Source organism: Salmo salar, unplaced genomic scaffold, assembly GCF_965601325.2.
Source record: "Salmo salar unplaced genomic scaffold, fSalSal1 ptg000619l, whole genome shotgun sequence".
In the NCBI taxonomy this organism is placed as follows: domain Eukaryota; kingdom Metazoa; phylum Chordata; class Actinopteri; order Salmoniformes; family Salmonidae; genus Salmo; species Salmo salar.
Window position 1 is genome coordinate 1 of NW_027675443.1, and position 72,089 is coordinate 72,089.

A 72,089-nucleotide genomic window follows, 5' to 3' on the forward strand; every position below is an offset into this window, starting at 1 on the left:
TTGTTGAATGATCATATGTTATACTGTATGGTAATATAAAACACACCTATTCACATGAATTACACACACACACACACACACACACACACACACACACACACACACATGCATCATGAACACAAACACATAATTCTAATGCAACACAAACACACACACACACTCACCTGTAACAATGCATGAACACACACACACATACAAACACACACACACACACACACACACACACACACACACAAACACATTTCTTATGTAACATGAACGCGACACACAGACAAAGACACACACAATGTCATATATATATAACTCTTTTTAAACGTTGGTGTCCCTGATTTCTGCTTTTGTAGAACTACAGCTGATATTTAATATGACCAAGTTAGTAATGATGGTGGTCTTTGACTTTGACTTAACTTGAATTAAGACTTATTCTTAGTCATATTCTTCACAGCAGTCAACACTCACATTTTCTAAGCCCAGGTTTCATTGTGTACTCTCCACCATGTTCCACACTGTAGTGATAAGCAGAAGAACCGACAGTCATTGAGTGATACACCTGAACTCTCACACACACACACACACACACACACACACACACACACACACACACACACACACACACACACACACACAGTCAGCATATAACTTTGTCCAATTGGTGGTAAATTAACTAGCCTGATAAAGTCAAGCATGTCTGATATGAACATTGACATAAACCCTCTACATACTTGAGTTTCTCCACTCTGCAGTGTGGATCCTCCAGTCCAGCAGAGAGCAGTCTGACTCCTGAGTCTCCTGGGTGATTGTAGCTCAAGTCCAGCTCTCTCAAGTGTGAGGGGTTTGACCTCAGAGCTGAGACCAGAGAAGCACAGCCTTCCTCTGTGACTAGACAGCCTGACAGCCTGACAAAGAGTAAAATCATATTAACACTGCTATCTTTGGTGTTGAAAATAGTGGCAGCATATTTTTTCAACACATTCAGATATATCAGTTTCCTGATACCTGCCATATCTATTCATAAATTAAGGTATCATTATTATATATTATCATAATATTACTTGTCGAGAGAAAAATGGACAGTAAGAATATTTGAGTAGACTGACCAGACCAGTTTAAAAAGCAGTATCAGTCAAAAGACAGACTGTCACGTCCTGACCATAGAAAGCTTTTATTTTCTATAGTAGAGTAGGTCAGGGTGTGACAGGGGGTTTTGTCTAGTATTTGTTTTCTATGTTGTGTGGTTGTAGTTTCTGTTTTTCTATGTTTTTTTGTGATGATCTCCAATTAGAGGCAGCTTGTCATTGTTGTCTCTAATTGGGGATCATATTTAAGTGTTGTTTTTCCCACCTGGGTTTGTGGGAGATTATTTTGAGTTAGTGTATGTTGCACCTCTTCGTCATGGTTTTTTTTTTTTTGTTTAGTTGTTTATTGTATGTTTTGCATAGTTTCACAGTTAAATAAAGATGTGGAACGAGACACACGCTGTGCTTTGGTCCGATTATTCTAACCAACGTGACAGAATCTCCCACCACCAAAGGACCAAGCAGCATGCCCAGGAGGAGCAGGGATCCTGGGCCCGGGAGAAAAGAGAGTGGAGGACATCCTGGACCTGGGAGGAGGTAATGGCAGGGGACAAGACCCTGCCATGGAAGCAGGCAGAGATAGCGAGAGAGGAACGTCAACGATACGAGGAACTAGCAGGGCAACAACGGAAGCCCGAGAGACAGCTCCCTCCCCAAAAAATGTGGGGGGGCACACGGCGAGATCGGCGCAGTCAAGTTGTAGACATGAGCCAACTCCCCGTGCTTACCGTGGGGAGTGTGTGACCAGGCAGGCACTGTGTTATGCGGTGATGCGCACCGTATCTCCAGTGCGCATTCACAGCCCGTGCGCTCGTTGCCGGCTCCTCGTATTTCCCGGGATAAAGTGAGCATTCAGCCAGGACGGGTTGTGCCAGCTCTACGCTCCAGAACTCCAGTGCGCCTCCACAGCCCAGTACGTCCTGTGCCTGCTCCCCGCACTCTCTCTGAAGTGCGTGTCCTCAGTCAGATACGTCCTGTGCCTCCTCCTCGCACTCTCCCTGAGGTGCGTGTCACTAGTCAGGTGCCACCTGTACCGGTCCCACGCATCAGGCCTCCAGGGCGCCTCCCCAGTCTAGTACGTCCTGTGCTTGCTCCTCGCACTTGCCCTGAAGTGCGTGTCTCCAGTCTGGTGCCACCTGTCCCGGCTCCACGCACTAGGCCTCCAGTATGCCTGCCTAGTCCGGCGACAGTCCCCAGTCCAGAGTTTCCGGCGACAGTTCCCAGTCCAGAGCTTCTGGCGACAGTTCCCAGTCCAGAGCTACCGGCGACAGATCCCAGTCCAGAGCTTCCGGCGACAGTTCCCAGTCCAGAGCTTCCGGCGACTTTTCACAGTCCGGAACCTCCAACGACGGTCCACAGTCCAGAACCTCCAACGACGGTCCACAGTCCAGAACCTCCAATGATGGTCAACAGCCCGGAATCTCCAATGACGGTCAACAGACCAGAGCCTCCAACGACGGTCAACAGCCCGGAGCCTCAAACGACGGTCAACAGCCCGGAACCTCCTGAGACGGCCCACAGTCCGGAACCTCCTGAGACGGCCCACAGTCCGGAACATCCTGAGAGGGCCCACAGTCCGGAACCTCCTGAAAGGGCCCACAGTCCGGAACCTCCTGAGAGGGCGCACAGTCCGGAGTCTCCAGCGACGGACTGCGGTCCGGAATCTCCAGCGACGGACTGCGGTCCGGAGTCTCCAGCGACGGACTGAGGTCCGGAGTCTCCAGCGATGGACTGCGATCCTAGGTCTCCAGCAGCAGTCTGCGGTCTGGGGTCTCCTGCGGCGGTCTGCGGTCCGGGGTCTCCAGCGGCGGTCTGCGGTCCGGGGTCTCCAGCAGCGGTCTGCGGTCCAGAGTCTCCAGCGGGGGTTCCCAGTTCAGATCCTTCAGCGACGATCCACTGTCCGGTGACACAAAAGCGGAGGGATCAGCGGGGGAGCGGGTGCTACGCCCCGAACCGGAGCCGCCTCCTATGCTGGCGGATAAGCAGGATGAGAGGGTTCTTCCTCCCGCACTAGAACCACCTCCGATGCAGGAGGATCAACGGGATGAGAAGGTTCTTCGTCCTGCACCAGAGCCGCCACCGACATCAGGCACCCACCCTAACCCTCCCTTTTTTTTGTTGTTACAGGTTTTGCGTTCAGTGTCCGCACGTTTGGGGGAGGGGGGGGGGGGGGGTACTGTCACGTCCTGACCAAAGAAAGCTTTTATTTTCTATGGTAGAGTACGTCAGGGTGTGACAGGGGGTTTTGTCTAGTATTTATTTTCTATGTTGTGTGTTTCTAGTTTCTGTTTTTCTACGTTTTTTTGGATGATCTCCAATTAGAGGCATCATATTTAAGTGTTGTTTTTCCCACCTGGGTTTGTGGGAGATTATTTTGAGTTAGTGTATGTTGCACCTCTTCGTCACGGTTTGTTGTTTTTGTTTATTAGTTTATTGTATGTCTTGCATAGTTTCACAGTTAAATAAAGATGTGGAACGAAACACACGCTGCACTTTGGTCCGATTATTCTAACCAACGTGACACAGACATTGAGGTATCAGATTTAAATTGTATTGAGAATACAGTCCAAACCATATATATTTTGACAGTGAAGCTAACATTTTTAATGTGGCTCTACACTCCAGCATTTTAGATTCAGATCAAATGTTTCAAATGAGGTGACAGTATATAAGGTCATCTTTTATTTGAGGGTATTTTCATACATATCTGTTTCACCATTTAGAAATGAAAACACTTTGTGTATCTAGTCCCCCTATTTGAAGAAGTCATAAGAATTCTGACGAATTTACTAAACTCAAAAGTTTAGTATTTGGTTCTAAACTCATTGGTTGCATTTGCAGTTTGTTGTGGTTGTGTTTTGAGTTATGTTTTGCCCAATATTAAAATGGTGGATGATGACTGAAGTAATTTTCTTTCTAAGTGAGTAGATAACATGTATCTAAACACTTCTAAATTAATCCTGATGATGCCATGATTAAGAAAAATCATGAAGAAATCATGAATAATAATGAGTGAGAAAGTTAGAGTCTACAACAAAACATGCTAACCTCTCACCATTAACAATAACAGAGGCTACAACAAAACATACTAACCTCTCACCATTACCAATAACAGAGGCTACAACAAAACATGCTAACCTCTCACCATTACCAATAACAAAGGCTACAACAAAACATGCTAACCTCTCACCATTACCAATAACAGAGGCTACAACAAAACATGCTAACGTCTCACCATTACCAATAACAGAGGCTACAACAAAACATGCTAACCTCTCACCATTACCAATAACAGAGGCTACAACAAAACATGCTAACCTCTCACCATTACCAATAACAGAGGCTACAACAAAACATGCTAACCTCTCACCATTACCAATAACAGAGGCTACAACAAAACATGCTAACCTCTCACCATTACCAATAACAGAGGATACAACAAAACATGCTAACCTCTCACCATTACCAACAACAGAGGATACAACAAAACATGCTAACCTCTCACCATTAACCTCAAATAAAAGATGACATTCTGTACTGTCACCTAATGTGAAACATTCTATCTCAAATCTAAAATGCTGGAGCATAGCACCACATTTAAAACTGTAAGCTTCACTGTCCAAACAGATATGGTGTGGACTATGTGTCTCTGGTAAACACATGTGGATCTGGTGAACAGTTATCAGTTGTTGACCAACTACAGGAATACTGACCTCAGAGTCTCCAGTTTACAGTGGGGATTCCCCAGTCCAGCAGAGAGCAGCTTCACTCCTGAATCCTTCAGGTCATTGTTACTCAGGTCCAGCTCTCTCAGGTGTGAGGGGTTTGACCTCAGAGCTGAGACCAGAGAATCACAGCCTTCCTCTGTGACTCCACAGCCTGACAGCCTGACAAAGAGATCATCATGACTTCACAAACACATTGTTAAATTAACACCGGTAGCGTAGAAGGACAAAGGAAAATGCATTTGGTTATTCTCTCAAACAACATATAGATTCATCTTCTGTCTCCTAGAATTGTGTGGTCATTCTGTTATACTAATGTGAAAATCAATGCATTTATTCAATATGTTTTTCAACATAATATTTTAACAACTATAATAAATATTTTTCTCTAAACTGAATATTTCGTCCTAAAGATAAGTTCTTAAACGTCATTTGATGTACTCACAGAGCAGCTCTGGAGGCTTTGACCACTGGCAGCAGCCTCAGAAGACCTTCATCTGATCTGGAGTATTTCTTCAGGTCAAACACATCCAGTTCCTTTTCTGAAGTCAGCAACACAAAGACCAGAGCTGACCACTGTGCAGGTGACAAGTTGTCTTCTGAAATACTTCCTGATCTCAGGTAGCTTTGGATCTCCTCCACTAGAGAATGGTCATTCAGTTCATTCAGACAGTGGAACAGATTGATGCACCTCTCTGGAGAGGGATTCTACCTGATCTTCTCCTTGATGTACTTGACTGTATCTTCATGGCTCTGTGAGCTGCTTCTTGTCTTTGTCAGTAGTCCTCGTAAGTGCTTCTGATTGGACTCCAGTGAGAGGCCCAGAAGGAAGCGGAGGAATAAGTCCAGGTTTCCTGTCTCACTTTGTAAGGCTTTATCCACAGCACTCTTGTAGAAAGTAACTTCAGTAACTTCAGGCTTGTCTCTGAACAGCGAGAAAATGTTCCTGGGCGTTGATTGAGGTTCGGCCATTAGATTCTCATTGTTGTTGATGAATGAGAGGAACACATATACAGCAGCCAGAAACTCCTGAATGCTCAGATGAACAAAGCAGTACACCTTGTCCTGGTACAGCCCACATTCCTCTTTAAAGAGCTGTGTGCACAATCCTGAGTACACTGAGGCTTCATTGACATCAGTGCCAGCCTCTTTCAGGTCTTCTTCATAGAATATCAGATTGCCCTTCAAAAGCTGTTGAAAAGCAAGTTTTCCCAGTGACAGAATGCTCTCTTTATTCCAGTGTGGACCTGTCTCTTCTTTCACAAGATACTTTTCATTCTTCTGTTTGGTATGAAACACCACAAGGTGTGTGTACATCTCAGTCAGAGTCTTGGGCATCTCTTCTCTCATATCTTTCAACATGTGTTCAAGGACTATTGCAGAAATCCAACAGAAGACAGGAATGTGGCACATGATGTGGAGGCTCCTTGATGTTTTTATGTGTGAGATGATTCTGCTGGCCAGGTCCTCATCACTAAATCTCTTCCTGAAGTACTCCTCCTTCTGTGGGTCATTGAACCCTCGTACCTCTGTCACCTGGTCAACACAAACTGAAGGGATCTTATTGGCTGCTGCAGGTCGGGTTGTTATCCAGAAGAGAGCAGAGGGAAGCAGATTTCCCTTGATGAGATTTGTCAGCAGAACATCCACTGAGGTTGACTCTGTGACGTCCCAACAGATCTTGTTCTTCTGGAAGTCTAGGGGCAGTCGGCACTCATCCAGACCATCAATGATGAACAGAACTTTGTATTTGTCATAGTTAGAGATTCTTGATTGTTTGGTTTCCATTGAGAAGTGATTAAGAAGTTCAATCAAAGTGAGATTTTCACCTTTCATCAAATTCAGCTCCCGGAAAGGGAATGAAAATACAAATTGGACATCCTGATTTGCTTTTCCTTCAGCCCAGTCCAGAGTGAACTTCTGCACAGAGACTGTTTTTCCAATGCCAGCGACTCCCTTTGTCAGAACAGTTCTGATACGGTTGTCTTGTCCTGTTAAGGGTTTGAAGACGTCGTTACATTTGATTGCAGTCTCTGGTCTTGCTTGTTTCCTGGTTGTTGTCTCAATCTGTCTCAGCTCATGTTCATTATTGACCTCTCCTGTTCCACCCTCTGTGATGTAGAGCTCTGTGTAGATCTTATTGAGAAGTGTTGGGTTTCCTTGTTTAGCGATCCCCTCAAATACACATTGAAACTTCTTCTTTAGATTAGATTTGAGTTCACGTTGGCAAATCACAGCAAGCTCATCTGAATCTAGAAATAACACAGAGGATATTAATATTACGTCTATTTTAATGCCTACAGTACTGAAGGAATGTTATAAAGTGTTAACCTGTTGGGTCTAGGGGGCAGCATTTGCACGTCTGGATAAATTTTTTTTACCCGATTTAATCTGGTTACTAATCCTACCCAGTAACTAGAATATGCATATACTTATTATATATGGATAGAAAACACTCTAAAGTTTCCAAAACTGTTTGAATGGTGTCTGTGAGTATAACAGAACTCATTTGGCAGGCAAAACCCTGAGACATTTTCTGACAGGAAGTGGATACCTGATGTGTTGTATTGACTTTAAACCTATCCCATTGAAAAACACAGGGGTTTAGGAATATTTTGGCACTTCCTATTGCTTCCACTAGATGTCACCAGCCTTTACAAAGTGTTTTGAGTCTTCTGGAGGGAGATCTGACCGAACAAGAGCCATGGAACGGTGATGTCCCATTAGACACCTGGCGCGCTAGTTCATGTTGGGTACCCTCGTTCCAATACGTTATAAAAGAGTATGCATTCGTCCACCTTGAATATTATTCATGTTCTGGTTAAAAAAGGCCCTAATGATTTATGCTATACAAAGTTTGACATGTTTGAACGAACGGAAATATATTTTTTCCCCTCGTTCATGACGAGAAGTCCGGCTGGCTTACATCATGTGCTAACGAGACGGAGATTTTTGGACATAAATGATGAGCTTTTTTGAACAAAACTACATTCGTTATGGACCTGTGATACCTGGAAGTGACATCTGATGAAGAGAATCAAAGGTAATGGATTATTTACATAGTATTTTCGATTTTAGATCTCCCCAACATGACGTCTAGTCTGTATCGCAACGCGTATTTTTCTGGGCGCAGTGCTCAGATTATTGCAAAGTGTGATTTCCCAGTAAGGTTATTTTTAAATCTGGCAAGTTGATTGCGTTCAAGAGATGTAAATCTATAATTCTTTAAATGACAATATAATATTTTACCAATGTTTTCTAATTTTAATTATTTAATTTCTGACGCTGACTTGACTGCCGGTTATTGGAGGGAAACGATTTCCTCAACATCAATGCCATAGTAAAACGCTGTTTTTGTATATAAATATGAACTTGATAGAACTAAAAATGCATGCATTGTCTAACATAATGTCCTAGGAGTGTCATCTGATGGAGATTGTAAAAGGTTAGTGCATCATTTTAGCTGGTTTTATGGTTTTGGTGACCCTGTCTTTGACTTGACAAAACATTACACACAACTCTTGTAAATGTACTGTCCTAACATACTCTAAATTTATGCTTTCGCCGTAAAACCTTTTTGAAATCGTAAAACGTGGTTAGATTAAGGAGATGTTTATCTTTCAAATGGTGTAACATAGTTGTATTTTTGAAAAATTTGAATTTTGACATTTATTTGGATTCAAATTTGCCGCTCTTGAAATGCACCTGCTGTTGATGGAGTGCACCACGGGTGGCACGCTAGCGTCCCACCTAGCCCCAAGAGGTTAAATTAAAATAATTCATTCTCTTAACTAACTGTATAAATGTGTAAATGTTTTCATAATGCATTACAGACTGGTGTGACTGATTATATTATTATTGGTATTATTGATGGTATTATTGATGTTGTCTCTCTCGCTCTCTATAAATCAGCACAACACATCCCTGCTGCTACATGATGAGGTCACTAGGTGTTGTGTTAAGGCTGCTACAATATCATTGAGTTACACAGCTACTTTAGCTGTACTTTAGCTACAGATTTTAAATGTTAAAAAACATCATTCAACATGAGTCAGACACGTCTTACATTTCTCCAGTGTGTCAGCAAGGTCCTTCTGGTTCATTTTCCTCAGGAGGTGCAGTGTGATCTTCAGAGCCCCCTCTCTGGCACTGCTCTCCTGCTTCTCATCTTCAGCATCCACCACTTCCTTATCCTGCTTCTGACTCTCAAAGCCTTCTGGGAGTTCTGGACTAAGAATCCTCTTGAACATCTTCAGCTCGTTCTTCACAAATGTCATAATATTCTCTTCAAGCATCTGAAATTAATCAAGTAAATAAGTTAAGCAAGAGATGAAATGCTTTCTCATTAACACATTAATGAATGATTGACAGGTCAACTTTACTTGAGGTAAACAAAAACAAATGTACATAACAGGACCACATACACTGAATATGGAGTCCAGGTCTGTTTGATGACTCTGGGAAGACTGACCACTGAGAATCTCTGACTCTGATCTCTCCTGTTGGTGTCTGTGGACAAAACATTTGATTACATGTCCTCATCCAGGGAGTACACACACACACACACACACACACACACACACACACACACACACACACACACACACACACACACACACACACACACACACACACACACACACACACACACACACACACACACACACACACACAGGGAGGGAATGTTGTGTTTGTTTAATATTGTTTTAGGACTATGAAAATGGACAGAAGGATTAGTCTATGGATTATGAAAACAACCAAAAGAAATTGGAAAATGGGAGAGGATAAATGACTAGAGACAGTGTTGTTTAACTCACTGACCATGACCCATGAGTTCTTCTTACCTTTGTTCAGTAGAAAAGTCTCCCTCTCTAAACACTATAGGAAGATTCATAGACTGGTCACTCTTCATGGACACACAGCTGGGTACAGGGGAGGCTGGTCTCTCCTGCTTGATTGGACTTCAACACAACAGAGAGAAACATTACATCTCATCTACTCTGAGCTCAGATGGGGAAACAAGAAGAGTTTCATTACAAAACGCCATACAGTATATCCATTTTCAGAAATGTTGGTAAATTAGCTTTTATTCTTTAAAGAAATTATGAAAGAGATATGTGTGTTTTTTCACTAGCTGATCATTGCATGTGATTGTTCAATGACAGACATGTATTTGTTTAAAATCTATCAGTTCATGTTTTCATTTCAGAGGGACAAATAGTATTTTTTTTGTTGCAAAATGCTATATTTCTGCCTCACTCTCAAATGTGACCAACCGGCTCGATTCGGTCTTATGTAGCAAAATTTGAAATTGTGTTTTTTACATTGGATAAAAGTACAGACTCAGGTCTAGAGAATGATATTTCATACACTACAGTTGAGGGACAATGGGAAAGTAACTCTGCTTTGAAAGATGATAAACTTGTAACCTCACTTTTGAGAAAATGTCCTTTGAATATTTTTTGGTACCTACTGGAGAGTTTCTTCTTTGTCTACAGGGGTGTTACTTTGGCAGATAATGTCACCCATCTAAATAAATATATATATATTTTTAAATAATTAACTAAATGCATGATGTTTTTGGTTAACCTGTTAGGGCTAGGGGGCAGTATTGACACTGCCGGATAAAAAACGTACCCGATTTAACCTGTTAGGGCTAGGGGGCAGTATTGACACGGCTGGATAAAAAACGTACCCGATTTAATCTGGTTACTACTCCTGCCCAGTAACTAGAATATGCATATAATTATTGGCTTTGGATAGAAAACACCCTAAAGTTTCTAAAACTGTTTGAATGGTGTCTGTGAGTATAACAGAACTCATATGGCAGGCCAAAACCTGAGAAGATTCCATGCAGGAAGTGGCCTGTCTGACAATTTCTTGCCCTTCTTGATTATCTCTATCCATTACAGAGGATCTCTGCTGTTACGTGACACTTCCTACGGCTCCCATGGGCTCTCAGAAGGCGGCAAAAAGCTGAATCGTGGCTTTGCAGGCTCTGGCTGAAAAAAAGTAGCGCGTTTGGGTAGTGGCTGGTTACAGTACTGTGAGACTCAGGCTCGTGCCCGCGTCGACCCCATGCCTTGTTTTCTTTCGTCTGTTTACCTAAACGCAGATTCCCGGTCGGAATATTATCGCTTTTTTTACGAGAAAAATGGCATAAAAATTGATTTTAAACAGCGGTTGACATGCTTCGAAGTACGGTAATGGAATATTTCGATTTTTTTTTGTCACGAATTGCGCCATGCTCGTGACCCTTATTTACACTTCGGATAGTGTCTTGAACGCACGAACAAAACGCCGCTATTTGGATATAACTATGGATTATTTTGGACCAAACCAACATTTGTTATTGAAGTAGCAGTCCTGGGAGTGCATTCTGACGAAGAACATCAAAGGTATTCAAACTTTTGTAATAGTAAATCGGAGTTTGGTCAGGGCTAAACTTGGTGGGTGCCTAAATAGCTAGCCGTGATGGCTGGGCTATGTACTCAGAATATTGCAAAATGTGCTTTCACCGAAAAGCTATTTTAAAATCGGACACCTCGATTGCACAAAGGAGTTCTGTATCTATAATTCTTAAAATAATTGTTATGTTTTTTGTGAACGTTTATCGTGAGTAATTTAGTAAATTCACCGGAGGTTTGCGGGGGGTATGCTAGTTCTGAACGTCACATGCTAATGTAAAAAGCTGGTTTTTGATATAAATATGAACTTGATTGAACAAAACATGCATGTATTGTATAACATAATGTCCTAGGTGTGTCATCTGATGAAGATCATCAAAGGTTAGTGCTGCATTTAGCTGTCTTCTGGGTTTTTGTGACATTATATGCTAGCTTGAAAAATGGGTGTCTGATTATTTCTGGCTGGGTACTCTGCTGACATAATCTAATGTTTTGCTTTCGTTGTAAAGCCTTTTTGAAATCGGACAGTGTGGTTAGATTAACGAGAGTCTTGTCTTTAAAATGCTGTAAAATAGTCATATGTTTGAGAAATTGAAGTAATAGCATTTCTAAGGTATTTGAAAATCGCGCCACGGGATTACACTGGCTGTTGAGTAGGTGGGACGATTTCGTCCCACCTAGCCCAGAGAGGTTAATCTGGTTACTACTCCTGCCCAGTAACTAGAATATGCATATAATTATTGGCTTTGGATAGAAAACACCCTAAAGTTTCTAAAACTGTTTGAATGATGTCTGTGAGTATAACAGAACTCATATGGCAGGCCAAAACCTGAGAAGATTCCATGCAGGAAGTGGCCTGTCTGACAAGTTGTTGTTCATCTTGGCTCTTTTTATTGAAGACTGAGGATCTTTGCTATAACGTGACACTTCCTACGGCTCCCATAGGCTCTCAGAGCCCGGGAAAAAGCGTAATGATATCGAGGCAGCCTCTGGCTGAAACACATTATCGCGTTTGGCAAGTGGCCGATCAGAGTACTATGGGCTTAGGCGCGTGCCCGAGTCGACCCCATGCTTTATTTTCTTTCGTCTGTTTACCTAAACGCAGATTCCCGGTCGGAATATTATCGCTTTTTTACGAGAAAAATGGCATAAAAATTTATTTTAAACAGCGGTTGACATGCTTCGAAGTACGGTAATGGAATATTTAGAATTTTTTTGTCACGAAATGCGCCATGCTCGTCACCCTTCTTTACCCTTTCGGATAGTGTCTTGAACGCACGAACAAAACGCCGCTATTTGGATATAATAATGGATTATTTGGGACCAAACCAACATTTGTTATTGAAGTAGAAGTCCTGGGAGTGCATTCTGACGAAGAACAGCAAAGGTAATAACATTTTTCTTATAGTAAATCTGACTTTGGTGAGTGCTAAACTTGCTTGGTGTCTAAATAGCTAGCCCTGTGATGCCGGGCTATCTACTGAGAATATTACAAAATGTGCTTTCACCGAAAAGCTATTTTAAAATCGGACATATCGAGTGCATAGAGGAGTTCTGTATCTATAATTCTTAAAATAATTGTTATGTTTTTTGTGAACGTTTATCGTGAGTAATTTAGTAAATTCACCGGCAGTGTTCGGTGGGAATGCTAGTCACATGCTAATGTAAAAAGCTGGTTTTTGATATAAATATGAACTCGATTGAACAAAACATGCATGTATTTTATAACATAATGTCCTAGGTGTGTCATCTGATGAAGATCATCAAAGGTTAGTGCTGCATTTAGCTGTCTTCTGGGTTTTTGTGACATTATATGCTAGCTTGAAAAATGGGTGTCTGATTATTTCTGGCTGGGTACTCTGCTGACATAATCTAATGTTTTGCTTTCGTTGTAAAGCCTTTTTGAAATCGGACAGTGTGGTTAGATTAACGAGAGTCTTGTCTTTAAAATGCTGTAAAATAGTCATATGTTTGAGAAATTGAAGTAATAGCATTTCTAAGGTATTTGAAAATCGCGCCACGGGATTACACTGGCTGTTGAGTAGGTGGGACGATTTCGTACCACCTAGACCAGAGAGGTTAATCTGGTTACTACTCCTGCCCAGTATCTAGAATATGCATATAATTATTGGCCGATTATTGGCCGAAAAATGGCATAAAAATTGATTTTAAACAGCTGTTGACATGCTTCGAAGTACGGTAATGGAATATTTAGAATTTTTTTGTCACGAAATGCGCCATGCTCGTCACCCTTCTTTACCCTTTCGGATAGTGTCTTGAACGCACGAACAAAACACCGCTATTTGGATATAACAATGGATTATTTGGGACCAAACCAACATTTGTTATTGAAGTAGAAGTCCTGGGAGTGCATTCTGACGAAGAACAGCAAAGGTAATAACATTTTTCTTATAGTAAATCTGACTTTGGTGAGTGCTAAACTTGCTTGGTGTCTAAATAGCTAGCCCTGTGATGCCGGGCTATCTACTGAGAATATTCCAAAATGTGCTTTCACCGAAAAGCTATTTTAAAATCGGACATATCGAGTGCATAGAGGAGTTCTGTATCTATAATTCTTAAAATAATTGTTATGTTTTTTGTGAACGTTTATCGTGAGTAATTTAGTAAATTCACCGGCAGTGTTCGGTGGGAATGCTAGTCACATGCTAATGTAAAAAGCTGGTTTTTGATATAAATATGAACTCGATTGAACAAAACATGCATGTATTGTATAACATAATGTCCTAGGTGTGTCATCTGATGAAGATCATCAAAGGTTAGTGCTGCATTTAGCTGTCTTCTGGGTTTTTGTGACATTATATGCTAGCTTGAAAAATGGGTGTCTGATTATTTCTGGCTTGGTACTCTGCTGACATAATCTAATGTTTTGCTTTCGCTGTAAAGCCTTTTTGAAATCGGACAGTGTGGTTAGATAAAGGAGAGTCTTGTCTTTAAAATGCTGTGAAATAGTCATATGTTTGAAAAATGGAAGTTTTTTGTATTTTTGAGGAGTTTGTATTTCGCGCCACGCCCATCATTGGATATTGGAGCAGGTGTTCCGCTAGCAGAACGTCTAGATGTAAGAGGTTAAAATGGTGTAAAATAGTCAAGTTTTTGCATTTTTGAGGTATTTGAATAACGCGCCACGGGATTACACTGGCTGTTGAGTAGGTGGGACGTCCCACCTAGCCCATAGAGGTTAATAAGTGAGGAATTACACATTATTCCGTACTACTTCAGTTGCTACATAATTCCAATAGATGGCAACATAAGCCCACAAATGACATTTCAGAAGATTAGTTTTCTCCCTGGATACACCACCACTTCCCCTCACAGGAAAACTCCTGTGTGAGCTTCTTTCTGTCCATTTCCACACTACTAACGCAAGAGGAAGGACTGAAAAAGCATTTAACAGATTACTGTATAGTAATATAATTATGATTCATTTTTATTATTACCTGTTTTGATACTCATGTATTGAAATTCTACATCATTACTATAACAATTATCAATAAGCCTGAACATTAATTCAGTCACCTCTGGTTGAAAAAAAACATATTTTCTAGTACATTCACTGTCAAATTCATCAACCAGCATCGACCCGCTCTGCCTTCTCGGGCAACTATTTCATGTCAATCATATTGCTGCTTGTAGCCTATAACTGATGCTTTGTGGTCTTATGCTGCCATCTATTGGAAATATTTAGCAATTAAAAGTAATTTATTCACTTACAGATATTGGTGAGGCAGCTGAGAATTGAAAAAAATGGAATGTGTCCAGCCCACTTGAGGAGCCCCGAAAATAATATTCAAAAGTTTGGTCCTTGGACACAGGGGTTAAACACTAAAGTTACCGGCCGCGGAGATTCCCCGAGGGCATAAGGCGAGGGTAATTGGAGGAGGGTGTGTCTTTTCTGTGTTTTAAACGCAGCCATGGTTAGAAACAGCATGAGATCAAACGAAGCTTCGGATGTCATTGATCATGTTGTAATGTTACTTCTAAACTATCCATGGCTGTGTTTCAAACACTTAAAGACACCCTCTCCCCTCAGCTCTCAAATTAAGTGGACACTTCTGATGGCGTCTCTAAATTCCATCGTTATCGGGGTAACCAGGCACCACAGTGACTTACAATACAGTTGGCGTATTGGAGTGTATTTTAGCTTGATTTTCCCTAACAATTTTATTTTAATGATTTTTATAATCCACATTTCCTGTTGCTGCAGGATTATTTTTCTGCTGTGAGAAACAGGGTCAAATTAAGATATGGCATCTGTAAGTGCATTTATCTTAAGATAGCTAAGTGAGACAACCACATATCACAGTCAAATATACACGATATGAACATCCCGTTCCAGCTAAACATTGGATATATAGTGTTGTGCAAAAAAACACAAATATATGTATTACAAATCTGAGATCAGTAATATTGGTTGTACCCATAAGAAATATTTTCTGAGTAAAAAACCAATGTGAAAAAATTGTGGATATAGAATTTTGGAAATAAACTTAATAATTCTTAAACAAAACTGTAATCTCACCTCTTAGCTTTGATGTCATGTTCCCCAAAGAGACTTGTTTTAGAGGCAGGGCCCCCCTCCTCTTTCTCCCCAGAGAGACTCATTTTAGAGCACTGACCCCTAAACATAGATCCAGCATGTTGGTTGTGGTTAACACAGTGACCCCTAAACAGAGATCCAACATGTTGGTTGTGGTTAACACAGTGACAACTAAACAGAGATCCAGCATGTTGGTTGTGGTCAACACAGTGACAACTAAACAGAGATCCAACATGTTGGTTGTGGTTAACACAGTGACAACTAAACAGAGATCCAGCATGTTGGTTGTGGTTAACACAGTGACAACTAAACAGAGATCCAGCATGTTGGTTGTGGTTAACACAGTGACAACTAAATAGAGATCCAACATGTTGGTTGTGGTTAACACAGTGACAACTAAACAGAGATCCAGCATGTTGGTTGTGGTTAACACAGTGACAACTAAACAGAGATCCAGCATGTTGGTTGTGGTCAACACAGTGACAACTAATTCATGATTGTCAATTGTTATCATTTAATCATTATCTCTTTGATAAATAAAACATTTACTAACAAACATATCTAAACAGTCAGGTGATTTAATGCATCACATGAACATGTAGCTGTGACATTTCATCTCCATGGTAACTGTCAATAATAATAATAAGTCACTGTTTGTTAAGGTAGTTATAGACAGTACAGCAACAATAACAATAATAATAATAATAATAATAATAATAACCACAATAATAATAATAATAATAAGTCACTGTTTGTTAAGGTAGTTATAGACAGTACAGCAATAATAATAATAATAATAATAAGTCACTGTTTGTTAAGGTAGTTATAGACAGTACAGCAATAATAACAACAATAATAATAATAATAATAATAATAATAAGTCACTGTTTGTTAAGGTAGTTATAGACAGTACAGCAATAATAATAATAATAATAATAATAATAATAATAATAATATTAATAATAATAATAATAATAAGTCACTGTTTGTTAAGGTAGTTATAGACAGTGCAGCAACAATAATAATAATAATAATAATAATAATAAAAACAATAATAATAATAATAAGTCACTGTTTGTTAAGGTAGTTATAGACAGTGCAGCAACAACAATAATAATAATAATAATAAGTCACTGTTTGTTAAGGTAGTTTTAGACAGTACAGCAACAACAATAATAATAATAATAATAATAATAATAAGTCACTGTTTGTTAAGGTAGTTATAGACAGTACAGCAACACAATGCCTTGACTCACACTTATTTGTATTAATCAAAAGTAGGCTATTTATTATCTTTCAATCTGTTCCTTTCTAAACATATCTGAGAATGTAGACAAAAGGGCTAAAATGGATATGATTGATCTGAGGGGGAAATTGATCTGATCCACAAGGTTTTGTAGAGGTTATATTATGCAAAGTAGGCTAGGTTATAATGTATAGTAGCGGTGTCATGATTGTCGTAGGATGAAGGAGCGGACCAAAGCGCAGCGTGTGTATCGTTCCACATTTCTTCTTTAATAAACAGTGAAACTATGCAATACATACAAACTAACTGAATGAACAAAAACAACAAACCGTGACGAAGCGTTACAACATACACTTATTCAAAATCAATCTCCCACAAACCCAGGTGGGAAAAACACCTACTTAAGTATGATCTCCAATTAGAGACAATGATGACCAGCTGCCTCTAATTGGAGATCATCCCAAACAAAGCCCAACATAGAAATACAAAACTAGAACATAACAACATAGAAAATCTAAACTAGAAAACCCGCCCCTGTCACGCCCTGACCTACTCTACCATAGAAAATAACAGCTTCCTATGGTCAGGACGTGACAAGCGGTTTGTTAGTGAAAAGTAGGCTAGGTTATAATGTATAATAACAGTTTGTTGGTGATATGTAGATGTTATACTATGTAAAGTAGGCTAGGTTATAATGTATAATCCTGTCTAAACCTGTTCAGATCAGTTCACATAATGTTACAGTCCTACCAGTAGCAGGACAGAGAATGTACTGTATATAGCCTACATATCATAGATGACCAGCCTAAACCTGTTCAGATCAATTCACATAACGTTATAGTCCTACCAGTAGCAGGACAGAAAATGTACTGTATATAACCTACATATCATAGATGACCAGCCTAAACCTGTTCTGGTCAGTTCACATAATGTTATAATCCTACCAGTAGCAGGACAGAGCATGTACACTATATATACAAAAGTATGTGGACACCCCTTCAAATTATTTGATTCGGCTTATTCAGCCACACCCCTGGCTGACAGGTGTATAAAATCGAGAAGACAGCCATGCAATCTCCATAGACAAACATTGGCAGTAGAATGACCCGTACTGAAGAGCTCAGTGACTTTCAATGTGGCACCATCATAGGATGTCACCTTTCCAACAAGTGAGTTTGTCAAATTCCTGCTGTAAGTGCTGTTATTGTGAAGTGGAAACATCTAGGAGCAACAACGGCTCAACCGTGAAGTGGTAGGCCACACAAGTTCACAGAATGGGCCCGCCGAGTGAGGAAGCGCTGTCCTCAGTTGCGAACTGCAACGTCAGCAAAATAACTGTTCGTCGGGAGCTTCATGAAATTAGTTTCCATGGCCGAGCAGCCACACATAAGATCACAGTGCGCAATGCCAAGCATTGGCTTGAGTGGTGTAAAGCTCGTCGCCATTGGACTCTGGAGCAGTGGAAACGTGTTCTTTGGAGTTATGAATCACGCTTTACCATCTGGCAGTCCGACGGACGAATCTGGGTTTGGTGGATGCCAGGAGAACACTACTAAAGTTTGGTGGAGGAGGAATAATGGTCTGGGCTGTTTTTCATGGTTCGGGCTAGGCCCGCTAGTTCATGTGAAGAGAAATCTTTTAACGCTACAACATATAAATTAAAGCTATGCATTCTGGACGATTCTGTGCTTCCGTCTTTGTGGCAACAGTTGTCCCCGTGCACAAAGCGAGGTCCATACAGAAATGGCTTGTCGAGATCGGTGTGGAAGAACTTGACTGGCCTGCACAGAGCCCTGACATCAACCCCATCGAACACATTTGGGATGAATTGGAACACCGACTGCGAGCCAGGCCTAATCACCCAACATCAGTGCCCGACCTCCCTAATGCTCTTGTGGCTGAATGGAAGAAAGTCCCTGCAGCAATGTTCCAACATCTAGTGGAAAGCCTTCCCAGAAGAGTGGAGGCTGTTATAGCAGCAAAGTGGGGACCAACTCCATATGAATGTCTATGATTTTGGAATGAGATGTTCGACTAGCAGGTGTCCACATACTTTTGGTTATGTAGTGTATATAGCCTAATCTAAATCAAATCAAATGTTATTGGTCACAATGTCTGAGCGGCACAGACTAAGATACAGTAGAATAGTATAGAATACAGTATATACATATGAGATGAGTAATACATAGACTAAGGTACAGTAGAATAGTATAGAATACAGTATATACATATGAGATGAGTAATACATAGACTAAGATACAGTAGAATACAGTATATTCATATGAGATATGAGTAATGCAATATATTTATAGCCTAGGCCAGATACTTTTCACAACATTTCCAACAGAGACCATCAGGTTGGTCGGCATGATCAGTGATCATACTGTAGCTCAAACCTACTGTGAATGTTGAATGTCTGACGACGACCTAACTTTATAATAGTTCGTAGCCAACCTACCAGAATCTGCCCGTCTTTCCTTCAAATCAACACATTTATCCATCTTCTAATGCAGTGGTGTAAAGTACTTCAGTAAAAATACTTTAAAGTACTACATAAGTCGTTTTTGGGTTATCTGTCCTTTACTTTACTATCTATATTTTTAACAACTTTTACTTTTAATTCACTACATTCAAAAAGAAAATTAAGTACTTTTTACTGCATACATTTTACCTGACACCCAAAAGTACTCGTTACATTTTGAATGCTTAGCAGGACAGAAAATGGTCCAATTCACAAACTTATCAAGAGAACATCACTGGTCATCTCAACTTCCTCTTATCTGGCGGACTCACTAAACACAAATGCTTTGTTTTTAAATGATGTCTGAGTGTTGGAGTGTGAACCTGGCTATCCGTAAATTAAAATAACAAGAAAATTGTGCCGTCTGGTTTGCTTAATAAAAGGAATTGAAATTATTACTACTTTACTTTTACTTTTGATGCTTAAGTATATTTTAGCAATTCAATTTACTTTTGATACTTATTTATATTTAAAACCAAATATTTTAGACTTTTACTGAAGTAGTATTTTACTGGGTGACTTTCACTTTTAATTGAGTCATTTTCTATTAAGGTATCTTTACTTTTATTCCAGTATGAGAATTGAGTACTTTTTTCACCACTGTTCTAATGTTCTAGAGACATATGAGCCACAGTTTCAACAGACATTTTGTAACTGCGTAGGCTACACAGTTACTTTCAATTTCATATCAGGAAATAAAGTCATGGTCACTGGGTGAATTCGTTTTGCATTGCCCGGCTCCCCGGGTGAGTAGAGTTTGCGCGTTTTAGACTATTCCATTGGTCCTTAAATAAATGTCCACTCACCTGTAGCACCGGGCCATGCAAAACGAACTTCCCACTGTCGCAGGGCACTGAGACACGGAGTTCTAAACCCAGACGCGTTTCTTCAAGACATCTCTCTTACATTATTTTAGATAAACATATAATTTACTCAAAACCAAGTTCAGCTGTGTTTTTTTCCTCCAAAATGTGAGTCACTGTAGGACTTTAATAATTGTAAACAGGCCTACAAACCCAAAAGGTTTTAATTTGAGAATATTCATTTATATGCCTCAAATATTAAACTGTCTTAACATATTTGATGATTAGTTGAATCAGGTGTGTAAGTGTTGGTAAGAACAAAAGCATGAGAAACCCTGAGATAAACATAAAACCATATAATGTAAAAGCTCCTCCACCATCTTTACCAGACGTTTTACTGATAACATGTAGACCTACTGATTAGTTTCCACTTTGAACACTTTATCTGTCAGCAACTCAGCTCAAGTAGCAGTTCTACTAACTAGTAATATCTCATTACAGATATTCATTATCTTACTCTGTCCTTTAGAATAAATTATTGTTCAGAAATACTTACTTTATTTTTTAGTTCTCTCCATATAGTGTTTTCTGCTCTGTCGTCTCAAAATGGATCCTGAACAAAAGAACAATTTTACTTTCTGTTTCAATCAGCCGTCTCCCCACCCTGATAATAAAGTGTTTTATTGGTATCTTCCACTAGATGGCAGTAAACACCTGCTGTAACTAGACTTTACAACTATGTGTTCGGTTTCATACAGGCAGTGTCCAAGAGGAAGAGTGCTGATCTAGGATCAGGTCCCCCCTCTCCATGTAATCTGATTCATTATGAACAAGGATCAGGTCCCCTCCTCTCCATGTAATCTGATTCATTATGATCTAGGATCAAGTCCCTCCTCTCCATGTAATCTGATTCATTATGAACTAGGATCAGGTCCCCCCTCTCCATGTAATCTGATTCATTATGATCTAGGATCAGGTCCCCCCTCTCCATGTAATCTGATTCATTATGAACTAGGATCAGGTCCCCCCTCTCCATGTAATCTGATTCATTATGAACTAGGATCAGGTCCCCCCTCTCCATGTAATCTGATTCATTATGATCTAGGATCAGGTCTACCTCTCCATGTAAACTGATTCATTATGATCTAGGATCAGGTCCCCCCTCTCCATGTAATATGATTCATTATGATCTAGGATCAGGTCCTCCTCTCCATGTAATCTGATTCATTGTGATCTAGGATCAGCTCCCCCTCTCCATGTAATCTGATTCATTATGATCTAGGATCAGGTCCCTCCTCTCCATGTAATCTGATTCATTATGATCTAGGATCAGTTCCCCCCTCTCCGTGTAATGTGATTCATTATGATCTAGGATCAGGTCCTCCTCTCCATGTAATCTGATTCATTATGATCTAGGATCAGGTCCCCCCTCTCTATGTAATCTGATTCATTATGATCTAGGATCAGGTCCCTCCTCTCCATGTAATCTGATTCATTTTGATCTAAAAGGCTAAACTGATCCTAGATCAGCTCTCCTACTCTTTATCAATACTGTCACAGGTGACACCTCAAGATGATTTAGAAGTTATAATCTATAAGAATCAACTAGTATCATTCATTGAACTGCTTTGCCATGAACAGATCTTTGAGGTCTTAACTTAAAGGTTCTATATTGACCTTATGGTCATTTTAATGGGGTTGAACATCGGTCCCATCAGATTGTGTAAAGGATTTTATGAGTTCAGAAAAATACTGACTTGGAAGCATCTCTCTGACCTCACCCTGCTGAAACACACTCAAGTAAAGACCACATTGCTACAGTTATATGCTTGTCTGTTTCTACCCACTTTTACAGCCAATGTATGGACGGGTATCCATAATCTGGGCTGATAGTCAGGAACACTTGGGTCCATCTGCATCTCAGTGCTTGAGGTGTCACTACAGACACCCTGGTTTGAATCCAGGCTGTATCACAACCGGCTGTGATTGGGAGTCCCATAGGTTCGTGCGCAATTGGCCCAGTGTTGTCCGGGTTTGGCCAGTGTAGGCCATCATTGTAAATAAGAATGTGTTCTTAACTGACTTGCCTAGTTAAATAAAGGTTCAATGTAAAAATAAAATATAAAGCCATTATCCTGATGACGCTTGTGGAAGGGTGGGTAGGCTCTGGACACGGAGCTAACTGGAGCTCTGGACACGGAGCTAACTGGAGCTCTGGACACGGAGCAAACTGGAGCTCTGGACACGGAGCTAATTGGAGCTCAGCAGCATCATCACTGTTGGACTTGTGGAAGGGTGGGTAGACTCTGGACACGGAGCTAACTGGAGCTCAGCAGCATCATCACTGTTGGTCTTGTGGAAGGGTGGGTAGACTCTGCACAGAGCTAACTGGAGCTCGGCAGCATCATCACTGTTGGGCTTGTGGAAGGGTGGGTAGACTCTGGACACGGAGCTAACTGGAGCTCGGCAGCATCATCACTGTTGGGCTTGTGGAAGGGTGGGTAGACTCTGGACACGGAGCTAACTGGAGCTCGGCAGCATCATCACTGTTGGTCTTGCTGGCAGCCTTGCTGGTTTGATGATGCTGCTCATCACTCTCCTTTGGCTTTGATTGGCTACTTTTTGACCATTGTCTGAAGAAGCCTATTGTGGTGAAATGTCATGAGCACATTTTTTAAATGTACTTTTAATCTTTTCAGAAACTTTGAAATGAACCACATGGATTCTAATTGTGGACTCAGCTAAAACTAGACAAATACACATTTTTGTTGTCTTTTTTGGGACCAACTAAATTGATACCAACAGCGGAGAATTCCCAGCAAGAGCATGGGGCTACAACTGTAAAGAGGAGAACAGGGGGAGTATTCCCCTTGGAGAACCCAGAGTGCAACACTGAAGAAACACATATTGGAGAATAACAACAATCTCAATCTGAAGCTCTAAAGAAAAAAGAGGAATAGTGTAAATCAGGACCATCATTCTTCCTCTGGCTGTATGAATCAGGAACACCATTCTTCTTCCTGTCTGTATGAATCAGGAACACCATTCTTCCTCCTGTCCACCTATTGTCCCTGTATGAATCAGGAACACCATTCTTCCTCCTACCCCACCTACTGTCCCTGTATGAATATTAGTTGGCATCTAATTGAAGAACAGACTGCTTTATAGATCCCAGCCTGAACAAACAATTGTTTGGGCCTTACTTTGAGCACTTGCACTGGGCCTCCATTGAGTCTCCATGTGTCAAGCAGTACAGAGAAACACCCACTAGATGACAGCAGAGGCCTGCTCTTGGATCTACCCTGTCTAACCACCAGTTTTGTGACCTTGTTCCATCAATATGTCCATACTACTTCACAACCCATTTCAGGTCTTGACCAGCAATGTCCCATTGGGCTCAAGCAAGCCGAGAGTGAGGTTCTAGAAAGAGGACTGACTTTCATACCAACTCCTAAACAGGTGGACTGACTTTCATACCAACTCCTAAACAGGTGGACTGACTTTCATACCAACTCCTAAACAGGTGGACTGACTTTCATACCAACTCCTAAACAGGTGGACTGACTTTCATACCAAGTCCTAAACAGGTGGACTGACTTTCATACCAACTCCTAAACAGGTGGACTGACTTTCATACCAACTCCTAAACAGGTGGACTGACTTTCATACCAACTCCTAAACAGGTGAACTGACTTTCATACCAACTCCTAAACAGGTGAACTGACTTTCATACCAACTCCTAAACAGGTGGACTGACTGTCATTCTAACTCCTAAACCGGTGGACTGACTTTCAGACCAACTCCTAAACAGGTGGACTGACTTTCATACCAACTCCTAAACAGGTGGACTGACTTTCATACCAACTCCTAAACAGGTGGACTGACTTTCATATCAACTCCTAAACAGGTGGACTGACTTTCATACTAACTCCTAAACAGGTGGACTGACTTTCAGACCAACTCCTAAACAGGTGGACTGACTTTCATACCAACTCCTAAACAGGTGGACTGACTTTCATACCAACTCCTAAACAGGTGGACTGACTTTCATACCAACTCCTAAACAGGTGAACTGACTTTCATACCAACTCCTAAACAGGTGAACTGACTTTCATACCAACTCCTAAACAGGTGGACTGACTTTCATACTAACTCCTAAACAGGTGGACTGACTTTCAGACCAACTCCTAAACAGGTGGACTGACTTTCATACCAACTCCTAAACAGGTGGACTGACTTTCATACCAACTCCTAAACAGGTGGACTGCCTTTCATATCAACTCCTAAACAGGTGGACTGACTTTCATACTAACTCCTAAACAGGTGGACTGACTTTCAGACCAACTCCTAAACAGGTGGACTGACTTTCATACCAACTCCTAAACAGGCGGACTGACTTTCATACTAACTCCTAAACACGTGGACTGACTTTCATACCAACTCCTAAACAGGCGGACTGACTTTCATACCAACTCCTAAACAGGCGGACTGACTTTCATACCAACTCCTAAACAGGCGGACTGACTTTTATACCAACTCCTAAACAGGCGGACTGACTTTCATACCAACTCCTAAACAGGCGGACTGACTTTCATACCAACTCCTAAACAGGTGGACTGACTTTCATACCAACTCCTAAACAGGTGGACTGGGAGGAGCTCCGGAGGGATCTACACGTCTATCATAGAAGATTGAAGTTATCAGATTATTTTGAATATGAAACAGATTTTCCTCAGATACTATTTCCAAACCCCTCACATTGGGAACCTCAGTTGGAGTCAGAAACTATACAGACTCTTATACGTAGGGATGTGGCTTCCTTTTCACAATTCAGAACCAGACCTGTTAATCAGCTTAACCTTATAAATGTTCTAGAAATGTAGTGATTAAACCAGCAGATAAGGGGGCTCAGATTGTTGTAATGGATAAAGTGAATATCTTCTTGAAGCCAATAGACAAAAGGATCATGTTAAACACTATGTTCCATTGTCCCACTCAACACCAGAAAACACAAAGATTAATCCAGGAGATAAACTGTATGAGGATAAGTACATTACAGATAAACAGATGGTCTATCTTTTTGGGCCAGATTCTCCAAGGCCTAGACAGTTTTACTTACTGCCTAAAATACATATCTCCTGAGACGTTGGCGGTTCCCTGCGGCTAACCAATAGGAAGTGATTGTGTCTCAGAGACATGGGCGGTTCTCTGCATCAGACCAATAGTAAGGGATAGTGTATCAGAATCTTACTGTATTGCTGAATATATAGATTTTTATATTAACCCTCTATCCCAGAAACACCTAGCTATGTTCAGGATACTGATGAATGAAGGGTTAATTACTATTGTATTACTCTTTTTATTAACTTAGCTACTGACTTGTTCTATTGTTGTTGCATTGTCAAGAGGTTAACCTGCAAGGAAGCATTTCAGTACATAATACTTGTATTGTACTTTATATTATTATAGATATTTTAGGGTTGCCATGGATTTCAAGCAGGCAATGCCATCAGGTCCAAACCCAAAACAAGGAGATTGTAGGAGACAGGCGTGTTGGGGGTTTCCTGCCAGCATGACCACCCGCTTCACTTCCTGAACATGAAAAAGGGTGAAAGGTGGGATGCAGTAACAAGGAGTTTTTTTCAGTTTCTTTTTCAGTATTTTATTTCAGTGTTGATTAATTTAGTTAATTTAGTAAATTGTATTTAGTTATTTAGTGCAGATAATGATGTACTTCTTCTGTAGTTTGTCAAATGCAGTCAACCTGCTGAGAGATGAAGGAGGGGATGAGAGGCCAGAACATCAACCTCATCTTCATGGAGGACATTGATGCCAGATGCAGTGAACCTGCTGAGAGATGAAGGAGGGGATGAGAGGCCAGAACAATCTCATCTTCATGGAGGACATTAATGCCAGATGCAGTGAACCTGCTGAGAGATGAAGGAGGGGATGAGAGGCCAGAACATCAACCTCATCTTCATGGAGGACATTAATGCCAGATGCAGTGAACCTGCTGAGAGATGAAGGAGGGGATGAGAGGCCAGAACATCAGTCTCATCTTCATGGAGGACATTGATGCCAGATGCAGTGAACCTGCTGAGAGATGAAGGAGGGGATGAGAGGCCAGAACATCAACCTCATCTTCATGGAGGACATTGATGCCAGATGCAGTGAACCTGCTGAGAGATGAAGGAGGGGATGAGAGGCCAGAACATCAACCTCATCTTCACGGAGAACATTGATGCCAGATGCAGCCACATGTGCAAGTAATTAACCTTTTTAATTCAAGATCTCATTGACTTTCACATTTGAAAAGCAGTTTCTCCAACAATAGTTTTAACATGAACATTTTGTCCATAACTTTTTAGAGAAACTTTCCTGAATTGAATCATAGGACCAAATTGGTTGTTCCAGTTTTCCATGCTGATGGACATGACTTGCCATGTCAGGAACTTGAACAGGATCATTAAAATTGTCAGTAGGTATTTATTCATATTTTATAAGGTTTAACCAAATAACCCTTTTACCATTGTATGACATGATTTTATATTTCTAGATGAAATTCAACATCTGATATGTGGAAGGTGCTGGACTGGCAGATGGGGAGCAGATGGAGAGGCTGTGGTCATATCTGAGGCGCTTCTGAGCTCTGAGCTCTGTGCTGGGAGGAGCAATATGTTGCAATGCTCCAGCAACATACAATTGCAATGTATGTAATTCATTTCAAATGACTAAACAAAGTTGTTATTTTTCGACATGCATTATTGTATGCCCTCTGTAATCCATTTTTTATTTTCAGGGCACAGCAGGGAAGTGGAGATGGAACAGCTGTTTTTTAGTTTGTGCAGATGGAGAGGTACTTCCTCAGTTTTTAACAGTGTAATTGTTAGATCAATGAATATAATTGATCTCCCTGGTCAAAGTATTTAGAACCTTTCTGATGACAGAAAACTGAAGATGATGGAGAGGAAGAACAGCATCCTCCATCGATGGTCCCCCACCAGCAGTCTCTTCCAGACTGCACTCCACAGACTGCAGAGGAACAGATTGATGGTCCCCCACCAGCAGTCTCTTCCAGACTGCACTCCACAGACTGCAGAGTAACAGATTGATGGTCCCCCACCAGCAGTCTCTTCCAGACTGCACTCCACAGACTGCAGAGTAACAGATTGAGGACCAATCTGGAGGGAACCTTCAGTCTGCTGCTAGAACGGAGGTTCCTCTGTGGCCTGATGACAGAATATGCAGGTTATATATATATATATATTCAACAATAGGAACAAGTCAACTCATATCAGATCTATGATAATTCTGGGTGGTCAAACACAATAATAATGTTTATTTGTATCTGTTTCTGAACTTGGATTCTGTTGCTAATGATCTATTGGTGGATGGTAATCAGAGTAATTGTATAGCAGCTTTAGGTCATTTTTTATTTATTTTTTGTTTAGATTGGATTACCTTTAACATATTTTCTGTCTGTATTATCTGTTATCAACAGATGGTCAAGGTATAGATTATGTCACACTCTGACCTAGGAGAGCTGTGTTTTCTCTGTTTAGCTAGGCCAGGGTGTGATAGGTGGGTGGGCAATCTATGTTTTATTTTCTATGTATGGTTTCCAATCAGAGACAGGTGTCTTTCGTTGTCTCTGATTGGAAGCCATACTTAGGCAGCCTGTTTTTCCTTTGTCCTTGTGGGTAGTTATTTTCTGTTTAGTTCATGAAACCTGACAGAACTGTTTTGCTGTCGTTTTGTTTGATTGTCAGAGTGTTCTGAGTAAAATAAATACAAGATGAACATCTTCCACGCTGCACCTTGGTCTACTCCTTTCGACAGCTGTGACAGATTATCTGTTATCAACAGATGGTCAAGGTATTGATTATCTGTTATTAATAGATGGTCAAGGTATTGATTATCTGTTATCAATAGATGGTCAAGGTATTGATTATCTGTTATCAATAGATGGTCAAGGTATTGATTATCTGTAATCAATAGATGGTCAAGGTATTGATTATCTGTAATCAATAGATGGTCAAGGTATTGATTATCTGTAATCAATAGATGGTCAAGGTATTGATTATCTGTTATCAATAGATGGTCAAGGTATTGATTATCTGTAATCAATAGATGGTCAAGGTATTGATTATCTGTTATCAATAGATGGTCAAGGTATTGATCATCTGTTATCAATAGATGGTCAAGGTATTGCCAACCGCCTGTCCAAAAGGCCACGGTCGGTAGTAGCAAAAAAATACATGTGAAGGACTACAACCTGATGAGACAAGGTTTGTCCTCACAGCTCCTACAGGCCCTGGTGTATGAGGATGCAGTGCAGGTGGACAGCACTGCTTGGTCCTGGAGAGCAGGAGGAGCAGAGGATGATGGGAGTTTCACCTCAAGCAAAGGCTCTTTGTTCTCTTTGTGAAGAGAAGCGCTACATTGAGGATGATGTCTTCACTGCCAAGATGTTCTACTCACATGAGCAGGAACTGATCGTGGAGGACTTACAACATTACACAGAGCAGGAACTGATCGTGGAGGCCTTACAACATTACACAGAGCAGGAACTGATCGTGGAGGCCTTACAACATTACACAGAGCAGGAACTGATCGTGGAGGCCTTACAACATTACACAGAGCAGGAACTGATCGTGGAGGCCTTACAACATTACACAGAGCAGGAACTGATTATGGAGGCCTTACAACATTACACAGAGCAGGAACTGATCGTGGAAGCCTTACAACATTACACAGAGCAGGAACTGATTATGGAGGCCTTACAACATTACACAGAGCAGGAACTGATTGTGGAGGACTTACAACATTACACAGAGCAGGAACTGATCATGGAGGCATTACAACATTACACAGAGCAGGAACTGATCGTGGAGGCCTTACAACATTACACAGAGCAGGAACTGATCGTGGAGGCCTTACAACATTACACAGAGAAGATGGATGTTGTCTTGGGACAAGAGCTGTCCTTGCTGGAAAGCTTGATGAGCTCCAGCAGGCAGAAGGACAATGTGAATTGTTTCAAAAGGGCTTTTATTGAGGGCAGTGTCAGAAACTATGAAGTGGAGGAGGATGATGACTATTGTGATGACGACAACAACGATGGTGATATTGATGGAGGAACAGATGAATGAGGCTGAGGGTGATGACGACAACAACGATGGTGATATTGATGGAGGAATAGATTAATGAGGCTGATGGTGATGACTACAACAACGATGGTGATATTGATGGAGGAACAGATGAATGAGGCTGAGGGTGATGACTACAACAACGATGGTGATATTGATGGAGGAATAGATTAATGAGGCTGAGGGTGATGACTACAACAACGATGGTGATATTGATGGAGGAATAGATTAATGAGGCTGAGGGTGTGTTTTTTTTTTCAAATGTCCATTCTGTTTTAATTGATGTCATTGTCTTCCTGCCCTTTGTTTATAACGGTATGTTTTATTGCTCTTTTGGGGTTGAAAGAACCACATTTCTGTTTAATTGTTAGGTGTGATACAGGCCATTGTTGCATGTCATTTACTATTTATGTCATGGTGAGGAGAACCTGACTTGAGCCTGATATACCCCAAGAGTCTAATGGAATAGACAGGTTTGCTTCCTCCAAAGCATTGTCTTTTTATTGACCTGTTAGTTGTGGAGTTTGTAAATATATTTTATTTAACCTTTATCCTCTCTAGGGCAGGCGGGACGAATTCGTCCCACCTACGCAACAGCCAGTCTAATCCAGTGGCGCGATTTTCAAATACCTTAGAAATGCTATTACTTCAATTTCTCAAACATATGACTATTTTACAGCTATTTAAAGACAAGACTCTCGTTAATCTAACCACACTGTCCGATTTCAAAAAGGCTTTACAACGAAAGCAAAACATTAGATTATGTCAGCAGAGTACCAAGCCAGAAATAATCAGACACCCATTTTTCAAGCTAGCATATAATGTCACAAAAACCCAGAAGACAGCTAAATGCAGCACTAACCTTTGATGATCTTCATCAGATGACAACCCTAGGACATTATGTTATACAATACATGCATGTTTTGTTCAATCAAGTTCATATTTATATCAAAAACCAGCTTTTTACATTAGCATGTGACGTTCAGAACTAGCATACCGCCGCAAACATCCGGTGAATTTACTAAATTACTCACGATAAACGTTCACAAAAAACACAACAATTATTTTAATAATTATAGATACAGAACTCCTCTATGCACTCGATATGTCCGATTTTAAAATAGCTTTTCGGTGAAAGCACATTTTGCAATATTCTCAGTAGATAGCCCAGCCATCACGGCTAGCCATTTAGACACCGACCAAGTTTAGCCCTGATCAAACTCCGATTTACTATTACAAAAGTTTCATTACCTTTATTGTCTTCGTCAGAATGCACTCCCAGGACTGCTACTTCAATAACAAATGTTGGTTTGGTCCAAAATAATCCATCGTTATATCCGAATAGCGGCGTTTTGTTCGTGCGTTCCAGACACTATCCGAAATGGTAAAGAAGGGTCGCGCGCATGGCGCAATTCGTGACAAAAAAATTCTAAATATTCCATTACCGTACTTCGAAGCATGTCAACCGCTGTTTAAAATCAATTTTTATGCCATTTTTCTCGTAGAAAAGCGATAATATTCCGACCGGGAATCTCCTTTTCGGCAAACAGAGGAAAAAATTTAGGTTTAGGTTTTGGCCAGGCTCCCATTACCTCCTAACTGAATGGGGGACCGGTGCGACTGCGGTGGTCGGCTGAGGCGGACAGAGCTTTTGGTAACCTGAAGGCTCTGTTTACCACGGCTCCAGTGCTGGTGCATCCTGATCCCTCCTTAGCGTTCATAGTTGAGGTGGTCGCATCCGAGGCTGGAATAGGGGCTGTGCTGTCTCAGCGCTCGGGTAAGCCACTAAAACTCCGCCCCTGTGCTTTCTTTTCGAAGAAGCTCAGCCCGGTGGAGCGAAACTATGATGTGGGGGATAGGGAGTTGTTGGCTGTTGTCGGGGCTCTGAAAGTGTGGAGACATTGGCTTGAGGGGGCTAGACACCCTTTCCTCATTTGGACTGACCACTGAAATCTGGAGTACATTCGGGCAGCGAGGAGACTGAACCCTCGCCAGGCTAGGTGGACTATGTTTGTCACACGCTTTGTTTTCACCCTTTCCTACAAACCAGGTTCCCAGAACGTGGAGGCAGACGCACTGTCCCGGCTGTATGATACAGAGGAGGGGCCACGGAGCCCACTCCGATAATTCCAGCTTCTTGCCTGGTGGCACCGGTGGTATGGGAGGTGGCGTGGACATCGAACGGGCGTCACATGCAGAACCCACTCCCCGCCAGTGTCTCGTTGGGTGCGTGTACGTTCCGTTTGATGTTCGCGATCGTTTGATCTGTTGGTCCCACACATCACCCTCCTCTGGTCATCCTGGTATTGGTCCGCCTTGCGGTGAAGTACTGGTGGCTAAGGACGTGAGGGTTTATGTCTCCTCCTGTTCGGTACGCGCACAGTGCAAGGCACCTAGACATCTGCCCAGAGGGAAATCACAACCCCTTCCCGTTCCGCAACGACCATGGTCACACCTATCGGTGGATTTCGTGACGGATCTTTCTCCGTCACGGGGTAACACCACGATCCTGGTCGTTGTGGATCGGTTTTCTAAGTCCTGTCGTCTCCTTCCTTTGCGCGGTCTCCCTACGGCTCTACAAACTGCGGAGGCCCTGTTTACCCATGTATTCCGGCACTACGGGGTGCCTGAGGACATAGTGTCTGATCGGGGTCCCCAATTTACGTCTAGAGTATGGAGGGAGTTTATGGAACACCTGGGGGTCTCGGTCAGTCTTACCTCAGGTTTCCACCCCGAGAGCAACGGGCAGGTGGAAAGAGTCAACCAAGAGGTGGGTAGGTTTCTGCGGTCCTATTGCCAGGACCGGCCGGGAGAGTGGGCATCGTTTATCCCCTGGGCGGAGATGGCCCAAAACTCCCTCCGCCACTCTTCTACTAATCTAACCCCTTTTCAGTGTGTGCTGGGTTATCAGCCGGTCCTGGCACCATTCCATCAGAGCCAGATCGAGGCTCCTGCGGTGGATGAATGGTTTCGGCACTCGGAGGAGACATGGAACGCTGCCCATATACGACTACAACGAGCCATCAGGCGGCAAAAGGCGAGTGCCGACAGCCACCACAGTGAGGCCCTGGTTTATGCACCGGGGGATCGGGTCTGGCTCTCAACTCGAAACCTGCCCCTTTACCTGCCCTGCCGAAAGCTGGGTCCGCGGTTTGTGGGGCCATTTAAAGTCCTGAGGAGACTGAACAAGGTTTGTTATAGGTTACAACTCCCCCCTGATTATCATATTAACCCCTCGTTCCATGTGTCTCTCCTCAGGCCGGTGGTGGCTGGTCCGCTCCAGCAGTCTGAGGTGTGGGAGGTTCCTCCGCCCCCTCTGGACATCGAGGGGGCCCCGGCGTATACAGTACGCAGTTAATCCGGGAGTTTCACCGCTTCCGCCCGGATCGCCCTGCGCCCCGTCCTCCGGGTCGTCCCCGAGGCCGGTGTTGGCGCGCTGCTGGAGCCGCGAGTCAAGGGGGGGGTACTGTCACGACTTCCGCCGAAGTCGGCCCCTCTCCTTGTTCGGGCGGCATTCAGCGGTCGACGTCACCGGCTTACTAGTCGCCACCGATCGATGTTTCCCTGTTCGTTTTGTTTTGTCTTTATTATACACACCTGTTTTCAATTCCCTTATTATGTTCCTTATTTAACCCTCTGGCTTCCATTTCTGTTTTGTCCGTGATTGTTCTTTGTCAGTGGTTGTTGGAGGTGTTTCTCCTCACCCTGTTATTTTGCTGTTGGAGATTTTGACTTTGTTTTTGAGTAAACAAGACAGTTTTGAACTCAAACAGTGTCCTGCACCTGACTCCGCTACGTCTCCAAACCAAAAGAGTTACAATAATTGCATAGAGATATTGGTGATTTTATGAACTTAATCAGATCCTAATTATTTTACTGTCACTGAATATATTATGTACTAATCAAATGTGTTAAGATGTTGTTCCATTTGAAGAGTAGACCTATTCATTATGATAATATAAAAAATTGTCCCGAAGCCAAACCTAGTTGACGAACCCTGTTTTATAGTATGCCATGGTCTTTACTGGCCAAAGGTTAAACTACTGTTATGTTTATGATATACTATGGTGTTGTGTCACTAGACTTGACTTGACCAGATATTATTACATCCAAAGATCAACTGTATCTAGAACATAGATACAGAGCCACTTGTCATCAGGAAGATTCTCTCTCAGCACAACGGAAACTATCTCAATGACTTGACATGTTCTGGTTGTGAATTCAGGCTACAAGGTAAGAATCTTCCCAGGGATTATTGTAAAGTGTGTAGGGACATTAAATGTATGGTGTTATTTTAGTATAGTGAATGACAGTAAAACACTCAGATCTAACAGTCCATTTCACCTGGGACAGCTACGTGACAGTTCAATCATACAAAATGGCGCTAACTGGGCGTAGTCAAGTCAAATTCAAAAACATACTGTTTATAGTACTAATATTAGTAAATAGTACTAATATAACTAATAAATAGTACTAATATTGTTTATATATCGTATTATACGATTTGTACATCGCGGTTATTTTACCATTTGTAAAATTGTTCATGTATCATAGTTGTAAATCATCTTTCAGAATATCAGAACATTTGTTGTTTTCTAAACTACAATGAGCTCCTGCTTCCTCTGTAATTTGGTATGAAACCACTGAAAATACTTTTCTTAACATTGTTATTATGAACTGATTTCAGTAACAGCATAATAATATCATACCTGTTGAACAAAGCAACACACTAGAATGAGAGAAATTATTAAAAGAGAAAGTGAGACATTATTATTATTATTATTACATATTATATTGTTATTATTAATATTCTGATTATTATTATAATATTGTTATTTTTATTATTATTAGTTCCACTACATGGAGAAGAGGTGAAAAATATCAATCACAACTACATCTTCATGTAATTGCATTAAATCACCTGACTGTTTGGATGTGTCTGTTAGTAAATGTTTTATTTCTAAAATAAATCATAAAATAGAACATGCTGGATCTCTGTTTAGTTGTCACTGTGTTAACCACAACCAACATGCTGGATCTCTGTTTAGTTGTCACTGTGTTAACCACAACCAACATGCTGGATCTCTGTTTAGTTGTCACTGTGTTAACCACAACCAACATGCTGGATCTCTGTTTAGATATGTCACTGTGTTAACCACAACCAACATGCTGGATCTCTGTTTAGTTTTCACTGTGTTAACCACAACCAACATGCTGGATATCTGTTTAGTTTTCACTGTGTTAACCACAACCAACATGTTGGATCTCTGTTTAGGGGTCAGTGCTCTTAAATTAGTCTCTCTGGGGAGAGAGAGGAGGGGGGCCCTGTCTCTAAAATGAGTCACTCTGGGGAGAGAGAGGAGGGGGGCCCTTACTCTAAAATGAGTCTCTCTGGGGGACATGACACCAAAGCTAAGAGGTGAGATTTTATGAAGAATTTATTACGTTTATTTCCAAAATAAATAGCTATGTTAAGATGAAAGCACTTACTGTAAATCTCTCTGGATAAGAGCATTTAAAAAAAACCTGTTTAAGCATTTAGCTTTTTTTTTATTTGTTATTTTATTATATTTATTATTGCAAGACAGAACACTTGATAAACAAGCCACATTAGTTTTATTTTTCAAATGTGGTTTGAACTGGTGGTTTGAACTGGTGACCTCTATGTGAAAGTCCAGCAACTGGTGTGGGATAGGTGGGGCAGGTTTGAGACTGATCTAAGGAATTAACAAGAAAAATACACTTTATTTCTCAGCTGCCTCACCAGTATCTGCACATGAATTAATACCTTTTAATTGCTAAATATTTCCAATAGATGGTAGCATAAGACCACAAAGCATCAGTTATAGGCTACAAGCAGCAATATGATTGACATAAAATAGCATGCAAAGACTATGTCCCATTATTTTCTAAAATGGTCACTCATTACTTTAGTTAGCTACATATCTCGTATTAGGGCTGTGTTACTTTTGGGAGAGCAAAAATAGTGACTATAGCAGGTATTGAACCCCGGGTAAATTATCACTAGTGAGAACCTCAACCTCAGTTTACATGCAATATAAAAAATCATCTTAATATCTGATACTGAGAGTAAACAACCTCGGAATAGAAAAGACAAGAGTGCGTCTTCCAGCCCGCAATAAATTACATCATGCAACCCTCGTGATTAGAAAATTACCTCAGCATTCCCCTGGCTTGCTCTTGAAGGCAGAGTGAAGAGTGCTCCCTGACGACACAAGGCTGAGATGAGCTAGTTTGATAAGTTTTCCATTGTGAAGCATAATTTTATACGTAAACTTTGTATTTGTAGTCAACTTCGTTCTTCTGTATTTATCTGTGGTCACAGAGAGATGGATAAACCATGTGATTCTATGTTAGCTGAGACCTTCTGTGATGCAGGAGTGCAGAAAATCATCTAAGCTGTTCAACGTTAATAACGATGGTTTTGGGAAACAGCTCGGAGATTTAACCTCCAACAAAGGTTTTGATGAACTTAGCTTTAAGATGCTTTTGGGAAACCAGGCCCTGGATAAAAACATCTGCTAAATTCAAAACTAAATGTTTTACTGACAGATCCCATATTACTGTATTTAATAATAAAAATAGACAAAATTATTTTGATTTCACAAATGTATCATTTGTACAGATCTTTATTAAACATGTAGTTCTTTGTTACATTTGATATATATTATTACTGTATAAAACCTAGCAGTACTACTGATTTCTCTGAGAGTGAGGCTGTCACGATTCCCACCGACGGTGGCGCCCCCTCCTGCTCGGGTGGCGCTCGGCGGTCATCGTCACCGGCCTATTAGCTCCCACCGATTCCCTTTTGCTTTTCCCTTTTTTTATTTTGTGACACCTGTGGTCAATTAGCCATTAGAGGGGCTATTTAGTTTAGCTGGCCCGCTCCTGTTCGTGTGGGATTAATGATTGTTTCTTGTCAGACGGCTTATGTTCGTGTCGACGTTGTTTGACGCCGTATGTATTTTCTCCCCTGTGTGTGGGAACATTTGTTTTTTGTGTGAGTGTATATTAAAAACACCACTACCCTGTGTTCGCTGCTTCCTGCGCCTCATTCCTCCTCCACGATTACCAAGCCGTAACAGAGGCAGTTATATATTATTACTGTGTAAAACCTAGCACTACTACTGATTTCTCTGAGAGTGAGGCAGATATATATTATTACTGTATAAAACCTAGCAGTACTACTGATTTCTCTGAGAGTGAGGCAGCTATATAGCATTTTGCAAAAAAACATGATTATTTGTCTCTCTGAAATGAACACATCTGTCACGGTTGTCGTAGGTTAAAGCGGACCAAGACGCAGCGGGGAAATCTGCACTCATCTTCTTTTTATTTAAACGGACAAGAAGGTGAACCAAAACAAACACGGGAAAAACCACAATGACTAAATAACAGGCCAGTAAGGCAAACAAGCTATACACGGAACAATCTCCCACAAACCACTAAAACAAATATAGGACTCTCAATCAGAGGCAACTAGAAAACACCTGCCTCCAATTGAGAGTCCACACCCCAATTACCTAAACATAGAAATAGACTAAACTAGATAGAACATAGAAATACATAAACATAGAACAGTGACCAAAAACCCCAGAATACATAAATCAACTACCCCTCTACATAGACACACACCCCGAACCACATAAACCAAATACCCTCTGCCACGTCCTGACCAAACTACAATAACAAATAACCCCTATTACTGGTCAGGACGTGACAACATCAAGTGATAGATTTTCAACAAATACGTTTCTATTATTGAACAATCCCATGCAATGATTAGATAGTGAAAAAACACACCAATCTCTTTAATAATTTATTTAAGAAATAAAAGCTAATTTACCAACATTTATGAAAATGGATACATAGCGTTTTGGAATGAAACTCATCTTATGTGTCCCCATCTGAGCTAGGAGTAGATGAGCGATGTAATGTTTGTCTCTGTTGTGTTGAAGCCCGATCAAGCAGGACAGACCAGCCTCCCCTGTACCCAGCTGTGTGTCCATGAAGAGTGACAAGTCTATGGCGCCTCCTATACACTTTAGAGAGGGAGACTTTTCTACTGAACAAAGGTAAGAAGAACTCATGGGTCATAGTCAGTGAGTTAAACAACACTGTCTCTAGTCATTTCTCCTCTCCCATTTTCCCATTTATTTTGGTTGTTTTCATAATCGATTGGCTAATCCTTTTGTCCATTTTCATAGTCCTAAAACAATATTAAACAAACACAACATTCCCTCTGTGTGTGTGTGTGTGTGTGTGTGTGTGTGTGTGTGTGTGTGTGTGTGTGTGTGTGTGTGTGTGTGTGTGTGTGTGTGTGTGTGTGTGTGTGTGTGTGTGTGTGTGCGCACTCCCTGGATGAGGAGATGTAATTTCATGTTTTCTCCACAGAAACCAACAGGAGAGATCAGAGTCAGATATTCTCAGTGGTCAGTCTTCCCAGAGTCATCAAACAGACCTGGCCTCCATATTCAGTGTGTGTGTTCCTGTTATGTACATTTGTGTTTGTTTACCTCAAGTAAAGTTGATCTGTCAATCATTCATTCATGTGTTAATGAGAAAACATTTCTTCTCTTGCTTAACTTATTTACTTGATTTATTTCAGTTGCTTGAAGAGAATATTATGACATTTGTGAAGAACGAGCTGAAGATGTTCAAGAGGATTCTTAGTCCAGAACTCCCAGAAGGCTTTGAGAGTCAGAAGCTGGATAAGGAAGTGGTGGACGCTGAAGATGAGAAGCAGGAGAGGAGTGCTAGAGAGGGGGCTCTGAAGATCACACTGCACGTCCTGAGGAAAATGAACCAGAAGGAGCTTGCTGACACACTGGAGAAAAGTAAGATCTGTCTGCCTCATGTTGAATGCTGTTTTATAACATTTAAAGCTGTAGCTAAAGTACAGCTAAAGTAGGTGTGTAACTCGATGATATTGTAGCAGCCTTAATGAAACACCTAGTCACCTCATCAAGTAGCAGCAGGGATGTGTCGTGTTGATTAATTTAGAGAGAGAGAGACACAACATTAATAATACCATCAATAATACCAATAATAATATAATCAGTCACACCAGTCTGTAATGAATTATGAAAACATTTACACATTTATACAGTCAGTTAAGAGAATAAAATATTATAATTTAAAACTTTATAACAATCCTACAACACTGTAGGCATTAAAACAGACGTAATATTAATATCCTCTGTGTTATTTCTAGATTCAGATGAACTTGCTGTGATTTGCGAACGTGAACTCAAATCTAATCTAAAGAAGAAGTTTCAATGTGTATTTGAGGGGATCGCTAAACAAGGAAACCCAACACTTCTCAATAAGATCTACACAGAGCTCTACATCACAGAGGGTGGAACAGGAGAGGTCAATAATGAACATGAGCTGAGACAGATTGAGACAACAACCAGGAAACAAGCAAGACCAGAGACTGCAATCAAATGTAACGACATCTTCAAACCCTTAACTGGACAAGACAAACGTATCAGAACTGTGCTGACAAAGGGAGTTGCTGGCATTGGAAAAACAGTCTCTGTGCAGAAGTTCATTCTGGACTGGGCTGAAGGAAAAGCAAATCAGGATGTCCAATTTGTATTTTCATTCCCTTTCCGGGAGCTTAATTTGATGAAAGGGGAAAACACTTTCATTGAACTTCTCAATAACTTCTCAATGGAAACCAAACAATCAAGAATCTCCAACTACCACAAGTACAAAGTTCTGTTCATCTTTGATGGTCTGGATGAGTGTCGACTGCCCCTAGACTTCCAGAAGAACAAGATCTGTTGTGACGTCACAGCGTCAACCTCAGTGGATGTTCTGCTGACAAATCTCATCAAGGGAAATCTGTTTCCCTCTGCTCTCCTCTGGATAACTACCCGACCTGCAGCAGCCAATAAGATCCCTTCAGGGTGTGTTGACCAGGTGACAGAGGTACGAGGGTTCAGTGACCCACAGAAGGAGGAGTACTTCAGGAAGAGATTCAGTGATGAGGACCTGGCCAGCAGAATCATCTCACACATAAAGACATCAAGGAGCCTCCACATCATGTGCCACATTCCAGTCTTCTGTTGGATTTCTGCAACAGTCCTTGAACACATGCTGAAACATAAGAGAGAAGAGATGCCCAAGACTCTGACTGAGATGTACACACACCTTGTGGTGTTTCATACCAAACAGAAGAATGAAAAGTATCTTGGGAAAGAAGAGACAGGTCCACAGTGGAATAAAGAGAGCATTCTGTCACTGGGAAAACTGGCTTTTCAACAGCTTGTGAAGGGCAATCTGATTTTCTATGAAGAAGACGTGAAAGAGGCTGGCATTGATGTCAATGAAGCCTCAGTGTACTCAGGATTGTGCACACAGCTCTTTAAAGAGGAATGTGGGCTGTACCAGGACATGGTGTACTGCTTTGTTCATCTGAGCATTCAGGAGTTTCTGGCTGCTGTATATGTGTTCTTCTCATTCATCAACAACAATGAGAATCTAATGGCCAAACCTCAATCAACGTCCAGGAACCTTTCTGTGCTGTTCAGAGACAAGCATAAAGTTACTTTCTACAAGAGTGCTGTGGATAAAGCCTTACAAAGTGAGACAGGAAACCTGGACTTATTCCTCCGCTTCCTTCTGGGCCTCTCACTGGAGTCCAATCAGAAGCACTTACGAGGTTTACTGACAAAGACAAGAAGCAGCTCACAGAGCCATGAAGAAACAGTCAAGTACATCAAGAAGAAGATCAGGGAGAATCCCTCTCCAGAAAGGTGCATCAATCTGTTCCACTGTCTGAATGAACTGAATGATCATTCTCTAGTGGAGGAGATCCAAAGCTACCTGAGATCAGGAAGTCTCTCAAGTGAAGAACTGTCACCTGCACAGTGGTCAGCTCTTGTCTTTGTGTTGCTGACTTCAGAAAAGGAGCTGGATGTGTTTGACCTGAAGAAATACTCCAGATCAGAGGAAGGTCTTCTGAGGCTGCTGCCAGTGGTCAAAGCCTCCAGAGCTGTTCTGTGAGTAAATAAAATGACATATAAGAACTAATCATCAGGAAGAAATATTCTGTTTAGATAAAAATGTAATATAATATGTATATCATGTTATATTGAAAAACATATTGAATAAATGCTTTGATTTTCACATTAGCATAACAATATGACCATTCAATTCTAGGAGATGGAAGATTTTTCTATATGTTGTTTGGGAGAATAAACCAAATGCATCTACCGTTGTCCTTCTACACTACTGGTGTTAAATTAACAGTGTGTTTGTGAAGTCATGATGATCTCTTTGTCAGGCTGTCAGGCTGTGGAGTCACAGAGGAAGGCTGTGCTTCTCTGGTCTCAGCTCTGAAGTCAAACCCCTCACACCTGAGAGAGCTGGATCTGAGTAACAATGACCTGAAGGATTCAGGAGTGAAGCGTCTCTCTGCTGGACTGGGGAATCCCCACTGTAAACTGGAGACTCTGAGGTCAGTATTCCTGTAGTTGGTCAAAAAGTGATAACTGTTCACCAGATCCACATGTGTTTACCAGTCACATATAGTCCACACCATATGTGTTTGGACAGTGAAGCTTACAGTTTTAAATTTGGTGATATGCTCCAGCATTTTGTATTTGAGACATAATGTTTCATATTAGGCAACAGTACAGAATGTCACCTTTAATTTAAAGGTACTCATACATTTATATTTTACAGCTAATAAATGAAACCACTTTATGTATGTAGTTCTCCCATTTGAGGAAGTCCTGATTATTTGTACAAATTAATTTAGTCAAAAGTTTAGTGTCCATTATTCTTTGCCTGCAGTGATTACATCAAGCTTGTGATTCTGCAAACCTGTTGAATGCATTTTCAGGTTGTTTTGGTTGTGTTTTGGATTATGTTTTTCCTAATAGAAACTGAATGGTGAATAATGTCCTGTCATTTAGGAGTCACTTAACTTGTATTGTCAGTAAGAATAGAAGATGTTTCTGAAGACTTCTACATTCATGTGGATGCTACCATGATTATGAATAATCATGAATGAATCGTGAATAATGATGAATGAGAAAGTTACAGAGGAACAAAGATCAGACCCAATCTGTTATTGGTAATGGTGAGAGGTTAGCATGTTATGTTGTAGCCTCTGTATGTGGTAATGGTGAGAGGTTAGCATGTTTTGTTGTAGCCTCTGTTTGTGGTAATGGTGAGAGGTTAGCATGTTTTGTTGTAGCCTCTGTTATTGGTAATGGTGAGAGGTTAGCATGTTTTGTTGTAGCCTCTGTTATTGGTAATGGTGAGAGGTTAACATGTTTTGTTGTAGCCTCTGTTATTGGTAATGGTGAGAGGTTAGTATGTTTTGTTGTAGCCTCTGTTATTGGTAATGGTGAGAGGTTAGCATGTTTTGGTGTAGCCTCTGTTATTGGTAATGGTGAGAGGTTAGCATGTTTTGTTGTAGTCTCTGTAACTTTCTCACTAATTATTATTTTAAACTTTATTTGTCACATGCACCAAATACAGCAAGTGTAGACTTTACCGTGAAATGCTTACTTACAAGCCCTTAATAACCAACCGTGCAGTTCAAGAAGATAATTCATTTTTCTTAATCATGGCATCATCAGGATTCATTTAGTAGTGTTTAGAAACATGTTATCTACTCACTTAGAAATAAGATTAATCCAGTCATCATCCACCATTTTAAAATTAATAATATTTTTATACAACCTGTCTGTAATTGTATTTCTTCTGTGTTGGCAGACTCACTGGCTGTAAACTCACAGACACATTCTGTAAAGTGTTGGCCTCAGTTCTCAGTTCAAACCCCTCACACCTGAGAGAGTTGGATCTGAGTAACAATGACCTGAAGGATTCAGGAGTGGAGCTGCTCTCTGCTGGACTGGGGAATCCCCACTGTAAACTGGAGACTCTGAGGTCAGTATTCCTGTAGTTGGTCAACAAGTGATAACTGTTCACCAGATCCACATGTGTTTACCAGACACACATAGTCCACACCATATGTGTTTTGACAGTGAAGCTTACAGATTAAAATGTGGTACTATGCTCCAGCATTTTGGATTTGAGACAGAAAGTTTCATATCAGGTAACAGTACAGAATGTCACCTTTTATTTGAGGTTAATGGTGAGAGGTTAGCATGTTTTGTAGTAGCCTCTGTTATTGGTAATGGTGAGAGGTTAGCATGTTTTGTTGTAGCCTCTGTTATTGGTAATGGTGAGAGGTTAGCATGTTTTGTTGTAGCCTCTGTTATTGGTAATGGTGAGAGGTTAGCATGTTTTGATGTAGCCTCTGTTATTGGTCATGGTGAGAGGTTAGCATGTTTTGTTGTAGCCTCTGTTATTGGTAATGGTGAGAGGTTAGCATGTTTTGTTGTAGTCTCTGTTATTGGTAATGGTGAGCGGTTAGCATGTTTTGTTGTAGCCTCTGTTATTGGTAATGGTGAGAGGTTAGCATGTTTTGTTGTAGTCTCTGTTATTGGTAATGGTGAGAGGTTAGCATGTTTTGTTGTAGCCTCTGTTATTGGTAATGGTGAGAGGTTAGCATGTTTTGTTGTAGCCTCTGTAACTCTCTCACTCATTATTATTCTTGATTCATTCATGATCTTTCTCAATCATGGCAGTTACAGGATTGATGCAGTCATGGTTTTTAAAGAATATCGTACCAAATGCGAAGCTTCTGACTACTTTAATACTCTATAAGTTCATTGGTCAGAATACTTATGACTTCTTCAAATAGGGGGACTAGATACATAAAGTGCTTTTGTTTTTCTAAATGGTGAAACAGATATTTATTAAAATACCATCAAATAAAAGGTGATACCCTCAATGAAAAATATACTGCCACTATTTTCACCACCAAAGAATATCAGTGTGGTTTTAATATGTTTAATATAATTGAATTAATATAATATGAATGTATAATATGATTTGACTCTTTGCAGGCTGTCAGGCTGTCTAGTCACAGAGGAAGGCTGTGCTTCTCTGGTCTCAGCTCTGAGGTCAAACCCCTCACACCTGAGAGAGCTGGACCTGACATACAATCACCCAGGAGACTCAGGAGTCAGACTGCTCTCTGCTGGACTGGAGGATCCAAACTGCAGACTGGAGAAACTCAAGTTTGTAGAGGGTTTATGTCAATGTTCATATCAGACATGTTTGACTTATCAGGCTAGTTAAGACAAACATTCTTACCACCACTTGGACAAAGTTATATTGTGTGTGTGTGTGCTGAGTGAGTTCAGGTGTATCCCTCAATGACTGTATGTTCTTCTGCTTACCGCTACAGTGTGGAACATGGTGGCGAGAACACAATGAAACCTGGGCTTAGAAAATGTGAGTGTTGACTGCTGTGAAGAATATGACTAAGAATAAGTCTTAATTCAAGTTAAGTCAAAGACCACCATCATTACTGACTTGTTCATATTAAATATCAGCTGTAGTTCTACAGAAGCAGAAATCAGGGACACCAAAGTTTACAAAGAGTTGCTTTGACAACGTGTGTCTGTGTATGTGTGTGGCGTGTTCGTGTAACATAAGGAATGTGTGTTCATGCATACATACAGGTGTGTGTGTGTATAATTAATGGAAATAAGTGTGTTTTATATTACCGTACAGTATAACATATGATCATTCAACATGTCTCAAGTTACCTTAACTTCTCCTTTTGATACCTAGAAACATCTACATTAAATGAATTAGTGAAAAGTGAGTTAACATTCTAATGTGAATGATGATGATTTCTAATATTGTGTCTGGTTTCATCCATCAGATGTCTGTGATCTCACACTGGACCTAAACACAGTAAACAGACACCTCTTTCTGTCTGAGGAGAACAGAAAGGTGACATGTAGGAGAGAGAAGCAGCCGTTTCCTGATCACCCAGAGAGATTTAAGGGCTGGGGACAAGTGTTGTGTAGAGAGGGTCTGACTGGGCGCTGTTACTGGGAGGTAGAGTGGAGTGGGAGAGAAGCTGTTATAGGAGTGACATATAAAGGAATCAGCAGGAGAGGAGGGGGTAATGACTGTTGTCTTGGATACAATGACAAGTCCTGGAGTCTGTTCTGCTATGACAACAGATACACTGCCTGGCACAATAATAATCTCACTACCTTAGTCGTCCCCTCCTCCAGCTCCCACAGAGTAGGAGTTTATCTGGACTGGCCAGCCGGCACTCTGTCCTTCTATAGAGCATCCTCTGACACATTGACCCACCTGTACACATTCACCTCCACATTCACTGAGCCCCTCTATCCAGGGTTTAGGGTTCATTATGATTCCTCAGTGTCCCTGTAAATAATAACCTGACACAATCCTGGCTTAGGAGGCACTCTCAATTGTTGACTTCTGTAACCGTAAAAGCCTTGGTTTCATGCATGTTAACATCAGAAGCCTCCTCCCTAAGTTTGATTTATTCACAGCTTTAGCACACTCCGCCAACCCTGATGTCCTAGCCGTGTATGAACGCTGGCTTAGGAAGTCCACCAAAAATTCATAAATGTCCACCCCCAACTACAACATTTTCCGTGAAGATAGAACTGCCAAAGGGGAGGAGTTGCAATCTACTGCAGAGATAGCCTGCAAAGTTATGTCATACTTTACAGGTCTATGTCCAAACAGTTCGAGCTTCTAATTTAAAAAATGTATCTCTCCAGAAATAAGTCTCTCACTGTTGCCACCTGTTATAGACCCCCCTCAGCTCCCAGCTGTGCCCTGGACACCATTTGCGAATTGATTGCTCCCCATTGATCTTCAGAGTTTGTTCTGTTAGGTGACCTAAACTGCTTAACACCCCGCCCGTCCTACAATCTAAGCTAAATGACCTCAATCTCAACTAAATCATTAAGGAACCCACAAGGTACAACCCTAAATCTGTAAACCTGGGCACCCTCATAGATATTATCCTGACCAACTTGCCCTCCAAATACACCTCTGCTGTTTTCAATCAGGATCTCAGTGATCACTGCCTCATTGCCTGCATCCGTTATGGGTCCACAGTCAAACGACCACCCCTCATCACTGTCAAACGCTCCCTAAAACACTTCTGTGAGCAGGCCTTTCTAATCGACCTGGCCCGGGTATCCTGGAAGGATATTGACCTCATCCCGTCAGTAGAGGATGCCTGGTAGTTCTTTAAAAGTAATTTCCTCACCATCTTAAATAAGAATGCCCCTTTCAAAAAATGTATAACTAAGAACAGAATAAGCCCTTGGTTCACTCCAGACCTGACTGCCCTCGAACAGCACAAAAACATCCTGTGGCGTACTGCACTAGCATCGAATAGTCCCCGCTATATTCAACTTTTCAGGGAAGTCAGGAACCAATGCATGCAGTCAGTCAGGAAAGCAAAGGCTAGCTTTTTCAAACAGAAATTTGTATCCTGTAGCTCTAACTCCAAAAATTTCTGGGACACTGTAAAGTCCATGGAGAATAAGAGCACCTCCTCCCAGCTGCCCACTGCACTGAGGTTGGGAAACACTGTCACCACCGATAAATCCATGTTAATCGAGAATTTCAATAAGCATTTCTCTATGGCTAGCCATGCTTTCCTCCTGGCTACCCCAACCCCAGAAAACACCTCTGCACCCCCCGCAGCTACTTGCCCAAGCCTCCCCAGCTTCTCCTTCACCCAAATCCAGATAGCAGATGTTCTGAAAGTGCTGCAAAACCTGCACCCATACAAATCAGCTGGGCGAGACAATCTGGACCCTCTCTTTCTAAAATTATCCGCCGCCATTGTTGCAACCCCTGTTACTAGTCTGTTCAACCTCTCTTTCGTATCGTCCGAGATTCCTAACAATTGGAAAGCTTCTGCGGTCATCGCCCTCTTCAAAGGGGGTGACACTCAAGACCTAAATTGTTACAGACCTATATTCATCCTGCCCTGCCTTTCTAAAGTCTTTGAAAGCCAAGTTAACAAACAGATCACTGAACATTTCGAATCCCACCGTAACTTCTCCGCTATGCAATCCGGTTCCTGAGCTGGTCACGGGTGCACCTCAGCCACGCTCAAGGTACTAAACAATATCATAACCGCCATCGATAAAAGACAGTACTGTGCAGCCGTTTTTATCGACCTGTCCAAGGCTTTCGACTCTGTCAATCACCGTATTCTTATCGGCAGACTCAACAGCCTTGGTTTCTCACATGACTGCCTCACCTGGTTCACCAACTACTTCTCAGATAGAGTTCAGTGTGTCAAATCGGAGGGCCTGTTGTCCGGACCTCTGGCAGTCTCTATGGGGGTGCCACAGGGTTCAAATCTCAGACCAACTCTTTTCTCATTATATATCAATGATGTCGCTCTTGCTGCGGGTGACTCCTTGATCCACCTCTACGCAGACAACACCATTCTGTATACATCTGGCCCTTCTTTGGACACTGTGTTAAGAAACCTCCAAACGAGCTTCAATGCCATACAACTCTCCTTCCGTGGCCTCCAACTGCTCTTAAACGCTAGTAAAACCAAATGCATGCTTTTCAACCATTCGCTACCGGCACCTGCCCGCCCGACTAGCATCACTACCCTCGACGGTTCTGACCTAGAATATGTGGACAACTACAAATACCTAGGTGTCTGGCTAGACTGTAAACTCTCCTTCCAGACTCATATTAAACATCTCCAATCCAAAATCAAATCTAGAATCGTCTTTCAATTTCGCAAGAAAGCCTCCTTCACTCACACCGCCAAACTTACCCTAGTAAAACTGACTATCCTACCGATCCTCGACTTCGGCAATGTCATCTACAAAATAGCTTCCAATACTCTACTCAGCAAACTGGATGCAGTCTATCACAGTGCCATCCGTTTTGCTACCAAAGCCCCTTATACCACCCACCACTGCGACCTGTATGCTCTAGTCGGCTGGCCCTCGCTACATATTCGTCGCCGACCCACAGGCTCCAGGTCATCAATAAATCTATGCTAGGTAAAGCTGCGCCTTATCTCAGCTCACTGGTCATGATAACAACACCCACCCGTAGCACGCACTCCAGCAGGTATATCTCACTGGTCATCCCCAAAGCCAACACCTGCTTTGGCCGCCTTTCCTTCCAGTTCTCTGCTTCCAGTGACTGGAACGAATTGCAAAAATCACTGAAGCTGGGGACTTATATTTCCCTCACTAACTTTAAACATCAGCTATCTGAGCAGCTAACCGATCGCTGCAGCTGGACATAGTCCATCTGTAAATAGCCCACCCAATCTACCTACCTCATCCCCATATTGTTTTTATTTACTTTTCTGCTCTTTTGCACCCCAGTATCTCTACTTGCACATCATCATCTGCTCATTTATCCCTCCAATGTTAATCTTCTATATTGTAATTACTTTGCTACTATGGCCTATTTATTGCCTACCTCCTCACACCATTTGCACACACTGTTTATATACTTTTTTTTCAATTGTGTTTTTGACTGTATGCTTGTTTATTCCGTGTGTAACTCTGTGTTGTTGTCTGTGTCGCACTGCTTTGCTTTATCTTGGCCAGGTCGCAGTTGTAAATGAGAACTTGTTCTCAACTAGCCTACCTGGTTAAATAAAGGTGAAATAAAAAGTACAATAAAAATGTAAAAAAACTTTTTAACCTCTCTCGTCCCACCTGGCCAACATCCGGTGAAATTGCAGAACGTGAAATGCAAAAAACAGAAATGCTCATAATAAACATTCATAAAACATACAAGTATTATCCATCGGCTTATAGATGAACTTCTTGTTAATCCAGCCGCTGTGTCAGATTTCAAAAAGGCTTTACGATGAAAGCATACCATGTGATTATCTGAGGACAGAGAGGTTTTAAGGGAATATCCTATTTTGCATGCCAGGGAAGGTGTTATGTTTTCATTTTTATCACTTAAGTACACAGCTACATTCCTGGCCCCTGACACTGCCAACTTGAAGTTGGTTGGTACAAGGACTTCCTGAAGAGTCTGCACATGTGGATCTATCTCTGTTACAACAAGCATGAATCGGCCAAGTTCTCACATCTTCTGACTTAAATACACATTCTGGGACTTGACCATGTTCTCACATCTTCTGACTTATATACACATGCTGACACTTGTTTTGAACATGTTTCTCATATAACATATCCCCAAATGTACACATTCGTGGATCGTTCTTATATTGAAGGGCATCTCGTCTTGGTTCATGTTCTGGGTTCATGCGCTTCCGGGTTTGGAGCGGGCAGTCGCACTTCGCTTCGCTCCACAGGTAATATTACATTTCATTACATTACAACGGTTTGATTTGTTTGATCTGAGCAATTTTTTCTTAGCTAGCTACATAGCCGTCTTTGTATCAAAGATAATTGTGTAGTTTAGAGTAATTATCGAGGTTAGCTAGCCAGCCGCGACGCGACGCCGTTGTCCAGACTCCAGACTTAGTCAACACACCTAGTCATCATCAAACCCACTGCTAGCTAGCCAACCTTTTCTGACTAGCAGCACTGTAGAAACTATTACATTACAACGGAACGACTTGATTAGTGTAGTGCTAGCTAGCTACATAGCTGTCTTTGCTGTCTTTGTATCTAAGATAATTGTGTAGTTTAGAGTAATTATCGAGGTTAGCTAGCCAGCCGCGCCGCGACGCGACGCCGTTGTCCAGACTCCAGACTTAGTCAACACACCTAGTCATCATCAAACCCACTGCTAGCTAGCCAACCTTTACTGACTAGCAGCACTGTAGAAACTAATACATTACAATGGAATGATTTGACTAGTGCAGTGTTAGTTGTCTTAGTTTGATAATTGTGTAGTTTAGAGTAATTATCGAGGTTAGCTAGCCAGCTATTTTCGTCCCCCGCGACGCCATTTTTCCAAACCTAGCCAACTATTACCGACGAGCAGAATTGTAGAAACTAAATACATTACAAAGGAACGTCTTGATTAGTGCTATGTTAGCTAGCTACATAGTTGCTTTTGTATCATGATAAGGTGTAGTACTGAAACTATCGAGGTTACCTAGCCAGCTACACGTTCAAACAAAGTCAACAACGCAGCCACTGCTAGCTAGCCTACTTCACCAGCCAGCAGTACTGTATCATCTTCGTCATTTTAGTCAATAAAATTTTTGCAACGTAAGCTTAACTTTATGAACATTCGAGAAGTGTAGTCCACTTGTCATTCCAATCTCCTTTGCATTAGCGTAGCCTCTTCTATAGCCTGTCAACTATGTGTCTGTCTATCCCTGTTCTCTCCCCTCTGCACAGGCCACACAAACGCTTCACACCGCATGGCCGCTGCCACTCTAACCTGGTGGTCCTAGCGCGCACGACCCACGTGGAGTTCCAGGTCTCCGGCAGCCTCTGGAACTGCCGGTCTGCGGCCAACAAGGCAGAGTTCATCTCAGCCTATGCTACCCTCCAGCACCTCGACTTCTTGGCACTGACGGAAACATGGATTACCACAGATAACACTGCTACTCCTACTGCTCTCTCCTCGTCTGCCCACGTGTTCTCGCATACCCAGAGAGCATCTGGCCAGCGGGGTGGTGGCACTGGAATCCTCATCTCTCCCAAGTGGACATTCTCTCTTTCTCCCCTGACCCATCTGTGTATCTCCTCATTTGAATTCCATGCTGTCACAGTTACCAGCCCTTTCAAGTTTAACATCCTTATCATTTATCGCCCTCCAGGTTCCCTTGGAGAGTTCATCAATGAGCTTGACGTCTTGATAAGTTCCTTTCCTGAGGATGGCTCACCTCTCACAGTTCTGGGTGACTTTAACCTCCCCACGTCTACCTTTGACTCATTCCTCTCTGCCTCCTTCTTTCCACTCCTCTCCTCTTTTGACCTCACCCTCTCACCTTCCCCCCCTACTCACAAGGCAGGCAATACGCTTGACCTCATCTTTACTAGATGCTGTTCGTCCACTAATCTCATTGCAACTCCCCTCCAAGTCTCCGACCACTACCTTGTATCCTTTTCCCTCTCGCTCTCATCCAACACTTCTCACTCTGCCCCTACTCGGATGGTATTGCGCCGTCCCAACCTTCGCTCTCTCTCTCCCGCTACTCTCTCCTCTTCCATCTTATCATCTCTTCCCTCTGCTCAAACCTTCTCCAACCTATCCACTGATTCTGCCTCCTCAACCCTCCTCTCCTCCCTTTCTGCATCCTTTGATTCTCTATGTCCCCTATCCTCCAGGCCGCCTCGGTCCTCCCCTCCTGCTCCGTGGCTCGACGACTCATTGCGAGCTCACAGAACAGGGCTCCGGGCAGCCGAGCGGAAATGGAGGAAAACTCGCCTCCCTGCGGACCTGGCGTCCTTTCACTCCCTCCTCTCTACATTTTCCTCTTCTGTCTCTGCTGCTAAAGCCACTTTCTACCACTCTAAATTCCAAGCATCTGCCTCTACCCCTAGGAAGCTCTTTGCCACCTTCTCCTCCCTCCTGAATCCTCCTCCCCTTCCCCCCCTCCTTCCTCTCTGCGGATGACTTCGTCAACCATTTTGATAAGAAGGTTGACGACATCCGATCCTCGTTTGCTAAGTCGAACGACACCGCTGGTCCTGCTCACACTGCCCTACCCTGTGCTTTGACCTCTTTCTCACCTCTCTCTCCAGATGAAATCTCGCGTCTTGTGACGGCCGGCCGCCCAACAACCTGCCCGCTTGACCCTATCCCCACCTCTCTTCTCCAGACCATTTCCGGAGACCTTCTCCCTTACCTCACCTCGCTCATCAACTCATCCTTGACCGCTGGCTACGTCCCTTCCGTCTTCAAGAGAGAGAGAGTTGCACCCCTTCTGAAAAAACCTACACTCGATCCCTCCGAAGTCAACAACTACAGACCAGTATCCCTTCTTTCTTTTCCCTCCAAAACTCTTGAACGTGCCGTCCTTGGCCAGCTCTCCTGCCAACTCTCTCAGAATGACCTTCTTGATCCAAATCAGTCAGGTTTCAAAACTGGTCATTCAACTGAGACTGCTCTTCTCTGTGTCATGGAGGCTCTCCGCACTGCTAAACCTAACTCTCTCTCCTCTGCTCTCATCCTCCTAGACCTATCTGCTGCCTTTGATACGGTGAACCATCAGATCCTCCTCTCCACCCTCTCTGAGTTGGGCATCTCCGGCGCGGCCCACGCTTGGATTGCGTCCTACCTGACAGGTCGCTCCTAACAGGTGGCGTGGCGAGAATCTGTCTTCACACCACGTGCTCTCACCACTGGTGTCCCCCAGGGCTCTGTTCTAGGCCCTCTCCTATTCTCGCTATACACCAAGTCACTTGGCTCTGTCATATCCTCACATGGTCTCTCCTATCATTGCTATGCAGATGACACACAATGAATCTTCTCCTTTCCCCCTTCTGATAACCAGGTGGCGAATCGCATCTCTGCATGTCTGGCAGACATATCAGTGTGGATGACGGATCACCACCTCAAGCTGAACCTCGGCAAGACGGAGCTGCTCTTCCTCCCGGGGAAGGACTGCCCGTTCCATGATCTCGCCATCACGGTTGACAACTCCATTGTGTCCTCCTCCCAGAGTGCTAAGAACCTTGGCGTGACCCTGGACAACACCCTGTCGTTTTCTACTAACATCAAGGCGGTGACCCGATCCTGTAGGTTCATGCTCTACAACATTCGCAGAGTACGACCCTGCCTCACACAGGAAGTGGCGCAGGTCCTAATCCAGGCACTTGTCATCTCCCGTCTGGATTACTGCAACTCGCTGTTGGCTGGGCTCCCTGCCTGTGCCATTAAACCCCTACAACTCATCCAGAACGCCGCAGCCCGTCTGGTGTTCAACCTTCCCAAGTTCTCTCACGTCACCCCGCTCCTCCGCTCTCTCCACTGGCTTCCTGTTGAAGCTCGCATCCGCTACAAGACCATGGTGCTTGCCTACGGAGCTGTGAGGGGAACGGCACCTCCGTACCTTCAGGCTCTGATCAGGCCCTACACCCAAACAAGGGCACTGCGTTCATCCACCTCTGGCCTGCTCGCCTCCCTACCTCTGAGGAAGCACAGTTCCCGCTCAGCCCAGTCAAAACTGTTCGCTGCTCTGGCACCCCAATGGTGGAACAAGCTCCCTCACGACGCCAGGACAGCGGAGTCAATCACCACCTTCCGGAGACACCTGAAACCCCACCTCTTCAAGGAATACCTAGGATAGGATAAAGTAATCCTTCTAACCCCCCCCCCCCCCCCCTTAAAAGATTTAGATGCACTATTGTAAAGTGGTTGTTCCACTGGATATCATAAGGTGAATCCACCAATTTGTAAGTCGCTCTGGATAAGAGCGTCTGCTAAATGACTTAAATGTAAATGTAAATGTAATGTTCCGTAGTGTACTTTTACACCCATGAGTGGCTCTGGATTGGATGGGAATCAGTCTTGTGGCTTTAGATTGTATGGGAATAAGTCTTGTGGCATTAGATTGTATGGGAATAAGTCTTGACGCTCCAGATTGGATGGGAATAAGTCCCGAGGCTCCAGATTGGATGGGAATAAGTCCTGTGGCTTTAGAATGTATGGGAATAAATCTTGTGGCTTTAGATTGTATGGGAATAAGTCTTGTGGCTTTAGATTGAATTGTCTTATTTTTTCTAATTGATGCTCTTTTTTGTTTCTACATGATGCCTCATGCTTCCATAACTCAGTTTTAACAAAGAATCCCAAACAGTGTGGGCATGGTAACTAATCACTTGATTTCACATTGGTTTATGGTTGTCGCCAAGTAACCATTTCACCCTCTACCTGTTCTAGAACCTCTATGTTATGCTGATAGTCCCCTCTCCCTGTTCTAGAACCTCTATGTTATGCTGATAGAGGTTCTTGAACAGGGAGAGGGGACTATCAGCATAACATTGAGGTTCTAGAACAGGGAGAGGGGACTATCAGCATAACATAGAGGTTCTTGAACAGGGAGAGGGGACTGTCAGCATAACATAGAGGTTCTAGAACAGGGAGAGGGGACTATCAGCATAACATAGAGGTTCTAGAACAGGGAGAGGGGACTATCAGCATAACATAGAGGTTATTGAACAGGGAGAGGGGACTGTCAGCATAACATAGTCCCCTCTCCCTGTTCTAGAACCTCTATCAGCATAACATAGTCCCCTCTCCCTGTTCTAGAACCTCTATGTTATGCTGATAGTCCCCTCTCCCTGTTCTAGAACATCTATGTTGTGCTGATAGTCCCCTCTTCCTGTTCAAGAACCTCCATGTTATGCTGATTGTCCCCTTTCCTGCTCAATTCCTCCAGTAACACTGCCCTGAGTCTTGAGCCTTTTTGAAAACTGAGAGCACAGGCAACATCAATTTCTTGACTGTGTTTCCTTTCAAGGTGGCGCATCATTTTGCCATCAGGCTTTCCACAATAAACACAATAGTGTTTTTTGTATCTCACCCTGTTTGCCACCAGAAGGTAAGAGGGTGTCCTAGTGGTAAATTCAGAGTGGTTTGGTTCCTGTGAGTACTATAGAGAATAGGTAAGTCCCATAAGGTAAGCCCGAGCAGGTTGGTACCTGTAGAGGGTAAGTCCTAGGGGGTAAGACCCGAGTGGGGTTGGTTACCTGTTAAAACTGTAACAAGAGGGTGAAAGTCTCAGCAGCAGTGGCCATGAGGCAGTATAGTGTGTGTGGATGTATAAAGGGGCATGCTTGTGTACTAGGATAAAATGTTGCGTATAAGTTTTGGAAGAGAGCCTCATCCATGCTTAGAAAAGGACATTCAAACGTTGCTTGAACATGATTGGAGTGTATTAGCTGTATCAATTAGGAGAGAGGTTGGTTAATGTCCTATAGGGACAGTAGTAATAAGGAGAGAGGTTGGATAATGTCCTATAGGGACAGTAGTAATAAGGAGAGAGGTTGGTTAATGTCCTATAGGGACAGTAGTAATAAGGAGAGAGGTTGGTTAATGTCCTATAGGGACAGTAGTAATAAGGAGAGAGGTTGGTTAATGCCCTATAGGGACAGTAGTAATAAGGAGAGAGGTTGGTTAATGCCCTATAGGGACAGTAGAAATAAGGAGAGGGGTTGGTTAATGTCCTATAGGGACAGTAAAACCGTGAAACATTTTGTGGAAATAGGAAGACAACAGTGAATAATGTTGGTAAGGTGTGTTATAACAGTGAATAATGTTGGTAAGGTGTGTTAACAACAACAGCGAATAATGTAGGTAAGGGGTGTTATCATCAACAGTGAATAATGTGGGTAAGATGTGTTATAACAGTGAATAATGTAGGTAAGGTGTGTTATAAAAGTGAATAATGTTGGTAAGGTGTGTTATAACAGTGAATAATGTTGGTAAGGTGTGTTAACAACAACAGTGAATAATGTAGAATAGGTGTGTTATCAACAACAGTGAATAATGTTGGTAAGGTGTTTTAACAACAACAGTGAATAATGTTGGTAAGGTGTGTTAACAACAATAGTGAATAATGTTGGGAAGGTGTGTTATAACAGTGAATAATGTTGGTAAGGTGTGTTAACAACAACAGCGAATAATGTAGGTAAGGGGTGTTATCATCAACAGTGAATAATGTGGGTAAGATGTGTTATAACAGTGAATAATGTAGGTAAGGTGTGTTATAAAAGTGAATAATGTTGGTAAGGTGTGTTATAACAGTGAATAATGTTGGTAAGGTGTGTTACCAACAACAGTGAATAATGTAGAAAAGGTGTGTTATCAACAACAGTGAATAATGTTGATAAGGTGTTTTAACAACAACAGTGAATAATGTTGGTAAGGTGTGTTAACAACAACAGTGAATAATGTTGGTAAGGTGTGTTATAACAGTGAATAATGTAGGTAAGGTGTGTTATCATCAACAGTGAATAATGTTGGTAAGGTGTGTTATAACAGTGAATAATGTTGGTAAGGTGTGTTATCAACAGTGAATAATGTTTGTAAGGTGTGTTGACAACAACAGTTAATAATGTAGGTAAGGTGCGTTATCAACAACAGTGAATAATGTTGGTAAGGTGTGTTATCAACAACAGTTAATAATGTAGGTAAGGTGTGTTATCAACAACAGTGAATAATGTAGGTAAGGTGTGTTAACAACAGCAGTGAATAATTTAGGTAAGGTGTGTTAACAACAAAAGTGAATAATGTAGGTACGGTGTGTTATCAACAACAGTGAATAATGTAGGTAAGGTGTGTTAACAACAACAGTGAATAATGTTGGTAAGGTGTGTTATCAACAACAGTGAATAATGTTGGTAAGGTGTGTTATAACAGTGAATAATGTAGGTAAGGTGTGTTATCAACAACAGTGAATAATGTAGGTACGGTGTGTTATCAACAACATTGAATAATGTAGGTAAGGTGTGTTATAACAGTGGATAATGTAGGTAAGGTGTGTTATCAACAACAGTGAATAATGTAGGTAAGGTGTGTTATAACAGTGAATAATGTAGGTAAGGTGTGTTATAACAGTGAATAATGTTGGTAAGGTGTGTTATCAACAGTGAACAATGTTGGTAAGGTGTGTTGTAACAGTGAATAATGTTGGTAAGGTGTGTTATCATCAACAGTGAATAATGTAGGTAAGGTGTGTTATAACAGTGAATAATGTAGGTAAGGTGTGTTATAACAGTGAATAATGTTGGTAAGGTGTGTTATCATCAACAGTGAATAATGTAGGTAAGGTGTGTTATAACATTGAATAATGTTGGTAAGGTGTGTTATAACAGTGAATAATGTTGGTAAGGTGTGTTAACAACAACAGTGAATAATGTTGGTAAGGTGTGTTATCAACAACAGTGAATAATGTTGGTAAGGTGTGTTATAACAGTGAATAATGTAGGTAAGGTGTGTTATCAACAACAGTGAATAATGTAGGTAAGGTATGTTATCAACAACAGTGAATAATGTAGGTAAGGTCTGTTAACAACAACAGTGAATAATGTAGGTAAGGTGTGTTATAACAGTGGATAATGTAGGTAAGGTGTGTTATCAACAACAGTGAATAATGTAGGTAAGTTGTGTTATAACAGTGAATGATGTAGGTAAGGTGTGTTATAACAGTGAATAATATTGGTAAGGTGTGTTATCAGCAGTGAACAATGTTGGTAAGGTGTTTTATAACAGTGAATAATGTAGGTAAGTTGTGTTATCATCAACAGTGAATAATGTTGGTAAGGTGTGTTATAACAGTGAATAATGTTGGTAAGGTGTGTTATCATCAACAGTGAATAATGTAGGTAAGGTGTGTTATAACAGTGAATAATGTTGGTAAGGTGTGTTATAACAGTGAATAATGTAGGTAAGGTGTGTTAACAACAACAGTGAATAATGTAGGTAAGGTGTGTTAACAACAACATTGATTAATGTTGGTAAGGTGTGCTATAACAGTGAATAATGTAGGTAAGGTGTGTTAACAACAACAGTGAATAATGTAGGTAAGGTGTGTTAACAACAACAGTGAATAATGTTGGTAAGGTGTGTTATCAACAACAGTGAATAATGTTGGTAAGGTGTGTTATAACAGTGAATAATGTTGGTAAGGTGTGTTATAACAGTGAATAATGTAGGTAAGTTGTGTTATCAACAACAGTGAATAATGTTGGTAAGGTGTGTTATAACAGTGAATAATGTAGGTAAGGTGTGTTAACAACAACAGTGAATAATGTTGCTAAGGTGTGTTATAACAGTGGATAATGTTGGTAAGGTGTGTTATCAACAGTGAATAATGTTTGTAAGTTGTGTTGACAACAACAGTGAATAATGTTGGTAAGGTGTGTTATAACAGTGAATAATGTAGGTAAGGTGTGTTATCAACAACAGTGAATAATGTAGGTAAGGTGTGTTAACAACAACAGTGAATAATGTAGGTAAGGTCTGTTAACAACAACAGTGAATAATGTAGGTAAGGTGTGTTATCAACAACAGTGAATAATGTTGGTAAGGTGTGTTATAACAGTGAATAATGTAGGTAAGGTGTGTTATCAACAACAGTGAATAATGTAGGTAAGGTGTGTTAACAACAACAGTGAATAATGTAGGTAAGGTCTGTTACCAACAACAGTGAATAATGTAGGTAAGGTGTGTTATAACAGTGGATAATGTAGATACGGTGTGTTAACAACAACAGTGAATAATGTAGGTAAGGTGTGTTATATCAGTGAATAATGTTGGTAAGGTGTGTTATCAACAGTGAACAATGTTGGTAAGGTGTGTTATAACAGTGAATAATGTAGGTAAGGTGTGTTATAACAGTGAATAATGTAGGTAAGGTGTGTTAACAACAACAGTGAATAATGTAGGTAAGGTGAGTTATAACAGTGAATAATGTTGGTAAGGTGTGTTATAACAGTGAATAATGTTGGCAAGGTGTGTTATCATCAACAGTGAATAATGTAGATAAGGTGTGTTATAACAGTGAATAATGTTGGTAAGGTGTGTTATCAACAGTGAATAATGTTTTTAAGATGTGTTGACAACAACAGTTTATAATGTAGGAAAGGTGCGTTATCAACAACAGTGAATAATGTTGGTAAGGTGTGTTATCAACAACAATGAATAATGTTGGTAAGGTGTGTTAACAACAACAGTGAATAATGTAGGTAAGGTGTGTTAACAACAACAGTTAATAATGTAGGTAAGGTGTGTTATCAACAACAGTGAATAATGTAGGTAAGGTGTGTTAACAACAGCAGTGAATAATGTAGGTTAGGTGTGTTAACAACAAAAGTGAATAATGTAGGTACGGTGTGTTATCAACAACAATGAATAATGTTGGTAAGGTGTGTTATAACAGTGAATAATGTTGGTAAGGTGTGTTGTAACAGTGAATAATGTTGGTAAGGTGTGTTATCATCAACACTGAATAACGTAGGTAAGGTGTGTTATAACAGTGAATAATCTTGGTAAGGTGTGTTATTACAGTGAATAATGTATGTAAGGTGTGTTATCAACAACAGTGAATAATGTAGGTAAGGTGTGTTAACAACAACAGTGTATAATGTAGGTAAGGTGTGTTATCAACAACAGTGAATAATGTATTTAAGGTGTGTTATAACAGTGAATAATGTTGGTAAGGTGTGTTATCAACAGTGAACAAAGTTGGTAAGGTGTGTTATCAACAGTGAATAATGTAGGTAAGGTGTGTTATAACAGTGAATAATGTAGGTAAGGTGTGTTAACAACAACAGTGAATAATGTAGGTAAGGTGTGTTATAACAGTGAATAATGTTGGTAAGGTGTGTTATAACAGTGAATCATGTAGGTAAGTTGTGTTATCAACAACAGTGAATAATGTAGGTAAGGTGTGTTAACAACAACAGTGAATAATGTAGGTAAGGTGTGTTATAACAGTGAATAATGTAGGTAAGGTGTGTTATCAACAACAGTGAATAATGTAGGTAAGTTGTGTTATAACAGTGAATGATGTAGGTAAGGTGTGTTATAACAGTGATTAATGTTGGTAAGGTGTGTTACCAGCAGTGAACAATGTTGGTAAGGTGTTTTATAACAGTGAATAATGTAGGTAAGTTGTTTTATCATCAACAGTGAATAATGTTGGTAAGGTGTGTTATAACAGTGAATAATGTTGGTAAGGTGTGTTATCATCAACAGTGAATAATGTAGGTAAGGTGTGTTATAACAGTGAATAATGTTGGTAAGGTGTGTTATAACAGTGAATAATGTAGGTAAGGTGTGTTAACAACAACATTGATTAATGTTGGTAAGGTGTGCTATAACAGTGAATAATGTAGGTAAGGTGTGTTAACAACAACAGTGAATAATGTAGGTAAGGTGTGTTAACAACAACAGTGAATAATGTTGGTAAGGTGTGTTATCAACAACAGTGAATAATGTTGGTAAGGTGTGTTATAACAGTGAATAATGTTGGTAAGGTGTGTTATAACAGTGAATAATGTAGGTAAGTTGTGTTATCAACAACAGTGAATAATGTTGGTAAGGTGTGTTATAACAGTGAATAATGTAGGTAAGGTGTGTTAACAACAACAGTGAATAATGTAGGTTATGTGAGTTATAACAGTGAATAATGTTGGTAAGGTGTGTTATAACAGTGAATAATGTTGGCAAGGTGTGTTATCATCAACAGTGAATAATGTAGGTAAGGTGTGTTATAACAGTGAATAATGTTGGTAAGGTGTGTTATCAACAGTGAATAATGTTTTTAAGGTGTGTTGACAACAACAGTTTATAATGTATGAAAGGTGCGTTATCAACAACAGTGAATAATGTTGGTAAGGTGTGTTATCAACAACAGTGAATAATGTTGGTAAGGTGTGTTAACAACAACAGTGAATAATGTAGGTAAGGTGTGTTAACAACAACAGTTAATAATGTAGGTAAGGTGTGTTAACAACAGCAGTGAATAATGTAGGTTAGGTGTGTTAACAACAAAAGTGAATAATGTAGGTACGGTGTGTTATCAACAACAATGAATAATGTTGGTAAGGTGTGTTATAACAGCGAATAATGTTGGTAAGGTGTGTTGTAACAGTGAATAATGTTGGTAAGGTGTGTTGAATCAGTGAATAATGTTGGTAAGGTGTGTTATAACAGTGAATAATGTTGGTAAGGTGTGTTATAACAGTGAATAATGTAGGTAAGTTGTGTTACCAACAACAGTGAATAATGTTGGTAAGGTGTGTTATAACAGTGAATAATGTAGGTAAGGTGTGTTAACAACAACAGTGAATAATGTAGGTTATGTGAGTTATAACAGTGAATAATGTTGGTAAGGTGTGTTATAACAGTGAATAATGTTGGCAAGGTGTGTTATCATCAACAGTGAATAATGTAGGTAAGGTGTGTTATAACAGTGAATAATGTTGGTAAGGTGTGTTATCAACAGTGAATAATGTTTTTAAGGTGTGTTGACAACAACAGTTTATAATGTAGGAAAGGTGCGTTATCAACAACAGTGAATAATGTTGGTAAGGTGTGTTATCAACAACAGTGAATAATGTTGGTAAGGTGTGTTAACAACAACAGTGAATCATGTAGGTAAGGTGTGTTAACAACAACAGTTAATAATGTAGGTAAGGTGTGTTAACAACAGCAGTGAATAATGTAGGTTAGGTGTGTTAACAACAAAAGTGAATAATGTAGGTACGGTGTGTTATCAACAACAATGAATAATGTTGGTAAGGTGTGTTATAACAGCGAATAATGTTGGTAAGGTGTGTTGTAACAGTGAATAATGTTGGTAAGGTGTGTTGAATCAGTGAATAATGTTGGTAAGGTGTGTTATCATCAACACTGAATAACGTAGGTAAGGTGTGTTATAACAGTGAATAATTTTGGTAAGGTGTGTTATAACAGTGAATAATGTTGGTAAGTTGTGTTAACAACAACATTGAATAATGTAGGTAAGGTGTGTTATCAACAACAGTGAATAATTTTGGTAAGGTGTGTTATTACAGTGAATAATGTATGTAAGGTGTGTTATCAACAACAGTGAATAATGTAGGTAAGGTGTGTTAACAACAACAGTGTATAATGTAGGTAAGGTGTGTTATCAACAACAGTGAATAATGTATTTAAGGTGTGTTATAACAGTGAATAATGTTGGTAAGGTGTGTTATCAACAGTGAACAAAGTTGGTAAGGTGTGTTATAACAGTGAATAATGTAGGTAAGGTGTGTTATAACAGTGAATAATGTAGGTAAGGTGTGTTAACAACAACAGTGAATAATGTAGGTAAGGTGTGTTATAACAGTGAATAATGTTGGTAAGGTGTGTTATAACAGTGAATCATGTAGGTAAGGTGTGTTATCAACAACAGTGAATAATGTAGGTAAGGTGTGTTAACAACAACAGTGAATAATGTAGGTAAGGTGTGTTATAACAGTGAATAATGTAGGTAAGGTGTGTTATCAACAACAGTGAATAATGTAGGTAAGTTGTGTTATAACAGTGAATGATGTAGGTAAGGTGTGTTATAACAGTGAATAATGTTGGTAATGTGTGTTATCAGCAGTGAACAATGTTGGTAAGGTGTTTTATAACAGTGAATAATGTAGGTAAGTTGTGTTATCATCAACAGTGAATAATGTTGGTAAGGTGTGTTATAACAGTGAATAATGTTGGTAAGGTGTGTTATCATCAACAGTGAATAATGTAGGTAAGGTGTGTTATAACAGTGAATAATGTTGGTAAGGTGTGTTATAACAGTGAATAATGTAGGTAAGGTGTGTTAACAACAACATTGATTAATGTTGGTAAGGTGTGCTATAACAGTGAATAATGTAGGTAAGGTGTGTTAACAACAACAGTGAATAATGTAGGTAAGGTGTGTTAACAACAACAGTGAATAATGTTTTTAAGGTGTGTTGACAACAACAGTTTATAATGTAGGAAAGGTGCGTTATCAACAACAGTGAATAATGTTGGTAAGGTGTGTTATAACAGTGAATAATGTAGGTAAGGTGTGTTATCAACAACAGTGAATAATGTAGGTAAGGTATGTTATCAACAACAGTGAATAATGTAGGTAAGGTCTGTTAACAACAACAGTGAATAATGTAGGTAAGGTGTGTTATAACAGTGAATAATGTTGGTAAGGTGTGTTATAACAGTGAATAATGTTGGTAAGGTGTGTTATAACAGTGAATCATGTAGGTAAGTTGTGTTATCAACAACAGTGAATAATGTAGGTAAGGTGTGTTAACAACAACAGTGAATAATGTAGGTAAGGTGTGTTATAACAGTGAATAATGTAGGTAAGGTGTGTTATCAACAACAGTGAATAATGTAGGTAAGTTGTGTTATAACAGTGAATGATGTAGGTAAGGTGTGTTATAACAGTGATTAATGTTGGTAAGGTGTGTTACCAGCAGTGAACAATGTTGGTAAGGTGTTTTATAACAGTGAATAATGTAGGTAAGTTGTTTTATCATCAACAGTGAATAATGTTGGTAAGGTGTGTTATAACAGTGAATAATGTTGGTAAGGTGTGTTATCATCAACAGTGAATAATGTAGGTAAGGTGTGTTATAACAGTGAATAATGTTGGTAAGGTGTGTTATAACAGTGAATAATGTAGGTAAGGTGTGTTAACAACAACATTGATTAATGTTGGTAAGGTGTGCTATAACAGTGAATAATGTAGGTAAGGTGTGTTAACAACAACAGTGAATAATGTAGGTAAGGTGTGTTAACAACAACAGTGAATAATGTTGGTAAGGTGTGTTATCAACAACAGTGAATAATGTTGGTAAGGTGTGTTATAACAGTGAATAATGTTGGTAAGGTGTGTTATAACAGTGAATAATGTAGGTAAGTTGTGTTATCAACAACAGTGAATAATGTTGGTAAGGTGTGTTATAACAGTGAATAATGTAGGTAAGGTGTGTTAACAACAACAGTGAATAATGTAGGTTATGTGAGTTATAACAGTGAATAATGTTGGTAAGGTGTGTTATAACAGTGAATAATGTTGGCAAGGTGTGTTATCATCAACAGTGAATAATGTAGGTAAGGTGTGTTATAACAGTGAATAATGTTGGTAAGGTGTGTTATCAACAGTGAATAATGTTTTTAAGGTGTGTTGACAACAACAGTTTATAATGTAGGAAAGGTGCGTTATCAACAACAGTGAATAATGTTGGTAAGGTGTGTTATCAACAACAGTGAATAATGTTGGTAAGGTGTGTTAACAACAACAGTGAATAATGTAGGTAAGGTGTGTTAACAACAACAGTTAATAATGTAGGTAAGGTGTGTTAACAACAGCAGTGAATAATGTAGGTTAGGTGTGTTAACAACAAAAGTGAATAATGTAGGTACGGTGTGTTATCAACAACAATGAATAATGTTGGTAAGGTGTGTTATAACAGCGAATAATGTTGGTAAGGTGTGTTGTAACAGTGAATAATGTTGGTAAGGTGTGTTGAATCAGTGAATAATGTTGGTAAGGTGTGTTATAACAGTGAATAATGTTGGTAAGGTGTGTTATAACAGTGAATAATGTAGGTAAGTTGTGTTATCAACAACAGTGAATAATGTTGGTAAGGTGTGTTATAACAGTGAATAATGTAGGTAAGGTGTGTTAACAACAACAGTGAATAATGTAGGTTATGTGAGTTATAACAGTGAATAATGTTGGTAAGGTGTGTTATAACAGTGAATAATGTTGGCAAGGTGTGTTATCATCAACAGTGAATAATGTAGGTAAGGTGTGTTATAACAGTGAATAATGTTGGTAAGGTGTGTTATCAACAGTGAATAATGTTTTTAAGGTGTGTTGACAACAACAGTTTATAATGTAGGAAAGGTGCGTTATCAACAACAGTGAATAATGTTGGTAAGGTGTGTTATCAACAACAGTGAATAATGTTGGTAAGGTGTGTTAACAACAACAGTGAATAATGTAGGTAAGGTGTGTTAACAACAACAGTTAATAATGTAGGTAAGGTGTGTTAACAACAGCAGTGAATAATGTAGGTTAGGTGTGTTAACAACAAAAGTGAATAATGTAGGTACGGTGTGTTATCAACAACAATGAATAATGTTGGTAAGGTGTGTTATAACAGCGAATAATGTTGGTAAGGTGTGTTGTAACAGTGAATAATGTTGGTAAGGTGTGTTGAATCAGTGAATAATGTTGGTAAGGTGTGTTATCATCAACACTGAATAACGTAGGTAAGGTGTGTTATAACAGTGAATAATTTTGGTAAGGTGTGTTATAACAGTGAATAATGTTGGTAAGTTGTGTTAACAACAACATTGAATAATGTAGGTAAGGAGTGTTATCAACAACAGTGAATAATCTTGGTAAGGTGTGTTATTACAGTGAATAATGTATGTAAGGTGTGTTATCAACAACAGTGAATAATGTAGGTAAGGTGTGTTAACAACAACAGTGTATAATGTAGGTAAGGTGTGTTATCAACAACAGTGAATAATGTATTTAAGGTGTGTTATAACAGTGAATAATGTTGGTAAGGTGTGTTATCAACAGTGAACAAAGTTGGTAAGGTGTGTTATCAACAGTGAATAATGTAGGTAAGGTGTGTTATAACAGTGAATAATGTAGGTAAGGTGTGTTAACAACAACAGTGAATAATGTAGGTAAGGTGTGTTATAACAGTGAATAATGTTGGTAAGGTGTGTTATAACAGTGAATCATGTAGGTAAGTTGTGTTATCAACAACAGTGAATAATGTAGGTAAGGTGTGTTAACAACAACAGTGAATAATGTAGGTAAGGTGTGTTATAACAGTGAATAATGTAGGTAAGGTGTGTTATCAACAACAGTGAATAATGTAGGTAAGTTGTGTTATAACAGTGAATGATGTAGGTAAGGTGTGTTATAACAGTGATTAATGTTGGTAAGGTGTGTTACCAGCAGTGAACAATGTTGGTAAGGTGTTTTATAACAGTGAATAATGTAGGTAAGTTGTTTTATCATCAACAGTGAATAATGTTGGTAAGGTGTGTTATAACAGTGAATAATGTTGGTAAGGTGTGTTATCATCAACAGTGAATAATGTAGGTAAGGTGTGTTATAACAGTGAATAATGTTGGTAAGGTGTGTTATAACAGTGAATAATGTAGGTAAGGTGTGTTAACAACAACATTGATTAATGTTGGTAAGGTGTGCTATAACAGTGAATAATGTAGGTAAGGTGTGTTAACAACAACAGTGAATAATGTAGGTAAGGTGTGTTAACAACAACAGTGAATAATGTTGGTAAGGTGTGTTATCAACAACAGTGAATAATGTTGGTAAGGTGTGTTATAACAGTGAATAATGTTGGTAAGGTGTGTTATAACAGTGAATAATGTAGGTAAGTTGTGTTATCAACAACAGTGAATAATGTTGGTAAGGTGTGTTATAACAGTGAATAATGTAGGTAAGGTGTGTTAACAACAACAGTGAATAATGTAGGTTATGTGAGTTATAACAGTGAATAATGTTGGTAAGGTGTGTTATAACAGTGAATAATGTTGGCAAGGTGTGTTATCATCAACAGTGAATAATGTAGGTAAGGTGTGTTATAACAGTGAATAATGTTGGTAAGGTGTGTTATCAACAGTGAATAATGTTTTTAAGGTGTGTTGACAACAACAGTTTATAATGTAGGAAAGGTGCGTTATCAACAACAGTGAATAATGTTGGTAAGGTGTGTTATCAACAACAGTGAATAATGTTGGTAAGGTGTGTTAACAACAACAGTGAATAATGTAGGTAAGGTGTGTTAACAACAACAGTTAATAATGTAGGTAAGGTGTGTTAACAACAGCAGTGAATAATGTAGGTTAGGTGTGTTAACAACAAAAGTGAATAATGTAGGTACGGTGTGTTATCAACAACAATGAATAATGTTGGTAAGGTGTGTTATAACAGCGAATAATGTTGGTAAGGTGTGTTGTAACAGTGAATAATGTTGGTAAGGTGTGTTGAATCAGTGAATAATGTTGGTAAGGTGTGTTATCATCAACACTGAATAACGTAGGTAAGGTGTGTTATAACAGTGAATAATTTTGGTAAGGTGTGTTATAACAGTGAATAATGTTGGTAAGTTGTGTTAACAACAACATTGAATAATGTAGGTAAGGTGTGTTATCAACAACAGTGAATAATTTTGGTAAGGTGTGTTATTACAGTGAATAATGTATGTAAGGTGTGTTATCAACAACAGTGAATAATGTAGGTAAGGTGTGTTAACAACAACAGTGTATAATGTAGGTAAGGTGTGTTATCAACAACAGTGAATAATGTATTTAAGGTGTGTTATAACAGTGAATAATGTTGGTAAGGTGTGTTATCAACAGTGAACAAAGTTGGTAAGGTGTGTTATAACAGTGAATAATGTAGGTAAGGTGTGTTATAACAGTGAATAATGTAGGTAAGGTGTGTTAACAACAACAGTGAATAATGTAGGTAAGGTGTGTTATAACAGTGAATAATGTTGGTAAGGTGTGTTATAACAGTGAATCATGTAGGTAAGGTGTGTTATCAACAACAGTGAATAATGTAGGTAAGGTGTGTTAACAACAACAGTGAATAATGTAGGTAAGGTGTGTTATAACAGTGAATAATGAAGGTAAGGTGTGTTATCAACAACAGTGAATAATGTAGGTAAGTTGTGTTATAACAGTGAATGATGTAGGTAAGGTGTGTTATAACAGTGAATAATGTTGGTAATGTGTGTTATCAGCAGTGAATAATGTTGGTAAGGTGTTTTATAACAGTGAATAATGTAGGTAAGTTGTGTTATCATCAACAGTGAATAATGTTGGTAAGGTGTGTTATAACAGTGAATAATGTTGGTAAGGTGTGTTATCATCAACAGTGAATAATGTAGGTAAGGTGTGTTATAACAGTGAATAATGTTGGTAAGGTGTGTTATAACAGTGAATAATGTAGGTAAGGTGTGTTAACAACAACATTGATTAATGTTGGTAAGGTGTGCTATAACAGTGAATAATGTAGGTAAGGTGTGTTAACAACAACAGTGAATAATGTAGGTAAGGTGTGTTAACAACAACAGTGAATAATGTTTTTAAGGTGTGTTGACAACAACAGTTTATAATGTAGGAAAGGTGCGTTATCAACAACAGTGAATAATGTTGGTAAGGTGTGTTATAACAGTGAATAATGTAGGTAAGGTGTGTTATCAACAACAGTGAATAATGTAGGTAAGGTATGTTATCAACAACAGTGAATAATGTAGGTAAGGTCTGTTAACAACAACAGTGAATAATGTAGGTAAGGTGTGTTATAACAGTGAATAATGTTGGTAAGGTGTGTTATAACAGTGAATAATGTTGGTAAGGTGTGTTATAACAGTGAATCATGTAGGTAAGTTGTGTTATCAACAACAGTGAATAATGTAGGTAAGGTGTGTTAACAACAACAGTGAATAATGTAGGTAAGGTGTGTTATAACAGTGAATAATGTAGGTAAGGTGTGTTATCAACAACAGTGAATAATGTAGGTAAGTTGTGTTATAACAGTGAATGATGTAGGTAAGGTGTGTTATAACAGTGATTAATGTTGGTAAGGTGTGTTACCAGCAGTGAACAATGTTGGTAAGGTGTTTTATAACAGTGAATAATGTAGGTAAGTTGTTTTATCATCAACAGTGAATAATGTTGGTAAGGTGTGTTATAACAGTGAATAATGTTGGTAAGGTGTGTTATCATCAACAGTGAATAATGTAGGTAAGGTGTGTTATAACAGTGAATAATGTTGGTAAGGTGTGTTATAACAGTGAATAATGTAGGTAAGGTGTGTTAACAACAACATTGATTAATGTTGGTAAGGTGTGCTATAACAGTGAATAATGTAGGTAAGGTGTGTTAACAACAACAGTGAATAATGTAGGTAAGGTGTGTTAACAACAACAGTGAATAATGTTGGTAAGGTGTGTTATCAACAACAGTGAATAATGTTGGTAAGGTGTGTTATAACAGTGAATAATGTTGGTAAGGTGTGTTATAACAGTGAATAATGTAGGTAAGTTGTGTTATCAACAACAGTGAATAATGTTGGTAAGGTGTGTTATAACAGTGAATAATGTAGGTAAGGTGTGTTAACAACAACAGTGAATAATGTAGGTTATGTGAGTTATAACAGTGAATAATGTTGGTAAGGTGTGTTATAACAGTGAATAATGTTGGCAAGGTGTGTTATCATCAACAGTGAATAATGTAGGTAAGGTGTGTTATAACAGTGAATAATGTTGGTAAGGTGTGTTATCAACAGTGAATAATGTTTTTAAGGTGTGTTGACAACAACAGTTTATAATGTAGGAAAGGTGCGTTATCAACAACAGTGAATAATGTTGGTAAGGTGTGTTATCAACAACAGTGAATAATGTTGGTAAGGTGTGTTAACAACAACAGTGAATAATGTAGGTAAGGTGTGTTAACAACAACAGTTAATAATGTAGGTAAGGTGTGTTAACAACAGCAGTGAATAATGTAGGTTAGGTGTGTTAACAACAAAAGTGAATAATGTAGGTACGGTGTGTTATCAACAACAATGAATAATGTTGGTAAGGTGTGTTATAACAGCGAATAATGTTGGTAAGGTGTGTTGTAACAGTGAATAATGTTGGTAAGGTGTGTTGAATCAGTGAATAATGTTGGTAAGGTGTGTTATAACAGTGAATAATGTTGGTAAGGTGTGTTATAACAGTGAATAATGTAGGTAAGTTGTGTTATCAACAACAGTGAATAATGTTGGTAAGGTGTGTTATAACAGTGAATAATGTAGGTAAGGTGTGTTAACAACAACAGTGAATAATGTAGGTTATGTGAGTTATAACAGTGAATAATGTTGGTAAGGTGTGTTGTAACAGTGAATAATGTTGGCAAGGTGTGTTATCATCAACAGTGAATAATGTAGGTAAGGTGTGTTATAACAGTGAATAATGTTGGTAAGGTGTGTTATCAACAGTGAATAATGTTTTTAAGGTGTGTTGACAACAACAGTTTATAATGTAGGAAAGGTGCGTTATCAACAACAGTGAATAATGTTGGTAAGGTGTGTTATCAACAACAGTGAATAATGTTGGTAAGGTGTGTTAACAACAACAGTGAATAATGTAGGTAAGGTGTGTTAACAACAACAGTTAATAATGTAGGTAAGGTGTGTTAACAACAGCAGTGAATAATGTAGGTTAGGTGTGTTAACAACAAAAGTGAATAATGTAGGTACGGTGTGTTATCAACAACAATGAATAATGTTGGTAAGGTGTGTTATAACAGCGAATAATGTTGGTAAGGTGTGTTGTAACAGTGAATAATGTTGGTAAGGTGTGTTGAATCAGTGAATAATGTTGGTAAGGTGTGTTATCATCAACACTGAATAACGTAGGTAAGGTGTGTTATAACAGTGAATAATTTTGGTAAGGTGTGTTATAACAGTGAATAATGTTGGTAAGTTGTGTTAACAACAACATTGAATAATGTAGGTAAGGAGTGTTATCAACAACAGTGAATAATCTTGGTAAGGTGTGTTATTACAGTGAATAATGTATGTAAGGTGTGTTATCAACAACAGTGAATAATGTAGGTAAGGTGTGTTAACAACAACAGTGTATAATGTAGGTAAGGTGTGTTATCAACAACAGTGAATAATGTATTTAAGGTGTGTTATAACAGTGAATAATGTTGGTAAGGTGTGTTATCAACAGTGAACAAAGTTGGTAAGGTGTGTTATCAACAGTGAATAATGTAGGTAAGGTGTGTTATAACAGTGAATAATGTAGGTAAGGTGTGTTAACAACAACAGTGAATAATGTAGGTAAGGTGTGTTATAACAGTGAATAATGTTGGTAAGGTGTGTTATAACAGTGAATCATGTAGGTAAGTTGTGTTATCAACAACAGTGAATAATGTAGGTAAGGTGTGTTAACAACAACAGTGAATAATGTAGGTAAGGTGTGTTATAACAGTGAATAATGTAGGTAAGGTGTGTTATCAACAACAGTGAATAATGTAGGTAAGTTGTGTTATAACAGTGAATGATGTAGGTAAGGTGTGTTATAACAGTGATTAATGTTGGTAAGGTGTGTTACCAGCAGTGAACAATGTTGGTAAGGTGTTTTATAACAGTGAATAATGTAGGTAAGTTGTTTTATCATCAACAGTGAATAATGTTGGTAAGGTGTGTTATAACAGTGAATAATGTTTGTAAGGTGTGTTATCATCAACAGTGAATAATGTAGGTAAGGTGTGTTATAACAGTGAATAATGTTGGTAAGGTGTGTTATAACAGTGAATAATGTAGGTAAGGTGTGTTAACAACAACATTGATTAATGTTGGTAAGGTGTGCTATAACAGTGAATAATGTAGGTAAGGTGTGTTAACAACAACAGTGAATAATGTAGGTAAGGTGTGTTAACAACAACAGTGAATAATGTTGGTAAGGTGTGTTATCAACAACAGTGAATAATGTTGGTAAGGTGTGTTATAACAGTGAATAATGTTGGTAAGGTGTGTTATAACAGTGAATAATGTAGGTAAGTTGTGTTATCAACAACAGTGAATAATGTTGGTAAGGTGTGTTATAACAGTGAATAATGTAGGTAAGGTGTGTTAACAACAACAGTGAATAATGTAGGTTATGTGAGTTATAACAGTGAATAATGTTGGTAAGGTGTGTTATAACAGTGAATAATGTTGGCAAGGTGTGTTATCATCAACAGTGAATAATGTAGGTAAGGTGTGTTATAACAGTGAATAATGTTGGTAAGGTGTGTTATCAACAGTGAATAATGTTTTTAAGGTGTGTTGACAACAACAGTTTATAATGTATGAAAGGTGCGTTATCAACAACAGTGAATAATGTTGGTAAGGTGTGTTATCAACAACAGTGAATAATGTTGGTAAGGTGTGTTAACAACAACAGTGAATAATGTAGGTAAGGTGTGTTAACAACAACAGTTAATAATGTAGGTAAGGTGTGTTAACAACAGCAGTGAATAATGTAGGTTAGGTGTGTTAACAACAAAAGTGAATAATGTAGGTACGGTGTGTTATCAACAACAATGAATAATGTTGGTAAGGTGTGTTATAACAGCGAATAATGTTGGTAAGGTGTGTTGTAACAGTGAATAATGTTGGTAAGGTGTGTTGAATCAGTGAATAATGTTGGTAAGGTGTGTTATAACAGTGAATAATGTTGGTAAGGTGTGTTATAACAGTGAATAATGTAGGTAAGTTGTGTTATCAACAACAGTGAATAATGTTGGTAAGGTGTGTTATAACAGTGAATAATGTAGGTAAGGTGTGTTAACAACAACAGTGAATAATGTAGGTTATGTGAGTTATAACAGTGAATAATGTTGGTAAGGTGTGTTATAACAGTGAATAATGTTGGCAAGGTGTGTTATCATCAACAGTGAATAATGTAGGTAAGGTGTGTTATAACAGTGAATAATGTTGGTAAGGTGTGTTATCAACAGTGAATAATGTTTTTAAGGTGTGTTGACAACAACAGTTTATAATGTAGGAAAGGTGCGTTATCAACAACAGTGAATAATGTTGGTAAGGTGTGTTATCAACAACAGTGAATAATGTTGGTAAGGTGTGTTAACAACAACAGTGAATAATGTAGGTAAGGTGTGTTAACAACAACAGTTAATAATTTAGGTAAGGTGTGTTAACAACAGCAGTGAATAATGTAGGTTAGGTGTGTTAACAACAAAAGTGAATAATGTAGGTACGGTGTGTTATCAACAACAATGAATAATGTTGGTAAGGTGTGTTATAACAGCGAATAATGTTGGTAAGGTGTGTTGTAACAGTGAATAATGTTGGTAAGGTGTGTTGAATCAGTGAATAATGTTGGTAAGGTGTGTTATCATCAACACTGAATAACGTAGGTAAGGTGTGTTATAACAGTGAATAATTTTGGTAAGGTGTGTTATAACAGTGAATAATGTTGGTAAGTTGTGTTAACAACAACATTGAATAATGTAGGTAAGGTGTGTTATCAACAACAGTGAATAATTTTGGTAAGGTGTGTTATTACAGTGAATAATGTATGTAAGGTGTGTTATCAACAACAGTGAATAATGTAGGTAAGGTGTGTTAACAACAACAGTGTATAATGTAGGTAAGGTGTGTTATCAACAACAGTGAATAATGTATTTAAGGTGTGTTATAACAGTGAATAATGTTGGTAAGGTGTGTTATCAACAGTGA

General features: G+C 39.9%; 2 protein-coding genes across 7 annotated transcripts; one reads left to right on the top strand and one right to left on the bottom strand.

The window, feature by feature from the left end:
- Positions 1-4,771: 4,771 nt before the first annotated feature.
- Positions 4,772-20,969, bottom strand: LOC145876896 (NLR family CARD domain-containing protein 3-like). 5 transcript variants are annotated; one of them, XM_082972237.1, is made up of 7 exons: positions 20,893-20,969; positions 15,749-15,847; positions 9,646-9,762; positions 9,226-9,310; positions 8,868-9,096; positions 5,247-7,053; positions 4,772-4,963 (listed from the first exon to the last, which is right to left on the bottom strand). In XM_082972237.1, exons 2-6 carry the CDS (start codon positions 15,829-15,831, stop codon positions 5,510-5,512), a joined length of 2,058 nt encoding a protein of 685 aa, XP_082828363.1. In that variant the 5' UTR covers positions 15,832-15,847; positions 20,893-20,969; the 3' UTR covers positions 4,772-4,963; positions 5,247-5,509. The 5 variants fall into 5 exon arrangements, with proteins under 5 accessions (XP_082828363.1, XP_082828361.1, XP_082828366.1 ...); XM_082972235.1 differs by having other exon boundaries at positions 15,749-15,892; XM_082972240.1 differs by lacking the exon at positions 9,646-9,762.
- A 12,625-nt stretch (positions 20,970-33,594) lies between these two features.
- On the top strand, positions 33,595-48,130 carry LOC145876902 (protein NLRC3-like). 2 transcript variants are annotated; one of them, XM_082972271.1, is made up of 11 exons: positions 33,595-33,718; positions 34,761-34,904; positions 37,468-37,584; positions 37,904-37,988; positions 38,118-38,346; positions 38,724-40,518; positions 40,803-40,976; positions 42,245-42,418; positions 43,444-43,617; positions 43,788-43,834; positions 44,271-48,130. In XM_082972271.1, exons 2-11 carry the CDS (start codon positions 34,822-34,824, stop codon positions 44,792-44,794), a joined length of 3,402 nt encoding a protein of 1,133 aa, XP_082828397.1. In that variant the 5' UTR covers positions 33,595-33,718; positions 34,761-34,821; the 3' UTR covers positions 44,795-48,130. The 2 variants fall into 2 exon arrangements, with proteins under 2 accessions (XP_082828397.1, XP_082828398.1); XM_082972272.1 differs by lacking the exon at positions 44,271-48,130 and having other exon boundaries at positions 43,788-44,217.
- Positions 48,131-72,089: the final 23,959 nt, after the last annotated feature.

What these genes read in the sequence shown, in the direction of transcription:
- LOC145876902 (XM_082972271.1), top strand. Translation starts at nt 34,822, where the DNA reads ATGAGTCACTCTGGGGAGAGAGAGGAGGGGGGCCCTTACTCTAAAATG. An exon ending in CATGACACCAAAGCTAAGAG is followed by an intron (nt 34,905 to 37,467) that starts GTGAGATTTTAT and finishes GTTGTGTTGAAG; the next exon opens with CCCGATCAAGCAGGACAGAC. An exon ending in TGTAAACTGGAGACTCTGAG is followed by an intron (nt 40,977 to 42,244) that starts GTCAGTATTCCT and finishes CTGTGTTGGCAG; the next exon opens with ACTCACTGGCTGTAAACTCA.
- LOC145876896 (XM_082972235.1), bottom strand. Translation starts at nt 15,855, where the DNA reads ATGTTTAGGGGTCAGTGCTCTAAAATGAGTCTCTCTGGGGAGAAAGAG. An exon ending in ACCTGGACTCCATATTCAGT is followed by an intron (nt 9,097 to 9,225) that starts GTATGTGGTCCT and finishes GATTAATTTCAG; the next exon opens with ATGCTTGAAGAGAATATTAT. An exon ending in TGCTGACACACTGGAGAAAT is followed by an intron (nt 7,054 to 8,867) that starts GTAAGACGTGTC and finishes TGTTATTTCTAG; the next exon opens with ATTCAGATGAGCTTGCTGTG.